The 65,347-nt window shown below is 44.4% G+C and overlaps 2 protein-coding genes across 3 annotated transcripts; one reads left to right on the forward strand and one right to left on the reverse strand.

Annotated features, from left to right (window-relative positions):
- Window positions 1–17,311: 17,311 nt before the first annotated feature.
- On the forward strand, window positions 17,312–21,669 carry TSR2 (TSR2, 20S rRNA accumulation, homolog (S. cerevisiae)). 2 transcript variants are annotated; one of them, XM_012734302.1, is made up of 5 exons: window positions 17,312–17,393; window positions 17,557–17,647; window positions 19,643–19,734; window positions 20,298–20,429; window positions 20,663–21,669. In XM_012734302.1, exons 1-5 carry the CDS (start codon window positions 17,313–17,315, stop codon window positions 20,795–20,797), a joined length of 531 nt encoding a protein of 176 aa, XP_012589756.1. In that variant the 5' UTR covers window position 17,312; the 3' UTR covers window positions 20,798–21,669. The 2 variants fall into 2 exon arrangements, with proteins under 2 accessions (XP_012589756.1, XP_004695068.1); XM_004695011.2 differs by having other exon boundaries at window positions 20,259–20,429; window positions 20,663–21,668.
- FGD1 (FYVE, RhoGEF and PH domain containing 1) lies at window positions 21,641–60,626 on the reverse strand. The gene is made up of 18 exons (XM_004695012.1): window positions 59,587–60,626; window positions 42,022–42,195; window positions 41,559–41,736; window positions 40,996–41,434; window positions 39,703–39,792; window positions 38,842–38,990; window positions 37,537–37,693; window positions 37,295–37,433; window positions 32,005–32,063; window positions 31,732–31,878; window positions 31,277–31,369; window positions 31,031–31,110; window positions 25,679–25,709; window positions 25,061–25,162; window positions 24,584–24,709; window positions 24,260–24,421; window positions 23,069–23,212; window positions 21,641–22,576 (listed from the first exon to the last, which is right to left on the reverse strand). The coding sequence occupies exons 1-18, from the start codon at window positions 59,891–59,893 to the stop codon at window positions 22,271–22,273; spliced, it is 2,883 nt and encodes a 960-aa protein (XP_004695069.1). The 5' UTR covers window positions 59,894–60,626; the 3' UTR covers window positions 21,641–22,270.
- Window positions 60,627–65,347: the final 4,721 nt, after the last annotated feature.

Consider the following 65,347-nt stretch of genomic DNA (forward strand, 5'->3'; position numbering starts at 1 on the left):
CCCTACTGAGGCACTAGAAGAGGTGTCTCAATTTTGAACTATCAATGTCTAAATCCTCTAAGTCTTGTCCCTATAATGAACCTCTACACTGAGCCCTAGAACCAAGACACTAAACTTACTTACTTGCAAGGAGATGGGGGACAATATCCTGGAAGTGGGTTCAGTATGAGTTTCCAGAAGGACTCCTCACACACTGAGGCTACAGATATATCACCCCACTAGAAGTACTGATTGGATCTATACTAAAAAAAAAAAAAAATGTTCCCTCAGACTTAAACTTAATGTCTGAACCCAACTAGCATGCCCAACTAATGAAAACTCACAGAGAGAACCACCAGTATGAACCTCATGGTAGTCATGAAAATGCAACAGCATAGTTTATCAATGCTAAATCAGGAAGGATAAAAAATTGAATAAACCACCACAACTATTAGAAATCGAAAAGTAATCAAAATTGTCCCCTGAACAAAAGCCCAAATCCAAAAGGCTTTATAAGGAATTTTATCAAAACTTTAAAGAAATTATGCCCATGATAATAAAATTATTCTTAAAAATTCAAGAAGAGGTAGTACTTCTTAACATATTTATGATGTCAATATTATCCTAATACTGAAACCAAAGGCATTACAAGAAAAGAAAATTACAGAGCAATGAATCTAATGAATATTGATGTAAAAATCTTCAACAAAATGAAGATTGAACTCAATAATATGCTACAAAGATCATACATTAAAACCAAATGGAATTTATCCCAGGGTGGAAGGAATATTTAATATATGTAAATTGATGCAATACACTACATTAACAAAAGAAAGAATAAAAATAATGGCATTATCAATAAAGAGAAAATATTTGACAAGATACAGTACACATTAATGATAAAAACTCATTTTTTAAAATTTCAGATGGTTATTTAATTGTATTCATACAGCCAAAGAAACTGAATACAATAATTCTTTAACCACTTCAAATATAACATCATCGGTGTTTGCATATATCACCCAGTAAACGAGGAATTATAAACAAACATTCTCATTCTGTGCATCTACTGGGGATCCCATAGCTCAAGAATGGACAGACAGGTCCACCAACATCTGCAATACTACCACACTACACTAAGAAACAGTATATGAATTTTAAAAAAGTTGCAACTTGCACAGCTTTCTACAATGAGCAGATTCAGAGTTTATTCTATCTCAAAGAGAAATAAACTGGGACACTTCTTGGCTTGGACACCAGAGACCAAGACAACTAGATAAGAGGTGTCAGTGAAGCAATTCCTGCTTAATTAGGCAAGAGGTGGGTGGAGAAAAACACTTGGCAGTTGTGATGCTGGGATGCTGTCTCACAAGCTTGAATGCTTGACTTGGTTTCTCTGTCAAGGAGAGAGGTCATGGGATGGGAGCATACACCATTGATTTGAGGGGAAATACATGCTGAGGGATGGGGTATTACCAGTGTACTAGGTCCCCACTGAAAGGAACAGAGATAGTGTATAATGTTGTATCCACCCCTCCCTACACATCCTGACAGGTACTGACCTTGTGAAGTTCACTGACAGAAAGAAATGTACAAAGACTTGGAGCTTTCAAGCCCCAGAAAGAAGGGATTATTTGACATGGTACAAGCAAGAACCAGTCTTCTGCCCACAAGCCTCTGCATATATATAGGCCCCTCTCCCACCCTCTAACTCAGGTCTTCATACCTACAGACAGCCAGTAAGGCCAAACATAATATTATGTAAAACTGGGATAAGTGAAATAAAACCTCACATTACCACCTGCTGGAGTAGTAGAAATTGTATAAAACACTAGAGAAAATTTTCAATCACATAAAAAAAATGAGGGAAATAAAAAACCATAAAATAGGCAGACATTAAAACCTCAAAAGAATATGTCACTACAAGGAAGGAGCAACCTTCCAGAATCCAAACACAAAAAAATTGAAGATTTTACCCTCTTACTAGATACAGAATTGAAAATTGTCATGCTAAAGAAAATTCAGAAAACTGAGAAAAACGAATAACATGAAAAAAGAAATTACTTAAGAGAAAATAGAAATAAATTATTTAAATAAGAAAATACAAGACATTTTAAAAGTTCTGGAACCCCCTTGGCCACTGTTGCATGACTGGAATTGCAAAACAGGGACCTCATGATCCCTTTTCGGAACAGAGAGAGGGTGAAGTCTGCAGATGGAGCAAGCAAAAAAGCATGCAATTGAGTGAAACCCTGTATGCAGACATGATTTTGAACCCAGTAGAGCTGGCCGGCAGGTGAGTTCAACCAACAAGGGGAATAGATGGAGTGAGTGAAGCTCCTGCATCATTGTTGAGAGATAGGAGCTGCAACACAGGGATCTCAAAATACCCCTGGGGCTTTGAAAACAAAGCCAAAAACCCACAGTCCTCCTCAAGCACTGAACAAATAAGAGGGTACATATCTTCAGGACAGTGACCATCAACATATCCACAGCATCATTGCACAGTGGAGTTTTGGTGTAACAGTGCTGGATCCAGTTTCCAACACCCAGAAGGAGCACCCAAAAAAGATGCCTACCAGTACTAGCAACACAGTAGCCCAATGCATAATACAAATTAGAAAATAAACAAAAGGGAAGAGGAAAGATACAAATAACCAAGCAAGCCCTAAGGGGAATAACACAACACACACACACAAACAGCCACAAACTCTAACCAACAACATGGAAGAACTTAATTGGCTACCAGATAGAGAATTTAAAAGCAGCATGATAATATATATAAAGAAGATGAAAGGGAAAAGAATGATATAAGAAAAATTATTAATGAACTGAAGAATGAAATTAAATCCCTAAGAAGGAAATGAAAGAAAAGCAGGAGATTACAAGAGTAATGGAGGAACTAAAACATTCTGGGAAAAGCAGTGAAAAGAGAACTGATCAAATGGGTGAATGGATCAGTACTCTCATGGATACAGAAATAAAAAGAACCAAGAAAGAAAAGGAAAGAGAAGTACACAGGGGGAAAAAAATGAAGAAACACATCTCAAACAATCTGAAAGCAAGAAGAGAGGGAATCTAAGAGTTATCGGAATCCCAGAAGTTGAGGAGAGAAACCAAGTTTATGAGAAACCATTCAAAGAGATAACCAAAGAGCTTCCCAAACATGAAAAAAGAGATGAAAATATACATACAAGAAGTGAGAAGCACACCAAATAAACACATTGAAAGAAAAATTACAGAAAGATATATGATAGTAATTCTTTCAAGAGTCCAAAACAAGGGGAAAAAATAATGAAGTTAACAGTGGAGGAGAAACAGATAACCTACAAAGGAAAACCAGTGAGCCTGACACCAGACTTATCCAAAGAAACACTACAGGCAAGAAGAGAATGGGTGACATATTCAACAAATTCCAAGACAACAAATGCCAGCCAAGAATACTATACCCTGAAAAGTACTCCGTTTATGAAGGGGAAAAAAAAAAAAGGACATTCTAAGAAAACAGAAACTCCAGAAATTCATTTTGACTAAATCCCACTCCAAAAAATACTACTAGAAACCCTAAAGCCAAGATCAACAGAAGAATGTATAGGAAGAACAGAATAAAACAAGGAATGAAATCACAAAAACAAATTGGCAAATACAGACACAGATGTACCAGTATTAACCTTAAATGTAAATCAATGAAACTCATCAATAAACAGACAGTAGTAGGATTAAAAAAAACAAAACCCAGGGCACTCCCTGGTGGCACAGTGGGTTAAAGCACAGCACTAAGAAGCTAAAGCCACTTCAGCATGAGTTCGATTCCTGTTGACTGAGGTAAACCACATACCGTGGCAGACCTCTCCTGACCCACCCACTGCTCCCCTCACCACTGTATTTCATCAGACAGCCTGTTCAGCTCTCCACTGTGTCTCTGGTGAATCTTCTCTCTGCCCCTGCACCTCTGGCCTGTACCCCAGTTCTGTATGCATAAATAAATAAATCTTTTAAAAAATAATCAACCAGTTCAGCAAAGCAGCAGTGTACAAAATCAACAAATAAAAATCAGTAGCTTTCCTATACAGAAACAATTAATCTGCAGAAGAAAAACTCAAGAAAACTATCCCTTTAAAAATTGAAATAAAAAGGGGGTGTAGTTGGGAATGGGGTCAAAAACGGGGGGGTGGGGAGGGAAGTGCATGGGATTATGGTGATGGCACACGGGTGACTTGGTGATGGGAAACCCATGGGGATTACAATTGAGATGAAAAAAATGTACAAAATGATGTAAAAACAAACTGTTATAATAAAAAAATTGAAACAAAAAAATTTTAAAACTTGGGGAAAAACCTAGCAAAAGATGTGAAGGGCATATATAAGAAAATTATAAAAACACGGTAAAAGAAATATAAGAAGACACAAAGAAATGGAAAAATATCCCCTGCTCATGCATTGGAAGAATTGACATTATTAAAACTGCCATCCTATGAAAAGCAATTTACAGTTCCAATGTGATTCCAATAAAAATATCAATGACATTCTTCAAAGAAATAGAACAAACACTGATTAAATTCATATAGAACCACAGAAAACTAAGAATAGCCAAAGCTCTACTGATGAAAACAAAAGAAAATGGAGATATCACACTTCCAAACTTCAATCAATAATACAAAGCTATAATAATCAAAACAGTGTGGTATGGTAATGGAACAACAACACACAGACCAATGGAGTGAATATAAAGCACAGAAATAAACCCATTTATTGTTGACAAAGAAGCAAAGAATATGCAATTAAAAGGACAGTTTGTTTAAGAAATGGTTCTGGGAAAACTGGACTAACATAAGCAAAAGAATGAATTGAGACCACTACCTCACACCATGCATGAAAATCAACTAAAAATGGATAGAATATTTTGGCATATGACCCAAAACCATAAAATATGAAGAAGAAAATATAAGTAAAACACTACACAACATACATCTCAGTAACATCTTTGATGACTCACCACCCAAAGCAAAGAAAATGAAGGAAAAGATAAACACATGGGAATGTAAAAAATGAAAAGCTTAAGCACAGCAAAAGAGACATTAACCAAGACAAAGAACATCCTAATGACTGGTAAAAAAAAATCTTTGCACTCCATTAAATGGACAAGGGACTGATAACAGATATATAAAAAGAGCTCACTCAAGTGAACAAAAACAAAACGAAACCCAGTCAAGAAATGGACAGACCCTCAAAGACACAGAAATAAAGAGAATTGAAACAGAAAAAGGAAAAGAAATAAAAAGGAAAAGGAATGACACCATGAGAAAAGAAAATATCAGAGTTATAGGTACCCCAGAAGGTAAGAGAAAGGCCAAGGAATGGAGAAAATATTCATAGAGATAATAGAAGAGAACTTCCCTAATTTGAAGAAGGAGATGAAAGCAGACATCCAGGAAGCAAGAACACTAAACTACCATGACAATAGGAGAAAAACAGCAAGACACATCATAGTAAAACTACCAAAAATACAAGACAAGGAAAAGATAATGACAATGACAAGAGGGAAGGAACAAATAACCTATAAAGGGGAACCGATCAGGCTGACATCAGACTTCTCCAAAGAAACACTATGGGCAAGAATAGAGTGGAGGGACATACTCAAAAAACACCAAAGCATCAAATGCCAACCAAAAATACTCTATCCTGCAAAGCTCTCCTTCCTCTACGAAGAAAGAATAAGGACATTTTCAGACAAACAGAAATTCCACAATTTTGTCATGACCAAACTCCCACTCCAAAAAATACTAAAAGAAGCCCTCAAACCAAATCCAACAGGAGAATGAACAAGAACAGTTCAAAACAAGGAATAAAAAGACAAAAGTACCAAAATGAATGGCAGACATAGGCACCAGTATATCAATATTATCTCTAAATGTAAATGGCTTAAACTCATCAACAAAATAGACACAGAGTTGCAGGATGGGTTAAAAAACAGAGCCCAACGTTCTACTGTCAACAGGAAACACGTCTAACTACAAAAGAAAAAAAAATAAAAACAGACTGAAGATAAAAGGATGGAAAACAATCCTACAAACAAATGGACTAAAAAAGAAGGCAGGAACAGCTATACTTATATCAGATCAAATAGACTTCAAAGTAAAAAAGGTTAAAAGAGACACAGAAGGCCACTACATTATGATTAAGGGGACAGTACAACAAGAAGACATTACAATCATCAACATATATGCGCCAAATTAAGAAGCACTAATATATCAGGAAACTACTGTTATCTATGAAAACGTATATCAGAGAAAACACATACATAGTAGGAGTCTTCAACATGACACTCTCAACAATGGACAGATCAGCAAGACCAAAAAAAAGACACTAAAGCTCTGAACAAGGACCTGGACAACATGGGTTTAACAGACATCTATAGAATACTGCACCTCCCAAAATCTGAGTAAACATTTTTCTCAAATCCACATGGATCATTCTCTAGGATTGACCACATGCTGGGTCACAAGATAATTATCAATAGATACACTAAGATAAAAAGCATACCAAATATTTTCTCTGACCATGAAGGAATCAAACTAGAAATAAACCATGTGAAGAATGCAAGAAGCCCACCTATTATGTGGAGACTGAAACCCACATTATTGGATGATCATTGGGTCAATGAGGAGATCAAAGAAGAAATTTAAAAATACTTTGAGAAGAACAACAATGATGACACAAGTCTCCAAAACGTATTGGACATGTTAAAAGCAGTTATAAGAGGAAAATATATAACAAAACTGGCTCATATAAAGAAACAAGAAATAACTCAGAGAAACAACCTAATCTCCCACCTTAAAGAACTGGAAAAAGAACAACAAAAGAACCCCAAAGCCAGTAGAAGATAGTAAATAATAAAAGTTAAATCAGAAGTTAGGGAAACAATCCAAAAAATTAAGGAAGCCAAAAGTTGGTTCTTTGAAAAAATAAATAAGATTGACAGGCCACTAGCCAGACTCACAAAGGAAAAACAAGAGAAAGCACAAATAAACAGAATCATAAACGAAAGAGGAAAAATCACAACAGATCCAGCAGAAATCAAAAGAATAATCAGAGGATACTATGAACAACTATATGCAAACAAGTTTGACAATTTAGCAGAAATGGACTCATTCCTACAACTCTACAACCACCCACAACAAGATAAAGAAGAAATAGAACAATTGAACGGCCAAATACAAGGAAATTGAAGAAGTAATCAAAACCCTCCCCAAAAATAAAAGCCCAGGATCAGATGGGTATACAAATGAATTTTACCGAACGTTGAGAAAAGAACTAGTACCTATACTACACAGACTCATCCAAAAAATTGAAAAAGAAGGAAAACCACCAAATACATTTTACGAAGCCAACATCACACTAATACCAAAAACCTAACAAAGAAAATACAAAAAAGAAAACTTCAGACCAATCTCCCTTATGAACACTGATGCAAAATTCCTCAACAAAATCTTAGCGAACAGAATCCAACAATACATTAAAACAGTAATACACCATGACCAAGTGAACTTTATCCCAGGAGCACAAGGATGGTTCAACATCAGAAAATCAATTAATGTAATCCATCACATCAACCAACAGAAGAATAAAAACCACATAATTGTATCAATAGATGTGGAGAAAGCATTCAACAAAGTTCAACATCCATTTATGTTTAAGGCCTTCAAAATCCTCAGAATAGAAGGAACATACCTCAACATGATAAAAGACATATGTGACAAACCCACAGCCAATATTTTCCTCAACGGAGAAAAGCTGAAAGCCTTTCCTTTGAGATCAGGAACAAAACAAGGGTGTCCACTATTGCCACTGCTCTTCAACATAACTGAAATTTCTAGCCAGAGCAATAAGACAGGAAAAAGACATACAAGGAATCCAAATAGGGAAAGAAGAAGTAAAACTGTCCTTATTTGCAGATGATATGTTAATCTACATGGAAAACCCTAAAAACTCCACAGAGAAATTAATCAAAACCATCCACCAGTTTAGCAAGGTAGCAAGATATAAAATCAACACACAAAAGTCAGAGGCTTTCCTATACACAAACAACCAATCAGAAGAAGCAGAGATAAAAAAAATCCCCTTTTCAATTAAAACAAAAAGAATCAAATACCTGGGAAGCAACCTATCAAAAGAGGTAAAAGACCTCTACAAAGAAAATTACAAAACACTGTTAAAAGAAATACAAGAAGACACCATGAAATGGAAAGACATCCCCTGCTCATGGAACAGGAGAATTAACATCATCAAAATGACCATCCTACCAAAATCGATATACAGGTTTAATGCCACCCCAATAAAAGTCTCAATGACATTCTTCAGTGAAATAGAAAAAATATTGATGAGATTCATATGGAACAGCAAAGGACATCGAATAGCCAAAACTCTCATGACTAAGAAGAAAGCGAATGAAGGCATTATAATTCCAAACTTCAAGCTATACTACAAAGCAATAATAATCAAAACTGCATGGTACTGGAACAAGAACAGATATACAGACCAGTGGATTCGGATAGAAAACTCAAATATAAACCCACAGGTTTATGGCAGCTAATCATTGACAAAGGAGAAAAGAAGATACAATGGATCAAAGAAAGTTTGTTCAGCAGATGGTGCTGGGAAAACTGGGAAGCTACATGCAAAAAAAAAAAAATGAAGCTAGATCACTACCTCACACCATACACAAAAATCAACTCAAAGTGGATTAAAGACCTAGACATAAGAATGGAAACCATAAAATATCTGGAAGCAAAGATGGGCCAAACACTACATGACATACACTTCAGTAACATCTTTGAAATACAGCACTCAATGAAATGATAGTGAATACACGAAGTAGATGGGACTACATCAAGTTAAAGAGCTTCTGTACAGCAAAAGAAACATTACAAAAAACAAACAGACATCCCACTGACTGGGAAAAATTTTCTCACACAAAACTAGCAATAAGGGAATGATCACAAAGTTATACAAAGAACTGATGAAGCTCAACAAAAAGAAACAACCCCATCAAACAATGGGCAGAAAAGCTAAAGAGACACTGCTCCAAAGAGGAAATGCAGATGGCCAACAAGCATATGAAAAAAATGTTCAACATTACTTGTAATAAGGGAGATGCAAATTAAAACCACAATGAGAAACCATCTCCCCACAGTGAGAATGGCACATCTTCAAACAACTAGCAATAACAAATGGTGAGTATGTGGAGTAAAAGGAACTCTCCTGCACTGTTGGTGGGAATGCAAACTAGCACAACCACTATCGAAAACTGTTTGGAAGTTTTTCAAACTACTAAAAATCAAGCTTCCATATGACCCAGCAACCCCACTCATAGGTATCTACCCAAAAGAAACAAAAACACTGATTCAAAAAGATTCCTGCACCCCATGCTTATTTATAATTGGAAAGACATGGAAACAGCCCAAATGCCCAAAATTACATGACTGGATTAAAAAGATGTGGTACATATACACAATGGAATATTACTCAGCAACCAAAATATTAATCACATGCCTTTTGCAGCAATATGGACGGAGATGGAAAAGATCATGCTTACTGTAATTAGCCTAAACAAAAGGGAAAATACCGTGTGTTTTCACTAATAGCAGGAGTATAATGGACTAGGCGAGAAAATAATAATAATAATGAACAGCTATATACCAGAGATATTTTATGGGAGTGGAGTGGAGGATGGGATCAAAAACAGTGGGGGGAAGGACATGGATTGGACTATGGTGATGGCACATGGGTGATTTGGTGATGGGAAGCCCACAGGTATTACAACTGATATGGAAGAATACACAAAATGATGTAAGAATAAACTTATTAAAAAAAAAAAGATGTGGTACATATACACAATGGAATATTACTCAGCAACCAAAAGAAATAAACAGATGCCTTTTGCAACAACATGGATGGAGCTGGAAAAGATCATGCTTTGTGAAATAAGCCAGAAAGAAAAGGAAAAATACCGGATGGTTTCACTCATAGCAGGAGTATAACGAACCAGGTGAGAAAATAATAATAATGAGCAGCTATATACCAGAGATATTGTATAGGGTTGGGTGGGGAATGGGATCAAAAACAATGGGGGGTCAGCAGTGTACTTCGTCGATCTGCCTGTTCTGCTTCCCGCTCTGTCTCTGGTGAAGCCTCTCGCCGCCCCTGAGCCTCTGGCCTGTACCCCAGTTCTGTATGCACAAATAAATAAATCCTTAAAAAAAAAACAATGGGGGGAGGATAATGCATTGGACTATGGTGATGGCACACAGGTGATCTGGTGATGGGAAGCCCACGGGGATTGTAACTGAGATGGAAAAATGCACAAAATGTACAAATAAACTATTAAAAAAAAAGAAATGGGCAGAACTTAAAAGACACTTATCCAAAGAATTGCAAATGGCCAACAGGCATATGAAAACCAAAACCACAATGAGATACCACCTCACACCAGTAAGAATGGCACATACGAAAAAATGAACAAGAAATGTTAGGCATGGTGAAAAAGGAACTCTCCTACATTGCTGGTGGGAATGCAAATTGGTGCAACCACTTTGGAAAGCTGTATGGAGACTGCTCAGGCTACTAAAAATAGAGCTACCATATGACCCAGCAACTTCACCTCTATGGATCTACCCAAAGGACCCAAAAACATTAATTCTAATGGATACAAGCACCCTATGTTTATTGCAGCACTGCTTACAATATTGAATCCTGGAAACAACCCAAATACCCAAAACTAGATATTGGATCAAGAAAATGTGGTATATATACAATGGAATACTACTCAGCAATCAAAAAAGATAAACTCATGCCATTTGCAGTAACATAGATGGAATTGGAAGGAATTATACTCGGTGAAATAAGTCAGAAGGAAAAAGAAAAATATGAAATGGTTTCACTTATAGGAGTAATTTAAAAGAACAATATAAGGCATGGGGGGGAATATGTATTGTTATTGCAATACAAGACACCACAAAGCAAAGAACAACAACAACAACAAAAAAACCCAGATAAATATAAAGCAGAGAGGGGAGGGTTCAGAAAGGGATCAGGAGGAGGGAAGAATGTGGGGGACTATGGTGATGATGTATGGGGGGACACAGGAAATAAACGTTGTAATTAGATGTTGAGAAAAAGAACTCTCCTATATACTGTTAGGAATAAAAACTGGTCTAATGGTGATGAAAAGCTACATGGATGAGCCTCCCTGTTGGTGCAGAGGTTAATTCTCAGTGCTATCAAACTATAAGCAGCCACTGAGTTTGATCCCTGGTCAGGTTGCTAACCGACATTGTGCAGACTCTCCTGCTGCTCCCCTCAGCAGTGTAGATCTGCATGTTCTGTTCCCCACTGTATTTCTGGTGAATCCTTTCACCACCTGCACCTATGGCCTACACCCCAGCCTGAGTGCATAAATTAATAAATATTTTAAATAAGTAGATAACTAACTAAATAAATAAATAAAGCAAGCATCCTACTGAATGAAAGAAAACATTTTCCCATTGTATAATCTGTTAGAGGTTATTGACCCAAAATAGTGGGTCCTTTGCCCTCGGGGGAAGAATTCACCAGAGAGCTCTAAATTGAACCAAGTAAAGCTTTATTAGAAAGGTTGATGCATGAGGAAGCCAGTTTGGGAAAGGAGAATATAACCTGACACTCTGAACAGAGTTAGGAGGAGACATTTAAAGGGTAAGTTGATGAGGTGGGGAGGAGAAGAGCAACTTTATAGCTTGTTCTGTGTTGGGCTACACCCAGGCATGCACAGACAGATTGCATTCCAACTATGCATTTGGGCTCTCAGCTTTCTCCCTCCAGGAAATTGTGAGACAATAATTAATAATGCTCTAATGCTTTTTATCTATCATGGCCAGTGTGGTGGGTTCAATTGTTTGGATAGGACAAACCACTTCATGATTTAGCCCACCTATTCAACAGGCCTTGGAGCAACTCATTCTACCAACTCACAATTTCTTTTACCTGGGCTGTGCCACAATGAGGGGTTAATATTCAAGATATATAAAAAATGTATATAATTTAATAATAAAAATCCAAGTAACTAAATTATAAATCGAAGTAGACCTGAAGAGATAATCACCAAAGAGGATATCCAAAAGGCTAATAGATAAATGGAAAAATTTCATCATCACTTTTAGTAGGGATATTCAGGTTAAAAACCACAAAGAGATATCATCTCTTACTTGTGAAACTATCACATATTCAAAAGACCCTCAACAAGTGCTAGATATAAAGAAAGTGGAATTCTAGTACCTTGTTTGTGGGAATGTAAACCAGTTTACATAACTACTTTGGAAAGTAATCTTATTTGCATAGAAAGTAAAGATGGAATTACCACATGATTCACTGGTATAAATGCAAAAAACATGACCATCTCCTCAAAGAACGACTGCACCACAACGTTTATTGCAGCACTATTTACAGTAGTTACGATATGGAAGCAACCTAAAGGCCCAATAAATGGAAAACTTAATCAGAAAGAGGTGGTATATCCACACCAAGGAATACTATCAAATTCAGAAGACAAAATGTTGCCATCTATAGCAAAATGGAAGGAATTCAAGGGAATTATATGTAATAAAGCAAGTCACAGTGACAAATGCAAATATTGCACATGTACCTAGTTGTCAGGGTGTCCGGGACCCCTTGCCCCATTACTCAACGACTAAGATGGAGCCTGGCCTTTAGCCAGTGCACTTGAGCTGGTGAAAAACAAAATACGTCAACATCCGCCTGTATAAGGAAGTTAAATCTTATTGGATATGCTCTTGCGTGATCAGTGTATGCTCTTTTTGTGTTCTGCTCAGTTATGGTTGTTGTACACGTGAGCAGTGCTCTAATTGGCCAAGTGAATGCTATTTAAGCAATGCGCTTCCCCTTGGCGAGCGAGAGAGGGGCAGAATAAAGGATCTACAAGAAGATATATCGTGGCGTCTTTGTGTTGGCAGAGAGGCGTCACAGCTAGTAGACAATTTGATACATTAAATATTATAAAAACTAGCTGTCAGCCCTCCCTGGTGGCCCAACGGGTTAAAGCACTGCACTAAGAAGCTTAAGCCACTTCCGCATGAGTTCGATCCCTACCTGCCCTGGAGGAGATCCACATGGCGTGGCAGACCTCTCCTGACCCGCCCGCTGCTCCCCTCAGCAGTGTACTTCGTCGATCTGCCTGTTCTGCTCCCCACTCTGTTCCTGGTGAATCCTCTCACCCTCCACATCTCTGGCCTGTACCCCAGTTCTGTATGAATAAATAAATCTTAAAAAAAAAACTAGCTGTCATTAATAATCAGAGAAATATCTGAGGTGAAACGGAGGTGTATGGAAAAAAGGTCTATACTGATATAAGGGATAGTCATGGGAATAAAAAAACAATAAACATCAGGAAACTGAAAAATAATTTGCTTTAGAATATGGAATAGGAATACTTAACCTGAGAAGCTTTAATTTGTGAAGTGTCATGCAAAGAATTCAAAGTGTATATTTGGATAGAAAAGAGAAAAAAATATATTTTTTTCACTAACCTCCAACAGAATTTAGCATTTCACTCTATAATGAATATTATAGGCAACCAAGTATGGAGGTATCCTAACAAACCTCTTAAAATATTATTTATATTGGCCCTCTCTGGTGGCACGATGGGTTAGGACGCAGCACTGCAACCTGGTGGCATCCGCCTCCGTGCGAGTTCGAACCCCAGTCCCTGAGGTAACCTCATGGTGTGGCAGACCTCTCCTGACCTGCCCGCTGCTCCCCTCAGCAGTGTACTTCGTCGATCTGCCTGTTCTGTTCCCCACTCTGTCTCTGCTGAAGCCTCTCACCACCCCTGCACCTCTAGTCTGTACCCCAGTTCTGTATGAATAAATTATTTAAAAAATACATTATTTTATATTACTCATTAATTTAAACACCAGTAGTCATCTAGCATGCTAATAGTTCAGAGTAGTTAATGCATTAATAAATAAATATGCATATTACAATTAGTTTTTGGTTTACTTATTCTTTTTTTTTTTTTTTTTTTTTTTTTAACAATTGCAAGTAGTAAAGCCAGCACTTGAATCTAGGCCTCTGGCTTTGGAGTCCATGTGCTTAACCACTACACAATCTTTGTTGAGGTTGTCATAAAGCAAATTCAGTGTGATATGTCAAAACAACCATGGGTCTCCACAGCTTGACATCTACTACCCCACTACTTGATTGGCACACCCTTCCTGTCTCAGGTCAAGCTCTCTTTTAGAGAGACTGCTAATGTGAGAGGGCTTCTTGGTGAAAGTCAAGGGCTTCTTGGTCACTAAAGTCAAAGGGGCTTCTTTTGCCATATTTTTCCCTGAAGAGCCTTTTATCTAGGTGTGTGGCATAATGAACTCATACCTAATGTCAGTGTCCCTCCCTCTGCTCCCATCCTGAAGCTGCAGCATGGTACAGGTCTATGTTGCTTCTCACATTCTCCCCATGGGGAGTCCTGTGCCTGGCTCACAGGAGCCAATCAGCTACAATCGTGGAACTTTAGAGCAAACTAGACAGAATTCTAATCATGGGTGTTGTGGGGTCAGTCTCCTCCAAAAGGTCAGATAGGCTTTTTTCAATAGGCCCAGAGTAGGGCTCTCGTCACCTTAGTTTGGGAAGTAGGGGTCAATCAAGGCCCTGTGAGCCTCAAGAGGTATCTTCCCATGACTTAGAGAAAGGCAGATTATTTTGGATTGAGACCAGTGAGGGGCCTGCAAATTAGGGTATGTTTCTGCTCTTGCCTATGTCCTTTACCCTAATTGTGGAAGACTCAGGGTATAAACTAGAGGTGCAGGGGTGAAAGAATTCACCAGAGACGGGGTGGAGAACAGAAAAGGGAGATTTATTGAAATACACTGCTGAGAGTAGCAATGAGTAAGATGGCGAGGTTGTCTGCTATAATTAGTTTTTCTAATATTTTGATGACTGTATTTTAGTATAATTGATTTTCTTTGTAGTTCTATGTTGTATTTTATGCATTTACAAACATTCTGGGAAGGTATATATTTGCTTTATTAAATTGCACACAAAAGGTAAAAAAAGTCTATTTCTAAGTATGCTTGGCCTTGGATGTTAGTCTCAAGGTTAAATTTCAGGGTTCATTCAAATACCTCCATATGTTGGAGCCTAAGCTGTCGTACCATATATAAGAATTTCTAGCAAGCCTACTGTAATATTGTGATTTATGATAAGAAAAATATATTTGGTCTTCATCTCCATCCTTGACACAGTACTCCTAAAACACCTGGAATTTCCTTCTTGATTAGTTGTAAAAGGTATCTATTGTTATGTTAATGAGGTGACTTCTGGAAAGCACCTAGGTAATATAAGGATGGGGGCTGGCAAGTCAGTGGAACCAACTTTGTGATGAGAAGGTTTAGAATTTTCAGTCCCATCCTTAGACCTCCAGTGAGGGGAGAGGGGCTAGAGATTGTATTCAATAGTCAACGGTCAATTATTTAATCAACCATTCCTAAGTAATGAAGATGGTATAAAAATCGAAATATACAAGGTTCAGAGAGCTTCTGGAGTGGTGAACACTGGGGATGCAGGGAAGAGGTGTTTCCTGAGAAGGCTTGGAAGTTCCAAGTCCCTCTTCACATACCTTGCCTTATGCAGCAATTCTGTATGGTTGTTCCTGAGTTATATCTTTTCATAATAAACAAATAGTCTAGTCAGTAAAATTGCTAGGAATAGAAAAGGGCTCTCGCACACTGTTCCAGAGGAGCATAGCTACACATCTGCAATTCCCACAGTCCAGCTGGGGCTACCGCTTAGTCTCAAGGACCTAATAAGGCGTGGCAGGTCTGAGATGCTAGCCCTTCATATGGATTATTATTGAACAAATAAAGGTTAGGCTTCAGTACCAAACACTTGGGCATTGTTAATATGAAGAGTATTTAAGATTTGTCACTACATAGAACAGCTAAAATACCCTGAAAATTTTCCAAATAACCAAATTTGGGGTTCATTGATTTTTCTGTGTTGTTTTTCATTTTTCTATTTCATTTGTTTCTGCTTCAATCTTTATTGTTTTCTTCCTTTGTTTGAACTGGGACTACTTTGTTCTTCTTTTCCTGGTCTCCTAAAGTAGAAAAAGTTATCAATTTGAGATATTTGTTCTTTTTAAACATGGGTAGGTATTTATTGTAAGAAATATCGCGAGGTAAAGGACAAGATGAGGCAAAAGATTAAAGGAATATGGGGTGGCCTTTATTGAAATTCCCAGACGAGGTTCACAGACCCTCAGCGGGGTCTGAGGAGTTGCACCCTGGTCACAGGCTAGGGATATTTTATAGACAGGGAATGGAAAAGTACTAGGACTGACAGTTTTTGTAGAATGCGGAACTGAGTTGCTTTTTTTTTTTTTTCCCCAGCTTCTCGGTGTTCTATATCCAAGTCACCATCTGGCACCACTCTTCATCCGGGTTCTAGGTACAGCAGTGGGGGCATTGCTTCTGGAATTTGAGAGGATCTCATATATCTCCTTTTATGGAAGGGATTGGGGACTCCAGCTGGACCTAACATTCGTAACCACAAAATTTCATCTAAGCATTGATTTAGTTGCGGCGCATTCATTTTTTGATTTGCTCGGTGGAGATAGAAGACCATATGCCAAGCCATAAAGTATGGCTTCCATATACCCAAAAGGATTGAAGTCACACACTTTGGAATGGAGTGATATCAAAATAAATAGCAAGTAAATTTGTGAAATTTACAAATACGTGTAGATCAGCACACTCCTAAATAACAAATGGATCAAAGAAAAAAATGCAAGAGAAATTAGAAAGTACCTTGAATACATTATGGCTTGACACGTGACCTGTCATGGAGAATGTTTTATAAAAAATAACATTTTGATGCTGTCGGGTGCAGTGTTCTACAGATGCTAGGATGCTTTTTTTAAATGCAGGGAATTTTTTAGTTTATGAACCTCCCTAAAGGAGGTTTATTAACTTTGGGCGGGTAAGTGGGTTTGCTGGAGGGAGCTTCAATAAATTCCCCACATCTTTTCTGCGTATTACCCAAGGCGAGGAACCCTTAGCCCTACATGGCCTCCGCTTGTGGCGTCCTTTGATGTTGTTATGACCTGTGAGAAACTGTGGTGGTGTCATCGACTGCTCGGATAGATTTTTCTACTGCTCTAGCCTTGCCGCCTGGTCAGCAGAGGGCAAATCTATGTTCTCAGGGTAGGCTTCCGGCTTATTCGGCCTGGGCCAAGCGGCAGAGGGATTGGGCGATAGGAGCGTCACGTGGTCCGTGGCTGGATGATGGCGGGCGAGGGGGAAGACTCGCGGGCGCTCTTCGGGGCTGGCGTCCGCGCGGCGCTGGAGGCTTGGCCGGCCTTGCAGGTGAGTGGAGGAGCGGATGGGGATAAAGGGTAGGTCCTGGGGCAGAACTGGAGTTGGCGGGACAATGTGCCTAAGGCTCGGCTGGACAACGTAAACTCCGAGCCCCAGCGCTCCCTAAACCGACTCCCAGATTGACGTGGTGGGCTTGGGCCTGTGTTTGCAGATTGCTGTGGAGAACGGCTTCGGGGGTGTGCACAGCCAGGAGAAAGCCGAGTGGCTGGGAGGTGCCGTGGAGGAATACTTTTTCCGCAATGGTAAGTGAACCTTAGGCACTGCGACCTGTCAGTGTGGGGCCCTGGGGAGCAGTTGTCGGATATGGACGGCTCGCACTTCCTCTTGGAGCTGTTGTGGGTTGGCCCCTGAGGGCGAGGTGGAATGAGTACAGCTTTGGAACCTTGCAGAATGTGCCACTGATTTATGGTACCTTTCTGGACAGGTCATTCTACCTCCCCAGACTCAGTTTCCTAATTCCCAGAATGGGCATGAAAGTTTCTGTACATCTCAACTTGACCGCCCCACATTTTAAGTGTTCAGTAATCACATCTGACTGTCTTGAGGGTCCTGTAGGAGTAATGGGTCCTGCGGAGGAGCTTTGGCATAGTATGATTTTTAGAAGATTCTTCAGGTTTTTAGTCTTTGACTTGACAATAGGCAGAGTTCTTTCTCTAAAGGACGCTAACCACCCGGTGAGGGGTCCAAACTGAGTATCAGAAGATGGAGCTCACTAGGTGGGGGAGGCAGAGAAGGCAACACTCATTCTGTGGTACAGGGAGATTGTTGCATTTGGAAAATGGCATGGAGCTCATTATTGAAGTAAGGATATATTTGCATGTGGATTGTGGGTTGGAGGAATGATAGAGAATGAAGTCGAAGTAGGAGAAGCCCCCTGAAATGGAAAGACTGGGAAGACCTTTAGGTGCCTTTAATTTTTATCCTGTAGGCCAATGTTTGCCAAAATGTATATGTTATGGAAGAGTAATTCCATTTAGATGTTTAGTGAAGAAAGTGGCCATAATATAATGCAAGTAAAGCTCTTTAATTCCTAAAGAGTCACAATACTCATTAACATATTAAAGGCTTGGATAAAGATAAGAACCACCAAAAAGAAACCTGTTTGTCTTTGTTCCTATTCGCTCTGTATGGATAGTGTCCCTTAAACCCAGCAGATTATGAAACACTGCAATGGGTAATAGAAATTCATGGGCAGGTTCTATGGTCAGTTATAGGGTGGTATTTGCTAGCTAGAAAGGGAAAGATGATAAGGCTGTGTCTGTCTAGAAAATGATGAGGCCTAGTGAAGTGGCAGTGGTCATGAAAAAGTGGATGGGAGCCTTGGAGATTGTTTGGCAATAGAAGAAGGAAATGAGGCAGGTTTCTGGATTTGGTATCTTTCGTGGGAGTTAGAGCAATCCTGAAGGATGAGAAGCAGGTTTGGAAGGTAAAGTGATGAGTCTGGCTTTGGATATGGTGGTCTTGGGGTAGCTGTGAAACAGTTGGAGATAGATTTGGGAGATATTAAGTTAGCATGGTAGGGAAAGGCAAGGGAGTGAAATGAGCTCTCTAAGAGGGCAGAAGGCAAGGAATAAACTTTGTGGAGAACTTGCTTGAATTATTCTTTAATTCAGAAAAAGAGAACGCATGGCTCCATAAGGTAACTGAAGCTCAGACAGGAAGGCTAAGCCATTAGGAGGATGTTGATGTCAAAGCTATCATGACATCATTATTGCACCTACTCGCATCGCATCCAGTTCTTCTTACCCGTTCTGTTGCTCTGTGTCCTCCTTTATCAGTTAGTGGAGGGTCTCTCTACAACGTTGTGAAGGATCACTATACTTCAAAAACTGCAGCTTTTAAGGGATGGAAATTAACATAGATTTTGGGTTTCCCCTAGCACTGGCCACTATTAGTCCCACTTTTCAGATGAGAAAACTGAGGCTCAGAGATAACTTGCTGAAAGTCACAGAAAAGAGTTAAAATGGGACACATGCAGGTGTGGGGCTGGATGCTGTGTGATTAGAGGTTTTGGTAGGATGCAGAAAATTGGAAATCAGGTTTTGTATTTACTGGTTTCTTTTTTTTTTTTTTAACCATGTTAAAATCTGGAATGCAGAGAACTTAAGGGAACTAAAGACCCACTCTTGGGCCTTTATTCACCCATTAGATGTGGACTCATCAAGTAGGCATTGAAGAGCCATAGGCAGTAGTGATAAATTTGGCTGGTCTTTGATCAAAGTACCTTTCCTACTCAGCTGACTTGGAACTAGATGAGGTGGAAGACTTCCTCGGTGAGCTCATGACCAATGAATTTGATACAGTTGTGGAGGATGGAAGCCTGCCCCAGGTAAGCCTATTTTAGACACAATTACCATTTCCTATCCTGAAGTTTTTCTTCAACTCTTATTGTTGGCTGACTCTTGGCTCTAGCCACTCTTCTTGAGTCCTGCACAACTTTCTATATGACTAGTGCCTAGAGAGAAAAGTCTAGTTTTCCTGACTTTCCCAAACTTTTATTTCTCTCCACATACCATTTTTAGCCAGGTAGGTACTTCACCCCTGTCGCAGTACAGGTCTAGCTAGATACATTGCCACCTTTGCCTCCCCTTGCTGGGATTGCCTGTTTACATCTTCTACTGTTCAAACCCAGTTCTAATGCTTTCCCTGGTAGGAGGTCCTACTTCAGTGCTTCAGGCATTTATCCAAGCCCTTCATATGTGGTTGCTTCCTTAGTGAACTTGGGGAGTCCTCTTCTGGAAATTTTCTCTTCTGGAAATTTTCAGACCGTTCCCTGCTCTTGCTGCAAACATGGGCTGGTTGTGTTGTAAGTTCTCTGGGGGAAGCCTAGCTGGCTGGCTGTTTTCTTGGTAGGTGAGCCAACAGCTGCAGACCATGTTCCATCACTTCCAGAGGGGTGATGGGACTGCTCTGAGGGAGATGGCCTCCTTTATCACCCAGAGGAAGTGCAAAGTCAGAGCCACCGCACTTACAACAGCCAGAGAGACTGACGAAGATGATGCAGACGATGTGGAGGAGATGGAGGTGAAGAGGGTGCCTCTTGGGTGGGGGGATGCAATTATTCTCGATTTTCTGGGAGAGCAGTTAGCTTAGTAGGGAAGTGATTGGGTAAGCAGTGGTAGTGGTTGTGTTACACAGAGCGGACAGGGGACTTTCTTAAGGTCGTTGTCCTGGCAAAGCTGGGAGGGCAGTGTGGGTCTCCAGTGGCCATAGTTAGAAGATGTTGTATTTAGCTCTCTCTTGTATTTCTCCTCCAGGTCACAGCTACGATTGATGGGGCAGCAACAGGTGGGGTTGGCCCCCAGCTTGAACCAGAGGGTCCAGACTCCCAGACTATTAAGGAAGAAGATATAGTGGAGGATGGCTGGACCATTGTCCGGAGAAAGAAATGAGTGGGGCTGGGAGTGGTTTGGGCTTTTGTTTGCTGATTATTTTGAGATTGTATGTAGGGGCTTTAGAGGGTTATGAACCCCTGAACTGGTTACCCCATTCCTACTCTCTCCCAGTTCCCCTGTCCTTCTCCCTCCAGAGGAAGAAGAGGTCTAATAGGGTCCTTGGTTTTGGAGGTGATGACACCTGGTTCACCATGCCTCCTTAGCTCTTAAATTACGAGTGGAGGCCTATTTTACCAGAACAGTGCCTCTCCAGGTTGAGTCACTGTGAAAAGGGGGATGAGTGGGTGTGGCTGGAGGAAAAGCTCAGTGCTGGTTGACAGTGAGCAAGTGGATTTGAGAAGGGAGAGGGCCAGCCAGAGAACCAATCTTCCTGCTGGATCAGGAGTGGTGAAATGAACATATCAACAGAAAAGAGATTAGTTGAAGATGTGAAAGATAGTAGCTATGATATCCCTCTTTCTCCTTCTATCCATATACATACAAAGAGAAACTGTTTCCCTGCCTAGTATTTGGAATTTCCCAGAACACTCTTTTCCTGCAGCCCAGCCTCCAGCCTTTAGGTAGGCTAAAGCCTTGGCTAGGTTGAGGGACTGGACTTTGTTTTCTCTTCCACCTCTTTTCTAAACTCTTCATCTCATCCCATCCAAGTCCAGGGATGAGGCTTAAGACTGTAATAAGTAATATCTTACTGTTTAATATGTGGCTTTTCCTGTGAATAACCTTGAAATCAGCCTACAGGAAATTGAGTTCAGCAAGGGAGCAGTTTCTGGGCCTACCCTAGCAGCCTGGTATTTTGGACAAACAGATGAATGGAGCACAGCAGGGCTCTGAAAGTTTCCATAAGCCTGAAATAAACTGTATTTTTCTTTAAAAAACAAACAAAGAGTATCCACTGTCTTCCCCACCCCCCAACCCACCCCACTCCCATTCCCCTGTCCTGCCCAGTGGCCCTGCCATGGGTCTGGACGATAAAATACTGGATACCTTTGGGGCTGGTAGAAGCTGTAAGCCATGGAAGAGGCAGGAGGGGTCTGGTTACCACCCCATGTGAAGACACTGGCTAAAGAGGCAGGTGTGGGATGGGCCATGGGTCAGTGGCAGATGTGGCCTTTAACCAGATCTGCCCCCATACACACATCATGTTTTGGGAGGAACTGGGTAAAAGCAGGATCTGTAGGGTATTGGGATGGATGGGGGAACATGGCCTAATTTAGGTGGGTCTAGCAACAACCCTCACCCTCCCTGGGAATGGGGGTTAAAAAAATTAACATCACTGTAGGAATATTTTTAAAAAGCTCACACTTTGTGAAAAGATGAATTAAAAAACCCGAGACCCAGCATTCAGGATTGAAAGTGCCCATAATGGGAGTTCAAGTATTGACTGAGCTGGGAAGGAGGAGGCTGGAGCCCCCAATTGAACATGGGCAACTAGAGTGTGGGGCAAGGGGGCCTCAGTTATCCCCAAACCTTCTAGGTCTTGTCTCGGGTTTGGGGAGCTTCAGGGGTTTCAGCAGTGGCTCCGGAAGCTGCCACTGGTGCCTCTTCTATCTCCCTGTCCTCAGACAGTATGGGCCCTGGGCAGAATGTGTCCCCACGGCCTGCCCGGCCTAGTACAGCCATCCAGCGCCGCTGCAGCTCCTCTGTCTCAGGGCTGAAGTACCAGCTCAGATGGCTCTGGGTGATCTTGAAGACATGCCGCCTGTCAGGCCTCTCCCCTGCGTCAGGAGGCCCCACTTCAAAGCCAATGAGGGGCAGGCTTCGCTGAGCTTTCACATCCTGTGGAACAGACACACAGGGGTCAATTCGGGGCCGGGCTTTTCATTGGTTTTGTATCTACTCTTTCTCTCCCATGCTTGAGAACCTTATATTGTGTCACCGATAGCAAGAGGAAAATGTCTAAACTGATGCTAGAATGGAGGCTGTTTCAAATGCCTATTTTTACACACATCCAAAACCAAGTTATCTCTAGCAATATACCGAATAATGTATTTAGTAGCATATTGTCCCATCTGCTTGTTCTTCCTCACTCCAAACTTGACCTATCAGTGTCCTGTCCCCACTAAAGTTTCTTCCAGGAGGCTAGGCCCCCAATTTACTCCAGTTTCCCCTATGTCTGTTGGCCTACAATCACTTGTCTCCAACCAGTCTGCCTCAAGCATGGGAGCTTCTGATTTCCCCTTAGGCTCACCCTCTCCAAGGACAGGGAGAGGTGAAGCACTGAGGGTAAGTGTTAATGGTTGAAAGGACCCAAAGGAGTAGGATGCATACCTGAGGGGCTCCATAGATGTACAGCACCAAGGGTTCATTCTCGGGGACCACGAACCAGGCCTTGTGCCACCCTTTCCCACCCTTCTCCATGTAGTGCAGGAAGCTGCAGATGACGCTGTTCTCCGCAGCCACTGAGGCCTGTTTCTGTAGCCAGAGACATGGGGAGCATCAATGTTGATAGAAAGCTCAGCCTGGCTCCTCTTGGCTTCAACACTCAATCAGCATAGGGGTTGTTGTTCTCACATCCAGATAAAGATGCTGAAGCTCATCTGGCCAGACTGACTTGCCCAGTGTCACCCAGTGTAGCAGTAAATTTAAAGCCAGGCTTGTCTGCTGAACTTGAGCCATGGCTGCTGAGTTAAGAGTGATGGAAGGGGTACAGCTCTCAATGGGGGGGCATCTAAATGCCAGTCAGGCCTTCTTCCATCAGTTCATTTATTACTCTAGTCTGCATTTACTGCTCACTTTTTATTCATGATTCATCACACATCCATTCCCTTGCACTTAGTGAGAAACCACTCAGCATTGTGGCTAAGGTGACAGGTGGATAGGTAAGGCAGGGTGGCTAAGAATCCCAGCTCTAGATGAAAATTCATTGACTTCAAAGGGCAGCACATAGTACATATGAGGATTAAATTAATAATATATGTACGCCTCATAGTGCCTGGCCAGAATAAGCACTCACCTTAGATGGTAAAAAATACCTCGATTTGGTTTAACAACAACAACAACAACAAAAAACCTGTGTGCAAATGCCTAGAAAAAGGGTGGGTAAATGTTTAGAGCAGTAATCCCAGGATAGGAAAAAAAAAACATGCTTTTAATATTTTTATATTATCTAATTTTCTTTAGTATTCCTAACATTTGTAATAAGAGTAGGTAATTTGTTGCTTTTAATAAACTCAGCTCTGCCACTCACTGGTTGTGTGAGTTGGGGCAACAACATCTCTGGGCCTCAGTTTCCTCATTTGAAAATAGACATAATGAAATGGGTATTTTAGTTACTAAAGAATCAAATATCTAAAGTGGATTACTACCTTTCATTTACTCTTGCACTGCAAGCCTGGGTCACTTGTTCAGTGGATGCATATGACAACTTATGGTTTCTGAGACGCCCACACCTCAGTCACACTGGGTGGATGGCTAGGCCCTGGGGTGTGCATGTGTGAAGTTTAGGAGTATGACTCTTACCTCCAGGATAGATCTCCGGCGCTGGGGTGTATGCTGGCTACAGGATGGGCTGCTCCCAGGCATCCCATGCAATGCCACGTAACAATCAGTACACACACGATTGGAACGGTTGTTGTCATAGATGAGGCGGGCCCGGAACTCAGAGCACTTCCCACAAACCACCTGGGGTGTCAAATAGGCAAGAGCATCTTGTTTCCAGTAGGCCTTCTCTTGCAGTTTGCCAACTCCCACAGTGGACTTGCAGCCGTCCCACACACAGAGGGTGGGTCTTTGAGCTGCCAGTCTATCCCCTCCCTAGCTCTGCCCCTGCCTCCCGACACTCACATGTCCACAGGCCTTGCAGTGGTGCCTGCGTTTGGTGATGGAATTGAAGGGCTCCTGGCAGCGCATGCACATGGTGACTTCCTTTTCTCGAATGGGTGTAGGTGCCCGCTTCCCAAGATCCACGTTCTGGAGAAAGGGCCAGGTCCCAGGTGAGAGACAGCTACTCCCCATCCCAGCCCAGTCCAGCCAGCCCTTGCCCCTAACCCAGGTTTGGGGCATCACTTTGGGTGGGGAAGGGAGAGTAGATACATGCAGAAGACCTGCCTTTGAATCCTGCTTCTATCCCTACCTCACTGTGCTACTGAAGGTATGTCACTTCTTCCTGGGCCTTGGTATTCCAGTGATTTCTCTATGACCCTACCAACAGAATACTGCTTTTGGCCTATCTGGTCCTTACTCTCTGGGAAGGGGAAAGGAGAATCTCAAATAAGGTGGGGGACTTTGAGGTCTAGAAAAGGTCCCAGTGAGAACTCTTACTGGAGAATTAGGGGGTGTGTCTTCATCTTCCCTGTTTGTTGAGTTCAATAGCTTGAAGGTTTCCAGCGTCTGTTCATGCTTTATGAGAGTGGAGTTGATGGCCTGAGAGGTAGTGCAAGAGATGAAAGGTCACACAATCTCACATCCCACCCACTTTTATCTTTGCCTCACTTTTCCAATGACTAGCCTACAGTCAGAAATGTTGGATTCTAGGTTCAGTTCTGCTCATTGCTAGGCATATAGTTTTGAGAAAGTCCTTTTCCAAATTCAGGTCTCAGTTTTTATAGCTGTGAAATGGGGGTTGAGGCTGAGGATAGGCAATGGCTAAAAATCTCAGAAGGACTTCCTGGCCATTTTCTGGATTTTTATGATTTTATAAGGCTTAACTCCCTGGGATTACAGCCTCAGAGGAGTTAACTTTCTAAAGGAAAAATTTGAGGATTTGTTTAACCTCTGGACCTGAAGTTTGCTTATCTGTAAAATTGGAATGGTAAATTTTGTTGGAAAGCAGCAATTCAGGCCCATTTTGTTAACATGAGTTTTAGGGGTGAGTGCAACATCTATGAGACATGTTAATATTCCTCCAGCCCCCTACCGCAAAGCCTTCTTGGATGTTACCTGGACCCAGTCTTTCTTTTCCTCCTCAGTCCTTTGCAGGGGGGTGGTGGAGGGGGAAGAAAGAAAAATGTTGGATTAGGCAGGGCAACCAAAAGCAATTACAGTGATTTAAAAAACAGGTGTTTTGTAGTTAGATAGAACTGGGCTTAACTTTGTTCCTTCACTTATTAGTTGTGTGACATTACTCAAGTCACATAGCCTGTCTGGGTTTATTCAACAGTTTCTAGTACCTTCCAGACTCTGTGTGAGGAACCTGAGCTCACAGTCTAGTGGGGGGAACAGACAGGGACAATCCAGGAGTATCAGTGCTATAACAGTGAAAATAGTGCTGGGAAACCCTGTCCCAGCCTGGAATTTGGATGAGGGTTGCTAAAGAAAGCTCCTTCAAGGAGGTGTTAGACTTCAGGTAGAGGTGTATGGGTAAAGTTTGTGTGTATGAATATAAAACTTATAAGAAGTCACAAATCTTGCTGCTGGAATATCAAGTTTGAGAAAAAGGGCAGTTAATTTTTTTTTTCATTTTCCCCATTTTTAAAATGGAGATGATAATGTAATTATCAGTCTCAGTAATTCTGAGTAGTAATAAGGTTACTTGTAAAATGCTCAACATAATCCCTGGTGTGCTACACGCTCAATCAGTGTGTGTTTCCTCTTCCCCAACTTTGTTACCCTGTGGTCTCCAAGGGTCCTGTCCCAGTGCCGCTCGATAGGTATTGGACATAGGCTCTTCTATACCCCATCCACATCTACATTCCAGACATCAAATGTATTTTCTAGTAGGAAAATCTTACTACATTCTTAGAATCACTTTGTGAAAATTTTTAGCTACAAGAATGACCATTTCAATGCTATTTACCACAGTGAAGTAGAAGCTGCCCAAAAAAAGGAGATCAGGGCCCTCCCTGGTGGCGCAGCGGGTTAAAGCACAGCACTAAGAAGCTTAAGCCTTTTCCACATGAGTTCAATCCCCGCCTGCCTGGGAGGAGATCCACATGGCGAGGCAGACCTCTCCTGACTCGCCCACTGCTCTCCTCAGCAGTGTACTTCGTCAATCTGCCTGTTCTGCTCCCCACTCTGTCCCTGGTGAATCCTCTCACCCTCCTCATCTCTGGCCTGTACCCCAGCTCTATATGTATGAATAAATAAATAAATCTTAAAAAAAAAAAGAGATCAGGTGAACAAGAAGTGACACCACATCATTACATCATTACTGCCAGAGAATATTAATGATGTAGAAAACTTTATAACATGATAGTTTTGAGTATAACATACCTAGTTGTTGGGAAAGTCATGATGTATTTTTTTTTTTGAAAAACAAAAAAATATATCATGACTTTTTCGACAACCCAGTCAAACACTCCATTTTTTAAAAAAAGCATGTATGTGACATGAGTGTTTACACTTGTCAAAACTCATCCATGATACCATTAAGACCTGTGTATTTCACTGTATGAAAATTTTGCCTAAACAGAAGGAGGATCTTTCCTCCTGCCATAATGGTGCACAAGAATGTCTTAGCAGATGCTCTCAAGAACATCAATAACCCTAAAAAGGAAAGCATTAGGCTATGCTCCAAAATCTTGTATAGTTTCTAACTCTGATAATGTAGCATTGTTACAGGAGTGAATTTGAAATCATTGCTGATCACAGAACTGGGAAAATTGTCATGAACCTTACAGGCAAATGAAACAAGTGTGATCAGTTCCAGATTTGATCTACAACTCAAAGATTAAAAAAAAAGAGGAGCCCACCTTGGTGGCACATAGGGTTAAAGCACAGCACTATGAGGTGGTCTGTAGCCACTGCAGCACAAGTTTGATTCCCAACTGGTCAAACAAGTGACACACATGGCGCCGCAGACCTCTCTTGACCCACCTACTGCTCCTCTCAGCAGTGTATTTCAGTCAACTTGCCTGTTCTGCTCCCCACTCTGTCTCTGATGAATCCTCTTACCCCCCACACCTCTGGCTTGTACCCCAGTTCTTGTATGCATAAATAAATAAATCTTTAAAAAAATGGCAGAATAACTGCTCTCATCCCTGTCAGTTTGGTTTCATTGTATTGACAGCCTGAACTGATATCATGGACTAAGATAAAAACACTTAGGAGAGAAAATCTTGGGGTTCTTTATCTAGGGTTATAAAACATGTTCAAATAAAATATGTACCCCAATGGATATAAAAGAATGGATATTCAATAAATATTGAAATTTAATTAATGAAATGCACAGAAAACTCATTAGGGATGAGGATATTTATAATTTACTTTGAAATGCATCAGAATATCAGTTGGATGGATTGGTGGGTGGGTGAAGGAATAGATTTGTGATAAACTAAGTACTGCATAATGTTAACACAAAGTGGAATCTATATGGTAGATTTATAAGTGCTTACAGTACAATTCCTTAAATTTTTCACAATAAAATATGTAAGGAAAGCATTGTATGTATCTCTACATTTAGCTATTCATACACATGTGAATAGAGAAAAGGCCTGAAAGCATTCTGTCAACACATCAGCACTGGTTACCCCTGGATGGGATTTCACTTTATCCTGATGGTATTATTCTTTTTAAAAATTCTTTTAATTTACATTTTCTGATTTATAATTTCTTTGCAGTAAAAAGTATTGATTCAGTTTTCCCCCTCTCAAACTCTATTGACTTTCTACTCATTTCTGTAACTGATTTCGGGAGTACAACTTCACACCTCCATATGTACACATGACTCAGTCACTGTCTTTACCAAATCACCAGTGCTACAACCCTATCACAGTCCCTCATCTATTTCCTCTTTCCTACCCCAGCCCCTCTTATATATTTTTCACAGTCTAAGAATTATTCTTGTTTTACCAGTTTGCGTTCTTTGGTTATTTAATATTCTGCAAATGACCGAGACTATCAAGTAACTGTCTTTCACGTTCTGACTTATTTCACTTAGCATAATCACCTCATAAAAACATCACTTATTGCATGGGAAATGCAAGCCAGAACTACAATTGATCTTTCACCTCACCCCTGTGATAATAGGCTATACTCCCCCCCACACACACAAAAAAAGGGACACAACTATTGGCAAGGATGTGGAGAAAAAAGGACCACTCATCCACTGTTGGTGGGAATGTAATTTGGTGCAGTCTCTCTGGAGAAAAGGTATGGAAATTCCTTAAAAAAAAAAAAAAAAAAAAAAAAGAGGAAATGCCACATGATCCTGTAATCCCACTGTGGTTATTTGCTCAGAGAATTTGAAAGCAGGGGCCTCCCTGGTGGAGCAAAGGGTTAAAGTGCAGCCCTATGAAGATGTCCACAGCCACGATAGCATTAGTAAAACCCCTGGCTAGGGAGGTGACCCACATGGCGCCGCAGACCTCTCCTGATCCGCCCACTGCTCCCTTAGCAGTGTATTTCAGTGGATCTGCCTGTTCTGCCCCCTCACTCTGTTTCTGGTGAATCCTCTCACCCCCTGCACCTCCAGCTAGTACCATAGTTCTTGTACGCATGCATAAATAAATCTTTTTAAAAATAATTTGAAAATATACTAATACAAAAAGATTTGTGGACTTCTACATACATAGCAGCATTGTTTACCATCATACTTTGGAACCAACTTAAGTGCCTTCTGATAGACAACTAGATAAGGCAATTATGGAATATATACGCAATGGGATACTACTCAGCTCTTTAAAAAGGATGAGATAGTGCCTGATGGGGGAAAAAAGGGATAGATTTTGAGGTGATTACACCTTTGATTTTTAAGAGTCAAAATAGTGTTTTGGTGACGCATGCTGAAGTATGTAGGTGCAAAGTGTCTTATCTATAGTTTACATCAAGAGTGAGATGGAAAAATGTCAACAGATACTAATTTTTTGTCAGTGATTCTATTTCCTGGTGTGCATGTTAAAATCACCTGGGAATTTAGAAAGCTACCCATATTCAGGTTATATCCCAAACAAATTTAATCACAGTTTCCTGGGGTAGGTCACAGATATCATTTTTTTTTAAGTATTTACTTATTTGTGCCTACAGAACTGGGGTATAGGCCAGAGGTGCAGGGGAAGTGAGAGGATTCACCAGAGACAGAGTGGGGAGCAGAACAGGCAGATTGACAAAGTACACTACTGAGGGGAGCAGCGGGCGGGTCAGGAGAGGTCTGCTGCGCCATGTGGGTCACCTCCCTGGCTGGGGATCAAACTCGCGCTGCAGTGGCTTCAGAGAGCTTCATAATGTGGTGCTTTCACCTGTTGTGCCACCAGGGAGAGCCCCAGACACCATTTTCTAAAAGCTCCCGAGCTGTGTTACCAAGGTTGAGAACCAGTTGTCTAAATGGTGGGCTTATGGGTATTTGTTACATATCTACTTCTCTGGGTGTTCAAATTTTTTTCTTTTTCTTTTGAGGGCAGTAAAAGCCTTTGCAAACCAAACTCCCCATGTCTTCTCTCTGCCACTAGGAGGGAACCCTACACTGTACTTGCACCCTCTGGGCCCAACAGTCCTCCACAGCCCCCTCAGTTCCTGTCTCAAGCAGACCCTAAGTCTGTGCCTGTCCTTCAGGCACAGCTGGATTCGGCCCTACACTTGCTCTCTCCTGGATGTGCTTTTTCTCCATCTCTCCAACTGCAGGTCTCCAACCAGGATACTCCGTCAGTCTCCCAGAGCCTCAAACCCAATTCCCAGCTGGCATCCTCTAGGAGGATACCCTGCAGCCCATGTTTATTTCTCTCTTTTAGTTTGGAAATTTCACACATACAGAAAAGCAAGACAGCATAACTGCAATAACTATATCCACCATACAGGGGCAAAAAAATTTAATGTTTTGTCACATTCATGTGTGTGTGTGTGTGTGTGTGTGTGTGTGTGCGCACGTATGTATTTTTGGTTGATTAACCATGTAAAAACATATGGTAACACTAAATCCTCAGCAGGCACCACCAAAAACACGGCCTTTCTCGTAATAACTACCATCACATCAGAGAAAGTTATCAATTATTCCCCAATATGAAATATTCAAATTCACATTCAAATTTCCCCTGTTGTGCTGCAAATCTCTCTCTCTTCGGGTTGTTTTTCTTAAGCCAGGGTCCTCTCATGGGCCAAATATTATATATGGTTGCAGTTAATTTTCTTAATTCTCTGAATCTACAGTAAACTATTTATGTTGCTGTTCATGTTCAGATTAATAGTCCATTTGTCCTCTCCAACAAAACCACCAGAAAAGCATGCCTGCATATTTGGGGAAGGGTGCTCACTCTTTCTCTGGACCACCTTTTCCTTAGGGAAGTAGATCTGGCTTAGAAAGTCTTAGCATTTCTGAAGGGAAGAGGGCTCTGGAAGGAAGGTAGAGGCAAAGGCAAGTACCTGGCCTGGAGCTCCAGGGAACGCTGCTTTCCTGACACCAGGAAGGTCCGAGGCAGATTGAGGTTGGAGCTTTCCTTTAGCTGAATGGAGGGAGAGAGAGGCTCAGTGAGGCCTACTGAGTGCCACAGAATTCTTACCCTCTGCACTCATGCACACACATACTTGAAGTCAAAGTCAGTGTGACTTTGTTCTTCCCAGCACTTAGACTTCACACCAGCTCCCTATTTTCTACCTCCTGATACTCACCTCCATGCCATCTACATCAATGCGTGCCCGCACGCTAAACTTCTGGCCAAGGAGCCGCAGCCTGGGCACACAGTAAAGGAGGCGGTCGTTGAACTAGGAAGGAAAAGGTTGGGATATGTGTGCAGAGGACCTGGGAGGGGTGTGGCCCAGCTCCCTACCCTTATGGAACTCCTGAAGCTTTATTGCTGGAGATTCAAGGCTATAGATGGAGAAAACATCTTCCAGAATAGGCACAAAGATTGCCAGGAAAAAGCCTAAGTGGGCGAGTCACTTCTACGTCTTAGTCACATCATGTGTCGAGAAAAAAAATATTCTAGTATAGGTCACGATGACACAATTAATTAGTTGAGGAAATAGTGGCCAGCAGGAGGTACAGTCATGAGTGAATCCCAGGTCAGTGTGTGTGTATGGTGGAGTGGGCACAGTGCACCCACAACCCCATACATAGCACTTACTAGTATGAGGTATCGGTCTTGAGTTGTCCCATTCTTTGCTGACAGCTTAAGGATGTGGCCTTCTTTTATGAGCTCTTTGGTGGGGCTGACGATGTCTTCCTCACCCCCGAGTAGTTCATATACTTTCAGAAGTTTGTGCATTCGTTCCTGACAGGAGATAGTAAGCAAAAGGCAGAGCTGATGGGCAGGCCTCCCCTCAAATATTAACAAGTCATAAGCTCCCAGGGACAGATACACTGGCCAAAGAAGGTCAGGGTTAAGAGGGTCACTCACCATTTTGCGGATGGCAGCATTGGAGTGTTCTGCTGCTGTAGCTATCAGCTCCAGAGACTCTGTGGACACAGAGTGAGAGTACAGATGGGGGGGCTAACACAGAAGAGACTCTTGGAGGATTTCTCTGCACCTTGACACCTCTTCTTGTCTTGAGCACAAGCTTCCCAACCAAGAAAGCATGAGCTTTAAAGATGTACATAGTAGGGGCCCTCCCTGGTGGTGCAGCAGGTTAAAGCACAGCACTAAGAAGCTAAAGCCACTTCGGCATGAGTTCGATCCCCAGCCCCGGAGTTGTTCACATGGCGCAGCAGACTTCTCCGGACCTGCCCGCTGCCCCCCTCAGCAGTGGACTTCGTCAGTCGGCCTGTTCTGCTCCCCACTCTGTCTCTGGTGAATCCTCTCACCACCCCTGCACCTCTGGCCTGTACCCCAGTTTCTGTATGCATAAATAAATAAATCTAAAAAAACCCGATGTATATAGTATTATCACTTAAAATCAGAAACTGTATCAGTGTCACAGAGCAGAATCGTGGTACATGGACTAGTTGGCAGTCAATAAAACAAATTTACAAGATTGTTATTAGCATTAAAAGTAACAACAATAGCTGCACATGTAAATGGAATAAAACATATCCATGTTTCATAAGTTGTCTCTGGTAGGACTTGGGGTGGTTTTTATTGTCTTCTTTAGATTTTTCTACATTTTCCATATTTTTGACAAAGAACATGTTGTAAAAGTCATGAAGAAATAGAGATAATCCTACTCTTTGTCCCAATAATTCTGATTGTGTGAATCTACACACTTTCTATGTACAAATAAACTTTAATTCTTATCTGTGAGTAGGCATGGGAGACACTTCTATTCATTGACCTTAAGCAAGCCACTTATCTCTAAGTCTTAGTTACATCATGTGTAAGTGTGTATGTATCTCTCTATACACTAACAAATCCTACCCATACTGTGAATATGCAGCTGCAATGTACCACATTCTTTGTATGGTGCTAGATTTTCCCACTCAGAGAAATGCCTTTCATTGCAGTGGTGTTTGTAACAGTGTCAAACTAGAAACAAAAATGCCCAATATAGGGGTTCAGTTAAATAAATTAATGTGGGTTCAGTTAAACAAATTAATGTGCATCCACGTAACAGAATAGTAAACAACCTTTCCAAATGATGTTTATGTACTGTTTTTCTCAATCTGGGAAATGCTCAAGATTTTTAAGAAAAGAAAAAGGGCAGGCCCTCCCTTTTAAACAGATTAAAGCATAGCACTATGAAGCTCTCCTCAGCTACTGCTGTATGAGTTCAATCCCCGCCCAGGGAGGTGACCCACAAGGCAAGGCAGACCACTCCTGACCTGCCCACTGCTCCCCTCAGCAGTATATTTCAGTTGATATACCTGTTCTGCTCCCCATTCTGTCTCTGGTGACTCCTTCTCCATACTGCTCTGGCCTGTACTCCAGTTCTTGTATGCATAAATAAATAAATCTTTTTTTAAAAAAGAGAAGTGCACAAATTTATATAAATTGAATGATCTCAAATTTGCAAGAGTATGAAAAACACCAGGAAAAGTATACATGTCAAAATGATGTTTGTATTTATTCTCTGGGGACCTGTATCACAGATGATTCTTTTGCTTTTTTTTTTCCCCTGTAATATCCATATTTCCTATAGTGACCAGGTATCATCAGGAATGAGTCTCTCTATCTCACACACTAAAAAATCCTACCCATACTCGATGCCCAGCTGTAGCTGCACTGTAACCCACTCTTTGTTTGTATGATGCTAGATTTTCACAGCTGCCTCTGAAGATGATCCATCTGCTTGGAAACTACATCTTGTTTTTCCAGGAGGGTCTTCATCCATGACCTATCTTGGAGCTCAATACTTATGGCCCATTTCAGCTTAGGCCATTTGGGCACTAGTCTCTACGCTCTCTTTTGTGCCAGCTGTTTGAAAGCACTTTCTAGCATTCCTTTGCTCAGACCTGTCAAATGCTCTCCCATGCCTAAAGGACAAAGACCCAGACCTTTGGCCTGGTATTCAAAATCCTCGGTAATCTGGCTTTTGTTGACCTTCCCATCTTTCTCCACTTGTACCTACCTACCTACACTGTGATTGTTTAGTGGTTAGAACTCTGTGATGTGCATCTCCTTCCATATATTCTATCTTGTTTCATCTGGCCAACTGTCACTCAGTCTGCTGTATTCACCTGACCACCTTCTAGTGAGCCTACCCTTAGTTCCCAGGTTAGGTTAGGGTCTGGGTTCCTACATTCCCCTTTGCTGGCTCTGTCCATTAGTTGCACTGTGTGTTCGTTGTGCATTTACATATCTGCATTTGTATCCTTCAGTAGATTAGGAGCTCCCTCAGATGGAGTCAAGTTCCTACTACCCTCTCCATGGTCTCTCAGCAGATGTTTTGTATAAATTGGCTCCTTCGGTCTTCACAATAATCCTATTAAGATTAATGTGAATGTGCCTTTTTTGTCAAATGTGTCAAAACTTGGACTGCTCTCCCAGCTGCCTTTTCTCCCATACATTCAGCATGGCCCACACCCCAGAACAGGGGTGGCAGAGGTAGGAGGTACCCAGGGAAGATAATAGCAAAAAGGCTCTGGCAAGCTGTTGGCATAGAAGCTGAGACCTGTGTAGCCTGCTGACCTTAGAATAGAGACCCTGCTAGCTATCAGGAACTCTGTCTGGAGCTAGCTTACATGGGGTAGACTGGCATTTCTGGGGGTTCAGTGTATGTAGGCTCTGACTGGGAGGTCAGTGCGGGGATGTCAGTATAGGGTTTCATTTGCTGGTTCAGGCTAAGGAGTAAAGGTTGGGGAGCTCGGTGTATGGGCTTGGTCTCAAGGCTTTGGTCTGGGATCTTGATTTGGAGTTCAGTCTCGGATTCAGGGTAAGCAATTCAGGCCAGGAATTCCACCTATCCTTGTTTGAGGAGCCCAGTCTAGGGTCTAGGTTCCAGAGTTCAGTCTGGGAAGTAGACAGTAGGGGAGTTAGTTTGGGGAACTACAGGAATGAATCAGTGGGACTCAGATCTGGAGTTCCTTTCTAGGGCTCTGCAAGGAGATTATAGTCTGAGGGGTAAAAAACAGGGAGGTCAGCTTAAGATCTTGGGCTGAGGTGCCTACAGAGCACATCTCTGGTTGACTCTCTTTCAGATATTTCATCCTGAACAGCTCAGAAAGCCAGTATGGGATTTTTTTTTCTGGGGATTTCATTTTTGGGCTCAGTATAGGGAGCTCAGGTGAACAAGTTCTAGCTCTGAGGTTCCCTCTGGGGACGCCGAGCTGAGATGAGTATTAAACAGAGCCTAAATTTTAGGAACTCAATCTAGGGCTGATTCTTAGAGGCATTCAATATGGAGGGCATGAGCCAAATACATTTAGTGATAAAAACAGCTAACATTTAGCCTTTATCATACACCATGTTAAAATCTCTACCTGAATTATCTTATCTATCCTCCAAACAACTCTATAAGGTAGTTGTCATTAAGGTAGTTGTCATTATCACTCTCATCCTATGAGAAAAATGAGGCTGAGCATTTTTGCTCAGAGATAAAGAGTGGGTTAAAAATAAAATAACAGGGCCTTCCCGGTGGTGCAAAGGGTTAAGTCTCAGCATACCAAGCCATGGGTCAAAGCACAGCACTATGAAGCTCTCCACAGCCACTGCAGCATCAGTTTATTCCCCAGCCAGGGAGGTCACCCAAATGGTGCAGCAGACCTCCCCTGTCTTGTCCGTTACTCCCCTCAGCAGTATATTTCAGTCAATCTACCTGTCCTGCTCCCCACTCTGTCTCTGGTGAACCCTCTCAAACCTCCCCGATCTCTGGCCTACACCCCTGTTCTTGTATGCATAAATAATTTTTTAAATCTTTAAAAAATAAACCAACAGCAAAAAAAAAAAAATAAATAAATAAACCAACAGCATTCTATCTCAGGCCCAGTTACACTGGTAGCTCACTTTGGGGGTCTAGTCCAAGGAGCACAATTGGGGAATTTCAGTTTAGGAATGTCATGCTAGGAATCAAGTGTGGAAGTAAATTTGTATAACACATTCCTGGAAGTTCAATGTGTACATGCGATTCTTTGTAATCATGGCCATGAGATGGGAGGCCTCTCCGGGGACCCCAGTCACAGGAATATAACTTGTGGAGACAGAGAGGCAGTGAGGTGTCCTTCCCAAGTCTGAGTATGGATCTAGTCTAGAGGCCTAGTAATCTTAATCTGTGAACCCATTATCTGGGAGGTAGAAAGCAGAGTGCTTGTTCAGTCTGGGAAGTCAGTCTGGGAGTTGAGGCTAGGGAGTTCAAAGTCAGAGACTGTCCTGGATAGTTTAATTTGGGGGACAGTTTAAGCCAAAAGTCTTACGGCTCAGTGAGAGGGATGGAAAACAGAAGTTTTTAGACTAGGGAATTGGGGCTAGGGAAAACAATCTCAAGCTCAGTCTGGGCAGCTCAACCTTAGGTTTCACTTTGGAGTTCACACTGGGGAACTCAAGGAATCCAATCAGATGGATCAATCAATGGCTTCAGTCTGTGTAATGGAACTGGAGAGTCTATCTTTTGTTCTGAGCTAGAAGTTTTAGTTTGAGAGAGACTAAAGGGGGGATTCATCTAAGGGTACTTGGCTTGACTGTAGAATGGTAGCCAAAGAGGTCAGATTCAGAAGCTCTTTTGGGGTAATCTTCCTTTGGAACTGAGAGCCCTGAGAGAGACCCCACTCTCAGAGCTCAGGGTGGGAAAAGCATTCTGGAGTCCAGTCTTGGAAACTTAATATGGGGGAATCTATGACTGGGACCTTAGACTGAGTTCAGCCTGAGGGCTCAGGTTGGAGATCTCATGGGGCTTATCCCAGGAACAAGGCTAGAAGACTTTTTCCCAGAATTTTAGTTCATGTAGTTCATCCTAGTACCTGAGTGGAGGGTTGTATCAGAAATAGGTATGAGGTACTCTGTTCACAGATGTCTGTTGGTTCAGTTCTCAAAATTTCTATAGATCTAGTTCTTGGGAGATGTATGTCTCCCTGTAGGGGAGCATTTTTGTACAAACTCTGGGATTCTAGCTGGAAAGTTCGGACTAGGAAACTCCTCCTGAATACTTTGGGCACTCAGGCAAAAATCTCAACCTGGAAGTTCATCCTGGAATCTTATTCTAGAACTCAATGTAGCCCTTTCACTTTGGAGATCCTATTTTGGTATCTCAGTTATGTGGTAATCAAAGGCTGACCCTGAAAGTTAAGTTTTGTCAGGGAGGGCAGCAGGTGTTTGCACTCACTTTGGGCGTCCTTGCTGTCCGGGGAGCCATGGGGCAGCTTTAACAGATAGTCCTTGAGAAGCAGCTCATAGCGAGGGATGCGCTGCACGGGTTCCAGCATGTGGTGCTGTAATGTCAGGTTGCCACAGGCTTCCTCCTTCTGTGACAGGCAGAAGCAGAGGGGCTCGTCTAGCCACAGATCCTCCCACTGGGTGTTTGGGTACCCTGCCCTCCCAGTCAACCTTATCCAATTCTCTGCTTACCTGCACTTCATGGATGATCACTTTAAACTGAGTGGAACGTTCTGTCCAGGTGTTGACCAGTTCCACAGCCCGGTCAAAGTTTTTCACATACTCGCCATACATCTTCAGGAAGGGTGCCAGCTTCTGCAGGATGTCTCCTATGCGTGGGTAGCGGTCCCTGGAGTGAAAGCAGGGGCTGACATGGCCCTGCCTATCCTTATCTTCTATCCTCATCTCCAGCCCCAGAGAAGCTGCTCTTATTTCAGTCCTAGTAATCTACTTCTCAGTTAGTCAGCTCCTTTTGAAATGCTGCTTACGTTAGGCCAAGTAGGCCAAGAGGCTTGATCTGACCTGAGATCACAGCCTGGGATGCCAACCTCCCCAGCTCTGCCCTGCTCAGACACCTGAACAACATGTTTTGGGATACCTGCTCCGACCGAACTACAAGTGCCACTTCATACTTACTGATTCTGTGCCCAGCCTTGTGCTAGGTGATCCTAGGGACACATGAGTCACACTCAGTTGAGTCCTGAGAGAGTCGCTGTCTGGTAAGGGAGGCAATGTGATGAGGCCTGGTCACACTCTTCACTTTGAACCAGGCTGGTACCCATACTCACTGGTCCCAGTATACTGAGGTAGACACAGGCCCAGGCTTGGTCCCAGTCATCATAGATCAGTCTGCTGGTAAGTTCAATAGGCTCCTCAGCCCCAAATCTTAAGCTGACCTCCCTATTTTTACCACTTAGACTAAAATCCTCAGGAAAATCCCCAGAGCCATGCCCAGTCCAGCCTTCAGAGGTCACAGCCAACTGGGGAGATATAGGAACTGACTTCACACAAGCTCTGTGTGTTCATAGTCTGGTGACACAAACTTTATCCTGCGAGAATAAGGAGTATAGTGATGATTTAAAGCAGGAGGTGATAAGATCTTATTGTTTAGAAAGACCATAATGGCAGGTGGCATAGACTCTAAAGGATGGACTGGAATAGAATAGGACACTGAAGCACAATACTTTAAGAAATTGGCTTAATGTCACAAAGAGAGCAAGAGGCAGAGTTGAAATTTGAACCCGGCCAATTTGGCTACTAACCTCACACTCTAAAGGGCTAAGCTACTTTGTTGTTATTTTTTTGAGAAATGGCCTGTGTTTAATATCATATTGGGGGGCCCTAGCAGGCAGAGCTTGGGGCTGATTCTTTTTGTGAAAGGTGGAAAGAGGAGACGGCAGGCAGGAATGTGATATGTGAACTCTCATGCACATATCCAGCTGGGGTTGGTAGACAAGTGGACAAGACAATGGGCAGCCTAGATCTGGGGTCCCTCACCATTCTTCCATGCGCTTCTCTAGCTCAGGCAGCAGGAACTGCTGGTGGAAGCAATAGATGGAGCAGATGTTAGAGAAGATACCGTGGACAACATCAGCCGGGAAGGAACTGCGGTTCCGAGCTTCTTCCAGCAGCCGGGCACAGAACACCTGTAGGGCAGGGCAGGAGTACTCAGCCAGCTGGGCCTGGGGCTTGACTGAAGAAGGGGCAGCTTGCAGGTGAGGGCAGTATTTGTGGGCAAATCTGTAGAGCTCTGATCAGCATTTGTCTTGAGACAGGAGAGAGAGTGAATAGAGTTAGGCTTATATGTAGAATTGGATTTTAGGTTGTCAACATTGGGACCTGGAGGAGGCATTGAAACAGTAAGTCAGGATCAGGGTCAAGGTCAGAATTAGATTCAGGGTCAGGGATAAGATTGGAATTAGATCCACTCATTTAACAAATGTTCTTGAGTACCTACAGTATGCCAGGAACAGTCCTAGAGGCAAGGAAAGAGCAGTGAACGAAGCAGACAGAAGTCCCTACCCTCCGAATTCTAGTGGGTTTGGGGTCAGGAACAGGGTCACAGTTAAAATGAAGTGCATGTTCTGGTTCACAGTCAGGAGCAGAGTCAGGATCTGAGTCAGAGTTGCAGTCAGGGTTAGTGTCCCCTTGGGCCAGGATTAAGAATGAGGGTTGATGAAAAGATGAAGCATAATCAGAGTTGGCTTCAGGGACAGAATAGGGGCTAAGATCAGAGAGGGGCCTAACAAACTCTGGATCCTAGCCCCAGTGGAAGGGTTGTTCTCAGGCCCTATCACTCTCTCTTTGGCACCCACCTCCCAGGACCTGGCACCCCAGGACCCTCAAGGGGCCATTCACCTGATCCAGGAGATGAAGCCTGGACACATAGGCCTTTTCAGTTTGCAGGAGCTCATTGGCAATGTGGAAAACCTTCTGCTGCACGGTCAGCTGGAAAGGAGAAGACGCAACTGCTAATCCATCATCCTATATCCTGACCCTCACCCAAGCCCCCATAATTCTCAAAACAGCTCAACAGCTCTAAGCTCAATTCTAGCCCAATATAACCTCACCCCCATTTGTGGACCCATAGGCCACCAAGTTCATCCCTGACTTGCCAGTGCATTATAATGTCCCCCCTCAATTCTGATAATATGTATACTCCCTTACTCAGCTCCTCTTTCACCCAATCATTATCCTTTCTTTTTACTCAGTGTAAGTATATGAGCCAAGAAGTGAGACTTCCTGGATTCAAATCCTAGCTCTGCCAATTCATTAGCTTGCATAAATTATGTAACTGCTCTGTATTTAAGTCTCCTCATCTACAAATACAGATAATAATAGGATCTAAACCATTTGCAAGAAAACAATTAAACATAAATAAGGCACAGCTGACTGCAGGTTAAGCAGTCTGCAAATGCTGGTTATTTATTCTCCCACTCTTAGCAATGGCTTGCTGAGTACCTAGGGTGTTAGGAAAACACAAAAGTATAAAAATGTATAAAACTCATTACCTGTTAGCCCAGTTCATTGCATACATGTTTGCTGAGTCCCTGGCCTCAACCCTCACATTGGAGTTGGGTTCAGGGGGAGCACAGTACTCTGGCTGGGGCCTAACTCAGATGCAAGGGCCTTTGAAAGCAGCGTCAGGCTGTCAGGACACGGAAAGGGGTTCTTGCTGCCTTCACCCCCACTGCCTCAGGTTCTTGGAGTACTCTAGCTCTGGTGCCCCGCTGAAGGTCAGGATGTCTCTCTGCCTATCACAGGCTTTCCTTTTACAAATAAGGAAACAGAGGCTTGCGGTGGGGGAGCAGAGAGGGGAGAGATTTGCCCAATATCACATAGCTACCAAGTCACTGGATTTTCTGGCTGGAACAGGACTTTAAAGATCTCTATCCAGAGTGTCCATCTTCGAGACAGAAAAACAGAGGTTTGTCTAATGGTTCTCTGGTGGGAGTAGAACAACTTTCCCTGTGGATACCTGGAACTGTACATGGTCATTTTGGTAGTCAGTGACTAAAGGGGGTAGGCAGGATACTAGGGAGGATAAACATTCAAAGTGGAAACAACACCCTGTTTTGAGAAATACTGAACTGGAGGGAAAACCAAGCATAAAAACCACATGGTCCTTTCTCTTGGTGTACGAGTCAGTACCTCCACAGACTCTTGTCTCTCCATCAGGGGCATCGGGATTTCTCTGTCCTTCTCATCCTCTTCCTCGTCGTCCTCCTCCTCCAGATCACTATCAACCTCCTGGGAGCTAGGCCGGTGGGGGTCAGCCAAAGCAACAGAGACACTGGCCAGGGCAGGGGGCCCAGGGCAGAGGCTGTGGCTGGGGGGGGCATCATCACTGACGAAGCAGGTCTCCTCGCTGTTAGATGGTGAGCTGATGCTGTCAATGCCACTGTCCCGGTTGGGCACTTTCTCATCATCACGAGGCCCAGGAGCCAACAGGAACAGACAGCGGGAGGCCTCACCCTCAAGGAGCTGGGGCACTGGTGGCTGTGGGGGTGGCTGTGACAACATGGCTGGTTCTGTGGGACCTGGGCTGGGGCCAGGGGCTGGCCTATCCGAGGCAACAATCACAGGCTCTCTGAGGTGGTTGATGGACACACATAGAGACAAGATATAAGTTTTACTAAGAGGCCTGTCTTATGATTGTCCTTCCTGTCCCAGGCACACCCTTACCCCCAGGGTCCTCAAGGGACCAGACTCACCTTTCAAATTTCTCAATCAATGAAGACACTGCTGCAGAACTGGGGCTGGCCTCTGCCCTAGAGGCTAAGCCCTTGGCCACTCGGGGGTCTGCAGGCAGCGGGCGTGATGGTGGTGGAGGGATGGGTTCAGGTGGGGGGGGCATCCGGGGCATCTGTAGGTAGCTGGGCTTCGGGGGCACTGGAGAAATGGATAGGGAAGGGGGGATACCAGTGAGCTGGGCTGGGAAGTGGCTGTCATGAACAGGCCACAAGCCCTTCACAAATCCCCATCTGCACCTTTGCCCAGATAGGCACAGACCAATTCTGAGGTCAAATCCTAGTATGTGCATATTAGCTAGGCCATAGTCCTCTGCTCCTATACAATGATGCTCACAGTTCTCACAAATGTTCTCCTCTGCTACTGGCCAACCTCCTCTGTCCCCTTTCCCAGGCCATTTCCCTGCCCCTCTTTTGAATCACTTACCCTGTGGTTTTGGGCCTGGTGCCCTCTTCAGTGGTGAAGGACGCTGGCTGGGGCTTTCAGTGGGGGGGCCTGGGTCTGAGCGAAGCCGCTGGGGACCTTCTGGGTGAGGCTCAAGGCTCTGACCAGGGTCAAGGGACAAGCTTTTCACCAGGATCCGGTTTCCCTGGTGTAGTCCTGCATAAAGGGAAAAACTGGGTATGGCTACTGACTTTACCCTAAAGGGGACTGGTAGTCACATGTCTTAGAAGGCACCTGGGGTGTGGGATTTCCCTGCGCCCCTCTCTTGGCCACACTGACTTTCTGGTAAACCCATACCCAAGCCCTCGGATGGAAAGCCACAGGCTGTGGTTGGCTGTTGTCATTGATAGACAAGAGTTCTTCTTTGTGATTAATACATTGATTCCTGGTATGTCAGCGGGTCTTACTATTATGAAGTATAAGCAGGTTAGGAGTGGGTTTGTGGACTCATTTGCAGCTCTTGTTTCTATAGCTCCAGTAGCTATGCCAAGCCTAAACCTTCTTCACCCTGTTTCTTAAAGTCCTAGGGATAGGCGGACTTCTTTGGTTATAATTTTATACAGCTGAGCATGCGTGAAAATAGTGAAACTATATTTCATGAACAAAAGTTTTGCTTCACAAAATCCCAGCTTCTCACTAACCCTGTACTACCTTCCTCTACTTTCACTCTACTACACATCTACACATACCCAGTATCAGAGTGAGTTCAGAGGAACAACTTTAAAATAGCAAGCAACGAATTAAAAAAAAAAAGGGGGAAATCTTTTTGTGCTGTTCCACTGCCCTCGTTGTGGGCTCTTTTAACCCACCTCTGCTTTGGTCCCAGGGAAGCTGATGGTTACACTTAGGAGAGGGAACCTGGTCTAGGAAGCAGAGAGGGATCCCCCTGGTATGTTATATTCCAGGTAGCAAGTGTCAGGGGCAGGTGGGCCTGGCTGGGCAATGAGATATGAAGAGGTCTCAGATGAGAGAGGAGTGGGGGGAGGTGGGATGGCTTGGAGGAAGATGGAACAAGAATGGAGAGAACAAGCTCTGCATGGCAGGCTGTGGAGCCACACAGATACCTTGTGGGCTGAAAGGCCAGGATGCAGGTCTGAAGCCCAGAGAGAGTAGCAGGCAAAGGACTCCCAAGTTCCCAGTGCGTGTGGTACTGGCTTTGCTGTGCCATATCCACACGGCTACAGAAGGCCTATTACCCTGTGACCTACGTCTAATGTGAGAGCAGTCACAAATTGGCCTACTCAGTCACAGACTTATTTACACTGTTTCACACATCTGTTGATTCAAATTCAAATATCCAGTTACATGCTATCACATTCCTATGAGTCTGGTCACAGTCACAATCTCATATATCCTCACAGTATCACATGCATCGGAAAACATGGTCACACACAGCCCAGAAATACAGCCACACAGAGGTAGCCTGGTCAACACAGCTTCACACAACAATCACCCAGCCACTTACTACCATATACCCACTTTCAACCTCACACATGGATCCGTGGAATCACAAAGATACACAGTGTCATTTACACTGTGTCTCACAGTTTCAGGGTCACAGAGTTTAATACATACCATAATATGGCATGGCAGGGTCAGACAACTATAAGCTGTTTCCACAATCTCAAAAACTAAAGCCACACAGGGTGATTAAATTATGTGAGGTCAGATACAACCTCACACAATGGCAATACAACACAAAGTCATACACAATCACATACCCAGAAACACAACTGTAGGCACATGGCATAATTTATTGTGTCGTATTTATTAGACACAAGTCCATGGTGTCCCTGAGTCTTATGGGCTCAGGCACACATATACACCTGACACTTGCCTTTTGGTCTAAATAGTCATGGTATTACATATAGCATCTGTTGTGAAAACACACAATTACAAAGCACATGGAGACACCCTATGGTGTCACAAAGGCAGAGTCACAGGGAATTTTAGGTCTTCCAATCCTAAAGGGAAGGAGTAGCCCAACCCACAGGGCTCTGGGAGCTTCCCAGGGTCCCTGACCACACCCTGGCCACAGTTCAGCCAGGTAGGCCTCAGGTCATAGTCCCCTCCCAGCCCTAAGGGAACATGGTGCCCAGGTCCCAAGCTGAACCCCCTTCTTCACCCTGTACCTTGCTTTGGGTGCAGTCTCCTCACTTCCTTTCCCACCTGAGCAGACAGGTCAGAGGGAGGAAGTGTTCCACCTCAACTCAGCTGGGCTGCTTAGCCTGCCCAGCTCAGCACATCCCGGCCCCGTCCTGCCCTGCCCTCCCCCTGGGTGTGGGGTTGAGGAGGATGAATCACCTGGAGGGCTGCACAGGTGGAGACAGGGTTTGAAAGACACATGGCCAGAGAAAATAAAATGAGAGACAGAGTTCAGCAGGCAGGACCAGAGGTCCAGCAAAGCCAGGCACCCTACCATGCAGAACAGTACACATAGGTGCTAGGGGACTAGGTGCCCCTAATCTGCCTCCTCAAGCCTGGAGGAGCCCATCTGGCAAGGTCTCCACAGCACAAAGCCAGGCAGGTCTCCCTGGGAAAATCCTCCCTACCATGTCTGTAGAGGGCATGGCCCCAGCTGAGGTTTCTCTCCCTCTGCTCTACTGCTTGTTCTGGGGATGGGGTGACCAGACCACCCTCCATGGCCCTGCTCTGACCCACCCTCTGCTCCCTCCTCACCCACCTAACCTTGAAGCCCACAGGTGGGCCTGCCTCTCCTTTTGTTGCCTCCTTGCAGGTAGCCCTCCAGAAAGGGAGACTGCAATTCAAGTATTCTGGACACCCTGGGTTCCCAGGTGAGAAGGGTGGAGATTGTCAGCCCAAATGCTAATGAGGTGAAGACAGAGAGGAGAGCAGCGATTTGTTCAAGGTCACATATGAAGTCAATGGAAGCCTTCCAGGCAGAGTCCAGGATTGAAGTCACTAACCCCATTCAAGAGGAAGCTGGAAAAGAGGAGAATGGGGGTGGGGCAGGGTGTATCCCAGCATTTTGGCAATCCATGAGCGTCAATGTGGCTAGTGAGGGCAACATCACTAAGCTTGCCACTAGAGAGGTGAACAACAGGGTTCTGGTTCAGGAGCCTAGGCCCCATTGAGGGAAGAAGGTTCAAGATCCTTCAACCTACATTTCTCCTATAGTTTCTCTCAATGGCTCCCTTGGCCCCATGTCTTGCTCCCACCAGGTGGAAAGATGAACTCCTACTAGCTCATGTCACTTACCTGCATAAGAACCTTCTTTGATGCCCACTACCCATGGGAAAGTAGCAACTTCTCAAACTCTGTGGTCCCTCACAACTTTGCTAAACTCTCTCTCTGGTTTTCACTTGGCTTAGTTTAGTCCCGCTGAGGCCTTCTCTTTCCTGGCAGACTGCTGAGAGATGTGAAAATCCTATCACTGCCCTCGGGGACTCCTCTGCCACTCAGCTACAGCACCTTCCTACTGTCCTACCCCATCCCTACCAACTGGGTCCTGCATTGATTTTCTCCACGTGGCTGATAATCCTCATTTTGTTATACACTCATACGCACACCCATATCTACATACCGGCAAGGTCCTCCACCAGCACTGCCCCTGCCAAGCCTGGGTTTACCATCGTTCCCAGGGCCCATTAAAGCGGGTCACAAACCTCTGACCCACTCCCCATGCCAAAAGGCATACCACAAGCTTTGTAACACCTGTGAAAATGTACTCAAAGACCTAGCATGGACCAGAGAAGCTCACATGTCCCTGTGCAACATGCTCAGCACAAACTATACAGTTGCAGCCACTGTCGTACACCTGGGGGGGGGGGGATGGGCGTATGCACCTCACAGGTCCTCAGCAGGTCCAAGGGCAATCTTGACCCTGTTCTTCAGGGAGCACTGAAGCGTAAAGACAAGAGGTGCTCATTCAGGAAAAGCTAAGTAGGGCTCAGAAAGTACTAGGAGCTCGGCCTGTGGAGACGGAGGGAAGTTTGGAGGCTGCAGAGCCCAGGGACATGGCGGCCACATAAAATACAGATACTCAGTTCAATGTGAGTATCAGATAAACAGTGAGTAATTTCTCAGTATATGCCATCTTCATACATATTTACACTAAACACTTACTATGCTACACTAAAAATTATGTTGTGTATCTTAAGTTCAAATTTAACTACTTTTTTAGTCAAAGGTGGCTTTAAGCAAATGAGGCAGAAGCAGGCCTCTAGGCAGTACCAGGCAGCCAGCACCCCACCAGACATTACCAGGCAGCCAGCACCCCACCTGACATACCTGTTCATTAAACTTCAGGTAAGCTGTGGGCTCTAACCAATTTCCCTACAAGGGAGCCTGAGTGCTTGACAGTGACGTTATTTACAGGTAATCTTGAATCTGGTACTATTTATTAAAAAGTCAATAATTTAAAGCACTTAACAGTTGGTTCCAAAGAAGGGTGACATGATCATATGACCAAACTGCATGGAGTAAAGTGTTATGGCATCTTTGTTAGGAGGAGCTGGTTGAGAAGTCACACAGACCCCAGTTACACCCCGGCACTTCCACTTACTAGCTGTGTAGCCATGGGTGAAGGTCTTCATCTATCTGAGCCTCAGTTCCCGTATGAAAGCAGAATAAGCACAGCTCTCTGTTTTTAAGGAGTCCATGAGTACATGAAGTGGATGAGCATGTACCCCCTCCCCCAAAGCAATGTGAGTTCAACTAGAAAACCAACAGGACTGCCTATTTACAGACACACAAAATGACATGTACAGATACAGAAACCCAGACACTTGTGGAGAGTAGGCACGCTCAGCCAGAGGCGGACACAGAATCTGGCCCTACTCTCCACAACAGCTCTGCAGCTCAGCGCAGGATTCCCACTAGAGGCAGCATGGTGCGGAAAGGAAAATGGTACCCCATCGCCCCAAATTCAACTCAAAATAAAGTAATATGTATTTTACAAGCTGTAAAATACATGTTAAGAAGTATAATAGTTTTTAATTTCCCCATGACAACTTAATGTTATTATATATTCTCAATAACATTATATATCTTCTCAGTAACATTTATATATATGACGATCATTGTATATATTAATATATTGCATATATTAATAGAGCATCATGTATATTAATATATATTTTTATATATTGTATATGATTATATGTTATACATGTCATGTTCTCAATAACAAACCATCACGGGGAAATTAAAAGCTATTTTACTTCTTAACATGTATTTTACAGTTTGTCTGTTATATATTTTGAGTTGAATTTGAATGGGGCGATGGGACACTATTTTCCTTCACCTTCCATGCAAATCAATACAAAAATTATTTGTGGTTGCTGCAGGCCCCTGCTTGGCAAGCGCCGTGTGCACATGCTTCTCGCTGTAGTGGCAGGGCAGGTCTATCCTCCAGCTGAGCTCGATGGCAAGGATTCCTCCATTTGCTCAATTCCACTGGAGCCAAACTTAGCTTGTTCCTTATCTTTCTGGGAATTTCAACTCCCAGCTTTCCCCATTCCCTGACCAGCAGCATCCCCTCTCCCTCCTCTGAAGATGGCCATTAACTCCCTGATGGTCTGGCAGCCACTTCACAGCTCTGGGCCCAAATTTCCCATCTGCAACATGGGGAGAACCTGTTGTTGCACCTGCCTGTGAGGAATTGGTGAGACGTAGCAGAAGCTAACCTTTGCACGCAGGCCTCCTAACTCCCCCTGGACATTTCTCCCTACATCCTTGAAATCGCTGCTTCTCTAGGCTGAGATCTAGGTAGGATCCAGAGAAAGCTGGAATTCCTGGAGGTGGGGTGGGATGAGGGAAGGGTACAGGAGTGGAGAAGAAAGAGCAGACAAGAAGGTAGCTTCTGGGAAGCCAGAGCTCTGGGAAAGGGGAGTGTTACTCAGTGTGAGAAAAAAAGCTTGCATAGCTGCCCCACCCTTTACCACCTGACCCTGACCTTGAGGTCCAGCTCAATAACCTTCCTCCAACTTTGAGGCCAGAACGCTTGGCTTGGCAGATGCTATCTTTGAAAGGTCAAATACAAAGTTCTGTTTTGTGTGAGAAGTACAGAGGGAGCTACAGGGGAAGTCTTTGCACAAGGAACAAAGCTACAAGGGTAGCTCAAAGGTTTCTTCGTTAAGGTAGACTGCTCTTCTGACTGTAAGGACTCTGCAGAAAAACTAGGGGCCCCTCCAGCAGAGTGAAGGACCTTCTGAAAGAGGGACAAGGATTCCTCCATTTGGTAAGTAAGAAGTAAGCCATTTTTGGCAAGTAAGAAGCTTCCTAAGAAGTGTTCCCTCCTGAATTATGCTACGGAGATAAGTCAGAAGGAAAAAGCAAATATTGGATGATTTCATTCATATGCAAATTAAAATAAAAGAAATGGACAAAACTAAACCAAAACAAATGCTAGGAATATGACTGCAAAACTGAAGCTACCGGAGAGGGCAGATGGGTTAAACAAAAGGCCTCCAGCAGGCCTGGAGGTGTCCAATAAGCCAAGGGAACATATAGCTAGTAGAGGAGAGGACAGTGTGAAGGAGCTTCAATGACTGGTGAAGGGTCAGTGGTGTCTTGGTGGTGGGTAGGATGTGGTATCACCCAAATATCTGAAGAGGTGTGAACATATTCCATTAAATTATATACAGTGTTGTAAACCAAAGTCACCATAATAAAACCAAATATGCACTTAAAAAGTAGAAAATAAAATTACATTACTTATACATATTATACATATATATTTGTGCATACACACACACACACACACTCCTTTCTTTGATTAAAGGCTGAAAACATTGTATAGGCAACCTGTTATTGCCTGACTTTCCAAATTTATTCAACTAGATTATATTTTATAAATTTTTACATACTTTAGTGCATAAATATTCCTACATAATAGAGCTTTGCTGTTAATCATTTGCTTTCCTTTGTCCCTTCAATGTTTTTTCTTGTATTTCTGTGTCTGCCTATCTACCTATATATGTGTGCATGCACTATGTGAGTACACACACATACACAACATTTTCTTATCTATTAGAGACCACAGAAAAAAAGTTTCACTAGGTGTACCTTTTGTAAAAAGCTCATGCAGTTCATAAAAAATAGGAATCCCTCCCTGGTGGCACAGCGGGTTAAAGCTCAGCACTAAAAAGCTAAAGCCACTTCAGCATGAGTTCAATCCCCACCCCGGAGGTGACCCACATGGCACAGCAGACCTCTCCTGACCCGCCCGCTGCTCCCCTCAGCAGTGTACTTCGTCGATCTGCCTGTTCTGCTCCCCACTCTGTCTCTGGTGAAGCCTCTCACTGCCCCTGCACCTCTGACTTGTACCCCAGTTCTGTATGAATAAATAAATCTTAAAAAAAAAAACAGAATAAAAAAATTACAGAATTAAAAAAAAAATGTTTCCTCCTGCAAAATGGTAGAACTTTCTGTAAACGTTTTCTTTTATAAAAAGAAGGCCCTTTATGTAAAGGAAAGATATTTCTACAAAATGGAGTTTTCTTCAGAATGGATGACATTCTGTAAAGTAAGGAGAGTTCTATAAAAAACCCTTTTGTAAAATGGATGACATAACTGTAAATGAAGGACTTTCTGTCAAAGTAGAAGACTCTTCTGTTAAATAAAAGAACATTTTTTAACTTGTGACTCTTTCTGTAAAGAGAAGGACATTTCTGTAAAGTTGTGGACCCTTGTGTAAAGTGAGGACCTCCCCGTAAAATGGAAAACTATAAGGTAACAGAGAACGATAAGTGGGGTAAATTAGAGAGCGCCTAGGTCTCGCTAAAAGTAGAGACAGCAGCTCTTCTCCTTCATGCAATTAATAGTAATCTTCTAGTAACAGTCCCTGTATTTTCAGATCTTCCAACATTTTGAGAGAATCTGAAATCCAAACATTGATGTGAAATCCCCTAATTTTAAAAACAGTGAGTAGACCAAATGAAATTTGGGAGTCAAGTTTGATGTGTGCGTCACCACTTAGCAAAAACCAAGTCCTTAAAGGGCTGAGGATCCTTCCACCTTTGCTGTTTGTTCCCGGCCCTATCTAAAATGCTCCGGTTCTTGGGTAGCAGCCTTAGAGGTCCCCTCAACAATCCTGTTGAAGGGCCCAGTCACCTCAGGGAGTGAGTGGGTTCAGCGGTTGGCCCGTGCAATGATTCTTAGGAGTTCTCTAAACTGGAATCTACCTCTCCTGTCTGATCCAGTTCACGTTCTTCCCTGTGCAGGATGCCTGGAGAAGAAAGCAGGAGTTGCAAGAGATTTCCGAACTCTCTGGAATTTAAGGTGTTCTTTTTTTAGTGGAGGACATAAGGTATGGGGATTCAACTGTGGTTTGAGTACACATTTGAGCCAAGCAATGTGATGATGCTTTTCCTGTATGTCATTCACTAATAGCCCTGTGTATTATTAGCTCCACTTTACAAACACAGAAACTAAGGCACAGAGAAGCAAAATAACTTGCTATGGATTCATAGCTAGAGGTGGTGGAGCTGGGACTGGATCCCTCCTAAGTCTGTCCAGAGTCACAGAGCACATCCTCAGTTAATGTTTGTTGAGAAAGATCATACTTGGAGGAGGCAGAGCAGAGGATGTTCTAAAGGAGGTAGTTTTTTAATTCAGCCACCCAGCATGGGGTATGCTTTTTTCAGATACAGGTGGGCTAGGCATGGTCTCCAAGGAAAGGAAGAAAAATCAGCAAAGTTGTGGATACTATGGGTGGTGAGTTGAAGAGTGTGTTTGAAAGTCTGGACTGGCCAGAAGTTCCAGAACAGGAAGAAGGAGCACAAAGACCAAGAGACAGGCAGATACTCCCTTCCCACACCAACTACCACCATAAAGATACAGACCCATTATAGGGGCACACACACACACACACACACACAGGATCTATACACAGAGAGCCACACTGAAACATTTACAATACCCCAGAGCCTAGACAGAGCAAAGGTAACATACAACTACATTCAGGAAGACACATCATATGCAGTCCCAAAGAAACACGCATTCAAATATACATAACGATATACAAGAACAAGAACATTGAGATGCACACAAACCAGACCCACGGGGGCAAAGACAACCAGACAGCAATAACATAGGTGTGTGTGTATGTGCCCATGGGTACACACACACACACACACACACACACACACACACGCCACAGCCACATGGGAGTAGAGGAGGCAGCTCATTCCTCCTTCAGTTGCTTAATTGCTCTGAGGGCCTGGCAACCTCCAGTGTCTCTGGACCTAAGGCCAAAGAAGGATGAGGGTGGTAGCTCCACCCCTGGGAGGGGCTGGGGACTTCAGAGGACAGGAAGGGAAGGGAGGGGAGCAGCAGCTGGGAGCACTGGGGGCAGTAATTACCCGGTGCTGGGGCTGCCACGCTGGCTGAGACTTCCCTCCCCGGGAGGACAAAGCCACTAAAGGATGGGCTCTCTGACCCCTGCTGGGACCCCAGTGACCCACAACACACACTATCTCCCCTCCCTACCACCACAGGCCTGGAAGAAATTGGGGGTTGGCGATAGAAATGTTATGAAGGAAAGAGAGAGACTGGAACAAAGACAAGGAGGGAGAGGCAGGAAAACTACGAGACTCAGAAAAAAAGGCAGCTAGAGAGAGACAGAAAGGAGGGGCAAGTCAGAAGCCTGAGGTGAAGAGTAAGAGCGATTCAGGCCCTGAGAGGCAGAGAGGCAGGGACAAGTGCAGTTCAGGGCAACTACTGAACATGGCTACAGTGTGCCCTGCCAAGTGCTATGGACTTTATCTGTGGCATTTAAAACTTACCACCCAGGGAGGTGGGATCAATAACCCCATCTTATAGATGACAAAATTGAGGCTCAGAGAGGTGAGGTGACTTGCCCAAGGTTCAGTGAAGCTGGCAGAGTTGGGTCCGGGGGTGAGAGGAGGGCCCACACTGCTGCCAGACCCTGTCAGAGACACAGGGCCCAGAGATCCCTAAAGGTATTCTCTGGAGACACAAGCAGTCAGTGAGACCCAAACACTCCAGTCCCCAAGAGATACAATACATAGTGAAAGAGACCCACAACTCATCGTTCCCCTTGTCTGGGATGGGAAGGGAAGAAGAGGGGCCATGTCTATACCTAGAATATATGATGCAGGGAGGTCAGCCTAGGGGAGCAGGGAAGAAGCTGGAGTGGGAGCAGGGAAGGTGAAGGCAAAGAGCATTATAGGTAGTCTTGGCCTGGCCTGCCAGGTGGGAGGGTTTCCATGCCAGTTGCAGCTCCTTAGCCAGTCCTGCTGGTCCTGCATTTCGGACTTTCTACAGGTGCCTTCCCTCTGTGAGCTAGCCCCTTCCCTTCAGGGAGCACAGGGAAGGGCCAGGGAGGGCTAAACAAAGGCCTCCAGCAGGCCTGAGGGCTTTTCCTCCCCTCTCTGGAGCCTCAGTCACACACCTGTGCCCACCTGTGCCCCTCACCTTTCTGCCCTCACTCTGGGACCCAGCCTATGCATATTGGCTACTACACCTAGACAGATGCTCAGTCTTTAGGCTCCTCAAATTTAGTGCATCCTAAACCATAACTATACCCCAGCCTCCAAGCATATCCTTCTGCCTTCTCCATCCCAGCAATAGCACCTCTAATACGCAGTCCCCCAAGCCTGGGCTTTCTCCATGACTCAACCCTCTCGCTCCCCACTTACTCACATCCAGTCCCAGTCGGACCCTAAGTCCTTGCAGATTTGACTTCTTAGCAGCTATAACACCCATATCCTCCCCCTCCCCCGATATGTGCACTTTAGTCCCTGAACTGATTTTTCTTCCATGCTAGGGCCCTCTATGAGGCACTGTTCAGCAACAAGTCAGGATCAGGAAAACATAGTCCTCTTCAATTTCTACAGCCCCATGAGAGGGTCCCCTTGCCTTGGGGTGAACTGCAAACTCCTAAGCAGGGAACAAGTAAGGCAAAGCTTGTGACACTTCTCAGTCCCCATCCTCCAGCCACAATGGCCTCTTGTTTGTTCCTAGAAAGTGTCCCCTTCCGCTGGAGCCTTGGCACATGTCCTTCTGGTAACAAGAATGACTTTTACATTCCTCCTTACCTCTGGGCTCCTATTTATCCTTCAGATCCTAACTCTAGAGTCTTCTCTTCCCTGTCTGCCCCCTCATCGTATGTTCCTCTAGCATTCGGGCTTGGAATTAGGTCTTCCCTGGTGGAAAGGCGCTCCATTAATATCAGGATTGTGCTTGTCCCACTGCCCATCCAGCACCTCATGAGGGCCATGGCCATCGTAGATACTTATTAAACATTTGCTAAATAAATAGACGCTCCCCCTCTTTCACTTTCCCTTATCTGCTCACCAAGTTTATTGTCACCCTTGGAAGCCAGACAAATGCAATGACCAGGTCCCTGATTTTCATAGGGACCTAAGTCCCTATGAATGGAAGGGCAACCTGGGGACACAGTGAATCCAAGGCAGAGCCAGGAATGCTGAGGCCCCTTAGGCTGCTGACCTGCAGTCTTGTATACAGCCCTGCAAGTGTTTGAAGCACCTTTTGGAGGTGCAGTTTTCTAGGGCTGAAGAGGGTATTGGAGCCAGGAAAGGCTGGACTCACTGCTCCAAGGATATATGTTCTCTTTGGATGAAGCTACTTTATAAGGGTGGCCAGTGGAAGGCTATACTGGCTGCCCTCACTCCAGACAGGTCCTAGCTCCACCCAGCCAGTGTCTGGCCAGCTCCACATCTGCCTATGGCATTTAGCTTTCTGGTTCCCCAGAAAGCCATGAGTTGTGCCTATCTGAGGCAGTTAGCTGCCACTCACGCTTGAGGAAGCAGGTAACACCAACTGGGCCCCCCTTCAGAGATGGTTGCACTGAAAAGACTGAGAAACGGGAGTGTCAACCATCTGTTATTTGAAAACTTCGATTCTTTTAGTCTGTCTAGGAAAATCCTTTTCCACCCAGCGTCTTTACATTCGATTGTGGTTGTGTGGAAAGCCCCGCCTGTTTCCTTTCCAAGACATTGCCCTGGAATCTCAGTGTTCTGCTCTCCAAACATCCTAGCAGAGTCTACCACACCTTTCTGTCAAGAGCCCCTCTCCTCTCCTTTCCATAAGCAACCTCCTTCTGTGTCTTCTCAGGATGCCATCAACATGCTATAGGAGTTTACTTAGCCAATGTTTGATACGCTTTTCAGTTGTACTTCCTCAGTTCTCTGCAACAGCCTCTAACCTGGATATTTAAAAGCTGGATTTCAGCTTTATGCGAATGTGTTAGAAACTGTTTCTTCCTCTACCGGGTAAAGGTATTCCTAAGACACAATTTGGGCAGGTGGTGCATGATCCACCTCAACGTGGCTCTGCTAACCTTATTGTCTGTGTCCTCAAAGATGGGCCTGGCCACCAGAACCATGCACTCTTGCATGGCTGCTGTGTGGTCCACGCTAAGCATTAGTGGTGAGAACTCTTGAATATCTCTGACCCAGATCTCTCTTCTGAACTTTCCAACCCTATGTCCAGATGTCTACTAGCCACCTCCACCTGGATATCCTCCCAGGCCCCTCAAACATAGCACATCTTAAACACAAGTTACCATCTTTCCCCAAAGTTACTCCCTCTTGGTGGCATGATGAGTCAAAGGACAGCACTGAACACCCACAGCCTCTTCAGTGTGAGGTTGACCCCCAGCCCTAGAGGTGACCCACACGGCACGGCAGACCTCTCCTGGCCTGCCAGCTGCTCCCCTCAGCAGTGTACTGCAGTCCATCTGCCTGTTCTGCCCTCCACTCTGTCTCTGGTGACTCCTCTCGCCTCCCCTGCACCTCTGGCCTACATCCCAGTTCTGTATGCAAAAATAAATAAATCTTTAAAAAAAAAAGTTACTCCTTCTCTTGCATGTAGAAGGCCTGGCTACAAGGACCAAGTCACTTTGTTGCTTTTTGAAAACCCAGACTTATTTGGCATCTACATTCAAGGTTTGTCCATATTAGAACCTAGGTTTGTCTCAGATCTTACCCTCCTACTACTTCCCTAGCCCAATCCAGCCACCCCTTGCTGGGATGACTGCAACCCCACCTGCCTGTCTCCCGACTTAAGATACTGTATACATGCAGCTAGGAGGATCTCTCAAACACCCACATCGGAGCACATTGCTCCTCTGCTTAAGATACCCTCCAATGGTTCCCCTGTACTCTCAGGATAAAGTTCTTTTGCCAGCCATAACTTTCCACTTCTCCCAATATCAGCCCTAGTCCCTGGGATGTCCCTTGTCTCAGTGCCTTTGCTCCTACAGACTCTACACAAAATGCCCTCCGTGCTCCTCCTAACTCTACAAGCCTTACTGATATCTCTCTATAGCCCTTCCTTTGGGCCCCCTGCGCTAAACACTGCTCCTATCAGGATTTCCTCTTCCTAGAGTCTAGAACTGCAGCTGTCTCCTACTTGAAATGCCAAATGGCAGTCATTCATAAGCATTGGGCATAGATAGAGGTTAAGCCAAGGCTGCCAGTATTTGTGTGTATGTGGGTGAGGGGTTGGGAGTAAGGGATGAGGCCCAGAGAGCTCTGGGGAGAGGGCGTCACAGCCGAGTCCTGTGAGGACCATTCTCCTGGTCCCAATGATGCCGATTCACTATAGGACCATAGTTAAACTGCCTCTACTGCCCCAACTGGAAAATAGGCTTGACCAGTGGTTCTCACTCTGGGCTGCTATTAGAATCGCCTGGGGAGCTTAGAAAATTGATTCCTAGGGGGACCTCCTTAGTGGCACAGGGAGACACAGAGCTATCAAGCTATGAACAGTCACTGCAGCACAGGAGTTCGATCCCCATCTGGCCATGGAGGTGACCCACATGGCGCAACAGACCTCTCTTGTCTCGCCCGCTACTTCCTTCAGCAGTGATATTTCAGTAGATCTACCTATTCTGCTCCCCACAGTCTCTGGTGAATCCTCTCACCCCCTGCACATCTGGCCTGTACCCCAGTTCTTGTATACATAAACAAATATATCGTAAAAAAAAAAGAAAATTGATTCCTAGGTTCTAACACCAAGATTCTGGAGCTCTGAAGTGGAGTCAAATGCATTTATTTTTTCAAAGGCAACATGGATTCTACTGTTTGCCCAGTTTGGACAACCCAGAACCAGATGTTGTCTAAGGGCCTTTCCAGCTCCAATTCTATCGCTTAGGGTCCTGGAGGATGCCCCAAGCACCAAATCAGAAGTCAACCCCTGTTGCTACCTCCTTGATCCACTCAGTCCTTCCACTATTCACCACAAGATTTTAACATCAAGTGTAACTCTTGATGAGCTAGGGTGAGGTCCTAAGCTACCTCCTACCAAGCCTCTGGAAGGATATTCTAGCCCTTGACCTTATATATTGCACCCCAAATCTCTGTGAACAAACCTAATCCTGCAACTTCTTTTTGACTCTCTTAAAGCCTTCTCTGGCATCTTGCTGTGTTATCTCAGTGACCCAATAAGGTCTCAGGTTTTATCCACCTAGAAAATAAGCATAAAAACAAATGTCCCTCCCTCCACCAGATAGGGTAACTGAAAGAGAAGGTACCTGAAGGTTCTTTACATGCATAAGATATAATTTTTCTTCAAAAAAGATGTGGTTGTGTGGAAAGCCCCGCCTGTTTCCTTTCCAAGACATTGCCCTGGAATCTCAGTGTTCTGGCATGGGTCAATGGGTCCTCAGGATAGTGATTCAGTAAAGGCCTCAAGAAGTCTGAGGCCTTTATTGAAGCTAAGGTCTCCTTACTGCTGGGCAATGCGCACACATGTGCTCCTGTGTGTGTAAACACACACACACACACACACACACACACACATACACACCACCTTTCCACCCCTGGCAACCACCAACTCTGCCCTTTTGAGTCAATTATAGGCAAGTCCGGTGGAGAGAGATGCCAGTCACTCAGCCTACACCTGGGCTGGCTGGGCAGTGGGGGAGGAGCACTCTCACATCCTATGCTGCTGTGAATCACATGGCCCGGCACCACCTTGCCAGAGCCTAAGTCTTCAGAAGGCTTTCTCTTATTATTTAAACAAAAATAAAAGTATTTCTTTCTGTAAGATTTGCAACCAGTATCCCTAGGTGAGGAAATTGAGGCTCAGAGAAAGGAAGCCACTCACCCAAGGTCACACAGAGAGTCAGTCAGGAATGGTTGGATGGGCACTTCCCTAGTACACTTCTTGTTCCTAATTCTCATCTTAGAATAATAATAATAATAAAAAGACACACCTACTTCAGAGGAATGAACCTCAGTAGGGAAAGAATCCTAACAACTTTTTTGGAGAGAAAGAGAGAGGTTCAGAAAAGGGAACTGTGATTTGTAATTTGGAAGTATTGGTGGAATAGAACACCAACTCAGAGTTATCATCAGAGGCCAGAGACCAGGGGTCTAAATGCTGCCCAGCAGCTGTCTCCTATACCAAGAGTATTTTGAGGGCAAGGGGAGTTTGCTGTCCTTCTCTTAGATAATAGTTAATGAGGGCCTACTATGTGTTCCCTTAGTATCTTTCCAGGTATTTGTCCAACAAGGATTTGTTGCGGACCTACTGTGTACCACACAAGATACTAGGAATGCAATGAGCAAAATAGATGCAATCCCCTTGCCCTCACAGGGTTCACATACCACTGGAGGAAGGCAAGGCAGTAAACAAAGAGTCACATACAGTAAGACATTTCAGGCCGTACTAAGTGCTGTGATGGAAGTACACTGACAACTATGATGGACTCAAAAGTAGCCCTATGGAAAGTGGTCAAAGAAGGTCTTTTGGAGGAGGGGATATCTGCACTGAGACTTGAAACAAACAGGGTAGAGAGCAGAAAGAACTGCCAGGTAGAGGGAAAAGCAAATGCAAAGGCCCTGAGGTGGAAGTGCTTGTGGCATGTTTTAGGATCTGAAAGAAGGCACTACAGTCAAGAGGGTGAGTAGCCTGCTCCATACTGTTTGCCGAAGGGAGACTGGAAAGCCAGCAGGAGCAACATGTAGGGCAGGTTATTAAAGGCCTGTTGTCAGCGGGATATCTCTAGCCCACACAAAGGGAATGGTGCCCTTGAAAATACTCAGATTCTGGGCCCTCCCTGGTGGCGCAACAGGTAAGGACGCAGCACCGCAAGCTAGCTGCAGCAGCTGCAGTGCGAGTTCAATCCCCAACCCCGGAGGTGATCCACATGGGGCAGCAGACCTCTCCTGACCCGCCTGCTGCTCCCCTCAGCAGTGTACTTGTCAGTTGGCCTGCTCTGCTCCCTACTATGTCTCTGCTGATCCTCTTACTACCCCTGCACCTCTGGCTTGTACCCTAGTTCTGTATGCATAAATAAATAAATCTTTAAAGAAAAAAGAAAGAAAATACTCGGTTTCTATGACTAGCCCAAGGTCACAGCGGCAGCAAGGGGCAAACTTGCCTTTGATTTATGCTTCAATACTGATACTTGGTTCTGGGCCATAGTCCCAAAGACGAGTGGAGCCCAGGATGTGAGCCCTGGAGGACTGCAGAGTTTCAACAGCTCCATCAGTATTACCCACTGGAAGGCAAGAACAAATGTACTCTGCTCTTCCTTATGGTTCCTGGACTCAGGTCCACATGGAGATGTTCCATGTGGAAGGCTGTGTTAGACTCCTCACTAAGATTTGTGCAGCGCACAGGTCTCTCCAGGCAGTGGTCTGTGGCCCCAATATGATTTAGAGGTAGCTGCTCTACCTCTGCAAATTGAAGTACAAGCATGTGATTTCTCCTCACAACCTTGCAGCCCTGAAACTCTCCAGCTGTTTCAGCTGGCTTCTTGCCCCCCTCCTGACCTTCCTTAGGTCTCCTTACCTATCAGCCCCTCCAGTCAGACACGTAAGCCACTTCTTCCACGTTTCTCTCTCATCACCTTCTACTCCCTCCTTCCCTTGTCCTCCCACCACACACACCTGGCAAAACACCAACCTTGGATCAATCTACCATCCCTCACTTTTTTCTCTCCCCCCCCCTTTTACTCCAGAGCTGTTGAACAGCACAGGAGAAAATCACATAAACAGAAGGCTTGGCATTACTTTCATGGTCTCTAACCTCAGTTGGGGGGAGCGGAAAGACCACAGACTTTGGACTCAAACAGATCTGGTTTTGAATCCTAGGGCCACACTAGCTGCATGACCTTGGGTAAGTTACTAGTCTGAGCCTCAGTTTCCTACCTCACAAAATGGGGCTGATGATACTTACTGCATAGGAAACTCCTCAAGATAAAATAATAACCCAAGAAAAGCAGCCACTAGTGTCTGGCACAATATAGGCACTTGGCAAGTGGGAGACTCCTTTTCTTCTGTTCCCTCAAATAAACCCCCCCCCAGCTGTCTTGCATTTCTGCCCCTTTTCTTGGCATACTCCCTCTCCCATTAGCCTCAACAGACAGAAGAGAAGGAGGCCAGAAGGAGTACAGGGAACAGAGGTTGAAAGAAGTGGACGGAAGGTTGAATGAAGAACTAGGGGGGTGGGAGGGTTGAGCAGACCTGAAGGGCCTGGATGAGTGGCCGGCCCCGAGATGGGGTTGAGGGCTAGAGAACAAGAATATGCTCCCAGGCCCAGGCCCAGGCCCTTGGCTCGGGCTCCCGTGCTCTCTCGATCACTCACCAAGCCGGGGCTGCGAGCCCTCCAGGTGGTAGGAGAAGCGCAGGGCCCGGTGGTGCTGTGGACTGGGGCCGCAGGGGAAGACCCGGGGGCCTGGAGCGGTGCCAGGACTGGCGTCCGGGAGTCCAACAAATTGGGAATCCAGGGGCCCGCCGAGAGCCGAGCCTGAGCCCCTCGGCTCCGGCAGTCCGGGCTCCAAGGCTCCAGGGTCCGAGTCGGCAGAGGCCGGTGGAAGGGAGCCAGGGAGGGTCGCGGCCGGGTGTTCGGGCTCCGAAGGCCCGATGCCCCCCGGGGCGCGGTGGCCGTGCATGGTCCGGGCCTGGGCGCGGGGTCCGGGCTCCCCGCTTGGCTGGGGCGGAGGCGCCGGCGGAGGAGGCCCGGCGCCCGGCTGAGCAGCGGCCTCAGGCTCGGGGGGCGGGGCTGCGGACTCAGCCCCACTGCAGAGCCTGGAGCCCCCAGCCCGGGTCCGGGCCAGCAGTTGTGGCAACGGTGGCAGTACCAGCAGCAGCCGCGGCCACCGCCGCTGCCGTGCCAGGCATTGCCGGCCCGGGCCCCGCCTGGGGAGTGGGCTCGGCGAGGCCGGGGGCCCGCTGGGGAGCGCTGTTTACGCGGCAGCGACTGGATGATGGTCGAGGGGCTGCGCTCCGTGTGGTCTCTCCGGTCGGCGGCGAGAACGTTCGTAGCCCAGGGCCAGGAGTCGGTCTGTACGGAGTGCGGGGGTGGGGAGGGTCTCTTCTTTCTCCCCAAATGGGAATCGATCTGGGCTCTCCTGGCTGGTCGGAAAGGTTCTTCCTCCCGCCGCAGTGGAGGCTGGGGGTGGGGGGGCGGAGGGAGAGGATGGGAGGGGAGGCGAGGGAGGGAGGAGAGGACGGCAGTGGCGGGGGCCGTGCGTTTGCGCCGCGCGCTCGGACTGCGGGGTTCGCACCCAACCAATCGCTCAGGACGTTGCTCCAGCTGCGGGGGCAAAGGAACAGCCGAGACCGGGCAGCACCGTTCTTCCCAGTCTCGGCCTGGGTCTCGGCAGCGGCAGGCGGGAAGAAGCCAGAGGAAGGGGGGTGGGGAGGCGGGAGCCGTAGCTGAGGCAGCCTTAGCCAAAGCGGCGCTGGGACCCGGCTACCCGGCCCCGCCCCCTAGCCTGGGATTTGTGCCTGGCCACGCCCCCTCAGCCGGGCCCGCCTCACTTCTTGCAGCTACAGCCTCCTTTCTGCTGCTTAAAAAATTTCCCCCAGCCTGCTTTCCCCATCCCTCCCTGGTACCCCACACACGTGTCTCTCAGGCTCCTCCCTTCCCCCCAGATCTGCCTTTCTATCCCGTATCAGGTCTTCTCCCCCACTTCAGTCTCTTTTCCAGAAGCCTTTCCAAAGTTCCAGAGTTTCCCTAGGGTTTGCTCACGGAGGACTTGTCGTTGATACTCTTCGGTCTGCTCAGACGAGACCTCATGGCCCTTTCCTTTTCCATTCTCTTGCCAATGGCATTTGTGCCTGACAACATCCCATCCTTGCAACAACCCCACTGTCCACCTATTCCAGGCCAGCTCCCAGATGGCTAAACAGTACTGAAGAGAACTATTCAATTTAACAGATTTGAGGCACTGTATGCTAATCATTCCAGCTTCTATTAGACATTGGTGCTGACCCACAACTCTACTATGCGTGTCAGTCCGTGGACAGTTCTCTTCTCCCTCCCCCCATTCTTCACAGCGGCCATTTCCAACCTTTTCACTTCTCAGACAGACTTCCAATTTTTCCATCTGGCCCCTAACCCTCAGGGAATAACTCCCACTTCTTTACAGACAAGCACCAAGAAAGAATGCTTGTCTTCTTCCTACCAAACTTACAGAGTTCCTCCCTTGCTCTTTCCCATCAACATCTAAACATATTCAGGTCTCTTCCATCTAAAAACAAAAACAATTACCAAAAAGTTTCCCTCTCCAACCACCTCCCTCATTTCTCCTTTCTATAAACATCTCCAAAGAGTCGCCTACACGTAACTGTCTTAATTTTCCCACTTCCCACTACAGTTGCCTCCACAAATTGCCTGATACTGCTTTCATCAAGATCTGCCAAAACACCAAATCCAATAGAATCTTTTCAGAAATTATTCCACTGGACTTCTTAGTAGCATTTGTCACTGGTGAACCTCCTCCCTCCCCCTAAACCACTTCCATGACACTGAACTCTTATTTTTCTACTACTTCCTTGGTAATTCCTTTCTACTTGTATGGGTTCTTCTTCTGCCAATCCAATCCTTAAATGCTGGTATTCTTTAGAGCTCTCTTGGCTTCCCTATGCTCTTTCCTTCCATCATTACATTTACTCCCATGGCTTCAATTACCATCTCTTCGGTGATGACTCACAAATTGAGACCACAAGTCCAGATATTTCTGACCCCTGCATTCAACTAGTGACTAAGCAGCTTTAACTGAATACTCCAGAGGACTTAAAACCTCAGCTTCTCCACAAATCTAGGCTTCCTCCTTCTAACTTGTTTGGCCTTTTTTCTTTACCTAATAACCTCGGTCAAAGCAGAAGCCTGAGCTGCACCAACTCTTCTCTCACCTCTACCCCTAGGCAATCACCAAGTCCCATCTTTATATTACCTCCTGAATATCTCTCAAATTTAATTATGTAGTCTCCTCATTTCCACTGACCCTTTCCTAGTCTAGGCCAGCAGCATTTTTAACCTGTATTACTGTCGCAGCTTCCCTATTTAAGTTCTGTCTCTGAAATCTATTCTTTATGTTGTAGATAGTGTGATCTCTTAAAAAGGTAAACCAAATTATATCATTGTCATGTTTAGAACATTTCAATGAGTCCCTGCTGGCTCAAACAGGAACTTCCCTAACAGGGAAGATGAACCTGGTCTGACTCCTGCCAGCCTTTCTAGACTCCACACTTAAGAAAAAGCTGAACCCTGTAGACCATTCCTTAGTGTCTTTAGCTTGTTCGCTTTGCATATGCTGTTGCTTTTACAGGAAACTCTACATCAGCCGTGTTCCACTTCATTTGTTCTTTAGAGCTCAGCTCATTTGATGAGTATCCTGTGAGCACTTACTTTGGGCCAGGTACCAGAGCCCTGGTAAACAAAGGGCTCTCAGAATTTACCCTCTGGTCCTGGAGAGAGAGAATGTGAAGTAAACAAACATATAATTACATATAAACACACAATCACAAATTATGATAAGTCTTTAAAAGGCTATATAATAGGGTGATAAGAGAATAACAGGGTGGGGGCAATTTAGCCTGGGGAGTTAGGCAAGCCCTGATATTTAAACTGAGACTTGCAGGAGTGGGAGTTAGCAGATGATGAGTGGAGGCAAAAGTGTTCCAGGCACAAGACAGCAAGTGGGAAGTCCTGGGGAGAAAGTTAACATGGTATATGTAGGAACCACAGGAAGGACAGTATTGCTGAAGGCCAGTGTTGCTGAAGCACACATGAACTGAGGGCAAGATGGGTGGGATATGAGGTGTAAGAGGTAGGCAGGAGTCAAGGCCATGATACAGAGGATGGATCTTATTCTATGAGCAATTGAAAGGTATTGAAGCAGTACTATTTAAATATGAATCAAACTACAGAAGATACTGAAATGAATTTCAGGAAAGAATAGAAAATATCAAAATGTATCACAGGGTAATGTAGGAAAGGTAAGTACGTCTCATGAAACTTTTATTTCAGTTTGATATGCTATTTTATGAGGAAATAGTTTCTATTTTAGTAGATAATTCACACACACCCCCAATTGCTGAAATAACATGACACTGAAAGATTTTAAATTTGGGATTGACTGAGTTCATATTTAAGATATGATTACATTGGCTGCTGTGGATTCAATTGCAGATGGACAAAGTCAAAGATGATGATGAGTGAAGCTGTGGAGATGGAGAGAGGTGTGCATAGGTTTAAGAGATACTTAGAATTGAAAGGGCTTGGAGTGGTGGCTTGCCTTGGAATGGAGAGGGAGGATAAACCAAGGATGCCTTCCAGGGCTTTGATGTGGGCTGTTACAGAGAGTCATCGCAATAAAAACAGGAGGTTCCATGTTCCCTGCCCCACCTAATGAAATGTGGAACTGAGCTTTGAGGAGAATCTAGAGGAGACTTGGAGGAGGCACTTGGAAGAGAGAGAGAGAGAGATGTGAAGAATTTCCACTTGTTTCTCAGCTTTGAATATTACCAGGGACCTGGGTGAAAAGGAAGGAGACACATTGAGTCTTGGAAGAGATGTGAGTTAGAAATCCATGGGGAGGCTGACAATGACAACATTTATGTTGATTTTTACTTTGATTTTGCTCTTTTCATCCCAGACTTGCCTGCCCCCCCTTCTGCCCCTTTCCTGTGGTTTCCTGCCAGAAGGTGCTTATGACTTATGACTTGAGCTTATGAATGTGCTTAAGATTTATGGCAAGTTTTTGGGCCTCAAGGGCATTTACCCACAAGGGGATGGATAACTTTAAGTGTTTTATTGAGGAAGTATTATCTTTTCTCACTATGTATACTATTCTTATTGAAGTTCTTTCCCACTAAAAGAATGCTTTGTCTTTATGTGGTGGATGACATAACTGCTTTAGAGCATGTAAGTTTGGGGACCCAGGGGTACCTGGGTCTGCACACTAACAGTGTCAGAACATTTTCAATTCTTCATTGAGATGAGGAAGAAAGAGGAATAGGTTTTCAGGGGGAAGACAAAGAGTTCTGTCCTAGGAAAGTAAAAAAGTTAAGCAGGTAGTGGTATATATATACTCCTTTCCCCTTCCCCAGGGGGAAAGGTTTCAAATATAAATGGGAATTGATAATATAGAGATGACATTAAAAGGTATGAGAGGTCAGTCTGAAGCAGAATAAAGATAAAGTAAGAGGATCCCATGACTGCACTCTAAGGAAGCTTTAAGCTCTCTGATCTAGCTAAGCAGCTTCCTTTATTAGATGGAAGAAGGTCCAGAAGTTAAGTAGATATACTTACCCTGACTTAGCAGTCCTCCATTACTTTATGAGCACTTTCACTGGAGCAGTGTGACGCAGTAGTCAAACACGTAGGTCTCGGAATTAGGCAGACTGGACTTTTTTTTTTGTACCTTGGGTGCATCCTAATCTTTGGTCTAGGTTGGGCCTGTACTTCTGTGTTTTGTACCACCTTGGACAAGTTATTTATCACTCTGAGTCTCAATTTCCCCATCTGTATACTGGGAATGATTATAGTACCTACTATCACATCAGAGTTGTGAGGGTTTGATGATAGAACCCATGCAAATGCATGCAAAGTCTCAGATAACTAATATTTAATAAATGATAGCCCTCTACCTGATTGTGGGTGTAGGATATAGTAGTGAATAACAACGGCCAGGGCCCTACCATGTTCATGGGTACCAATAGTCCAGTGCCAGCCCTGACACATCCAAGAAACTTGTGAGTGGTTGTTCAATCAAAATGATGTCATCCTGGGGCCTCCCAGGATTAAATCTCAGCACTATGAAACTATCCACAGTCACTACAGCACAAATTGGATCCCTGGCCAGGGAGGTGACCCACATAGCACAGCAGACCTCTAGTGTCTCGCCTGCTGCTCCCTTCAGCAATGTATTTCAGGCAATCCACCTGTTCTGCTCCCCACTCTGTCTCTCGTGAATCCTCTCACCCTGAACCTCTGTTCTTATATGCATGCATAAGTAAATCTTTTAAAAATATAATAGAAACCCAAAATGATATCCTCTATTTCTCTTTCTTATTCCCCTTCACTCCCACAGTTCACCATCATTATTATTACCTCA

The sequence above is a fragment of the Condylura cristata genome, unplaced genomic scaffold (assembly GCF_000260355.1).
Source record: "Condylura cristata isolate star-nosed mole 26May11 unplaced genomic scaffold, ConCri1.0 scaffold00053, whole genome shotgun sequence".
NCBI classification, from domain to species: Eukaryota; Metazoa; Chordata; class Mammalia; order Eulipotyphla; family Talpidae; genus Condylura; species Condylura cristata.

Bases quoted from the DNA above. Each gene is read 5' to 3' on its own strand.
- FGD1 (XM_004695012.1), bottom strand. From the start codon at position 59,893: ATGCACGGCCACCGCGCCCCGGGGGGCATCGGGCCTTCGGAGCCCGAA. The intron at 24,710-25,060 runs GTAAGAGTTCTC...CCCTTTCTCCAG, and splicing joins ACACACCCCCTAATTCTCCA to AACGTGGATCTTGGGAAGCG. The intron at 23,213-24,259 runs GTAAGAGTCATA...CTCTGGCTACAG, and splicing joins GCCGGAGATCTATCCTGGAG to AAACAGGCCTCAGTGGCTGC.
- TSR2 (XM_004695011.2), top strand. From the start codon at position 17,313: ATGGCGGGCGAGGGGGAAGACTCGCGGGCGCTCTTCGGGGCTGGCGTC. The intron at 17,648-19,642 runs GTAAGTGAACCT...TTTCCTACTCAG, and splicing joins GGAATACTTTTTCCGCAATG to CTGACTTGGAACTAGATGAG. The intron at 20,430-20,662 runs GTGAAGAGGGTG...TTTCTCCTCCAG, and splicing joins ACGATGTGGAGGAGATGGAG to GTCACAGCTACGATTGATGG.